Source organism: Hyposmocoma kahamanoa, unplaced genomic scaffold (assembly GCF_003589595.1).
Source record: "Hyposmocoma kahamanoa isolate Upper Pololo Valley unplaced genomic scaffold, ASM358959v1 160, whole genome shotgun sequence".
Lineage (NCBI taxonomy): Eukaryota > Metazoa > Arthropoda > Insecta > Lepidoptera > Cosmopterigidae > Hyposmocoma > Hyposmocoma kahamanoa.
In genome coordinates this window covers 2,305,834-2,377,922 of record NW_020653575.1, presented here as the reverse complement: position 1 = coordinate 2,377,922, position 72,089 = coordinate 2,305,834, and the positions used below count along the sequence as shown (strand labels likewise).

Below are 72,089 nucleotides of genomic sequence, written 5' to 3'. Positions count from 1 at the left end.
TTTCTAAGTCTTATAGCAATAGCAACACTTTTTGCTAACTACGAAGGATAACATTATGGTGAAGCATGCATGTCGAAGAAGGTTCACAACATTTGAAAAATGTGTGTAGTTACTAACAAGCATTGCATCAGTATGGTAGACAATATAAACCCTCTCCTTAGAGGTCAGCGGTCACTAGCAATTATAGTCGTATAATAATTTGATGACGATTATCATAAGGCGCTATATGAAAGTGCAGTACAGTGTGCTACCCACTTTATCAAAATCATTTAATACAAATACTAATAACACCCAGATATAGTACAATAGATCGCTGATTCTTACACTTGTTCGAATTTCATGTCACTTATTCTTTAGACTAGACTAAAGTTTTTGAAGACACGAGTGCGCGTCTTCACATCACAGTTCGCCATACAGCTGTATTCAGACATTCAACTACACAACTACGAGAAAATTTTACTCCATTCAAGTAACTTTTTGGCATACAAAAGTTTAAAACTCCTGTACCAATAGGAATTGAACACAAGCATACCCCAAGGCGCGCCTCTGGGCCAAACTTGAATAATAATCATACATCATGCGCTCGTCTTCACCAATAAAGTTGAAGCGCTTGTGTGTACCCTTGGCAAACTTCTAAAACGGTAACACACCCACTACACATACGTGTGTAGAAAAGATATACACATACTATAGAAAAGACATTCCAATTAAGATTTTCGATAATATTTTCTAACTCAAGCTTCCATTTCAAAGTGACATAACAAGCTGGTTGCCATGGCAATGCTGCTTTGTAGACCTCGTTAAGAAGTTTCAGTTAAAGATGACTACAAGTACCTCCTTGTTAAGCAGAGTTTGTCCAGTTGAACCTTGTTTTTATTACTCTAAAATGTAGAGTTTAAAATTGTAGTTTGCGCTATGATTATTGAACCTATATATTATTAATCACCTCGATGGAAAAAGAATCGCAATTCGAGGGAGTCATATATATATAATTTTAAGGTTCAGTAACGATAAAATACTCAGAAATTAGTTTTGCTTTTTTATGGCTCAGTAAAATAAGCAATTGTCCACACAATTAAAACTTATTCGAGCACTTTTGAAGGATTTATTGGAGCTCAAAGTTTGAGTGTAATTTGAAATTTACGACCTTCCACCCCGAGTTCAATCGTCACCTTCATCATGTACTCCGGCGGGCCTACACAAAGAATTGACGATTACGTATTCTTTCTTGTAGTAGTATGTTACTTTAAAGGGGACGTAAAAAACAAATTATAAAGGAAGGTAACCTTTTTCGTGAAAAAATTGCTCCACCCGCGGATAAGCCGAGGATTAAGTTGGACACATTCTGACTAAATGACACACTTATCCAGCTTGAGCCGATCAGAAAAGCTAAAAGGACGCTGCGCGATTCGCTTTCGCTTGGATACATCGGATACGTGTATATATGAGTACCTTTTTTATCGCTGAGAAATGCGTTACGCATACCACTCGGCTCTGGGGAGCAGTGAGCGGTTTTGTGCGGCTGCCCGGGGTACCAAGCGGTTAACCGCCACCGCCATAGAGAAGTGCCCAAGGATCCGCTTGCGCATACTATAGGGACGTCTCGGAGGATAGACCGCAGGCAGCGGGCCCTGATCTCCGAGGGTCCCCCGAATTAAACATAGGAGCACTTTCAAACTTAGTGGTACCGGTCCCCAAGCCTCATGACGGAGGTATACTACTAGGGGAAGAAGGTACAATATTGCCACCTTTGGAGCGGGTCAACGAGTTGTAGTTTATATAGACTATGTTTATAGTCTAACTGCAACATGCAATGTGTATTGATTGGTTAGCAATTAAGTTAACATTTTATTTTAAATTGTATTATTTTGTCACTTATATTCTGGAGACTGGGCGTCTACTCCCAAAAGTGAAATCCGATATCCTTCGTTGTAATAATTTCTTACTATGAAACGCATTATGTGCCCGATTGTGGAACGATTGCGGAATGAAACGCGTGATTTATAGGGTGTCCGACATCGGACGTTAATACGGCTACTACGAATAGCCATTTTGACGGAATATCGACAACGTGTACCGGACATCGTAACCTCAACACGTCATACGAAATATGAAGCAACGATAATCTTTTCACCTTCGTATCGGATCCGGAAGTAACGACGAGTCGAAGGTCGTGATTTAACACAAGTAATTGCGGATACCTTACTCCGAAACGCCAAATGATAGCTTCCGTATTGTATTTTGACATTATTTTCATCGTAGAACTGACATAAAACCAACGGTAGCTCGAGCATCGTTTGTGTGAAAAAATTATGAATACTGTTAGTTGTGGAGGCTCTCGGACAAGAAATACGTGAAGGTGGAATTTGGTGGAAAAAGGTGAATATATATATATATATATATGCAGGGAAATCAAAAATATTGTAGGTTTATTGACCCACCACCACCAAGAAAAGTTATTTCTCTATCTGCATATGTGGTTTGTTTGCCAGATTGCACATTATGTTCATTCGTAAGCATGTCTTAGATTGTGTCGTACACAAAGTGGTAGAAACTTCAGTACAAAAATATTTTTTTACAGACAAACTGCGCTATGTCTATGAGGTAGCTATCAATATATGAACAAAGATGGCCCAGTAATCATGTAATGCGTTGGTGGAAGTAACACACCGTAAATACTGTATTTTCTATACATGGGCAACTCGACTCAATATAATATGTTGAGTTCAATATGTAACGGAATTGAGACGTACGAAATTGCGAGTGACGCCATTGGCCTGAAATAATTTCTAGTGTTGTAGAGCAACTTGTATTTGAATTTTAACTAGTTGTATATTCAGTCATATACTAACGACTCACACATATGTAAAATGTAAAATTTGCACTTGATGTAACGATAGAAAATTACTAAATGAGTGAACACAATAAACTTTTTTATTTTAATAATTATAAAACAACTTAATGCTGCAACTGCTGCTACTATCAAGTTAAGTACAGCTTGCCTGGAGTAAGTTCCGCCCTTCTGTTGCCATGCCGCTTTACCCTGTTAAAAACGTAATAAAAGCAAATATTAACTTAAAATAATACAATTTCTTATTAAAAAATGCTCGTGGATATACGTAATGAAAACCACCAAAGCACATTTTTGTTGCTTAGACAAGATAGACCCAAGAGACTATACCCAAATACATAGGTTGAGCATAGATTGATGAGCGTCACTTTCTCTTTAAATTATAAATAAGAAAAAGATACATAATGTAAAAACATACCTTCTGCCAGCAGTTGCTGGGGCTAGTCTTGGTGGAGCCTGCTAGCCCGTAAATAATATGGTGATTAACTTATTTCCCTTCAAATCTTGTAGCAGACAACTACGTCAAAATATTGATGCTTCTGCATGAACTCTCGGAGCATTTCAATTTGGTCAGCAATGGCGTGCACATTCAAGTTTATTACACAGTATTTTTAATATATATTAGTTGTATTATATATATTGTCTACATTTCTAGAAGTTGAAGATTTGTATTTTCAAAATGTCGTCGTCATTTTTCACGATAACAGATACTATTTTTAAACAAATGCTTTATGGCAGTGACACGTAGTCATTTTGCCGATACCTTTAAATTCGAAATGTTTAATTGGCCACTTAGAACATATTTTATATTGCAAAAATATTGGTAATAGCATATTGTAACTTATAATATTAATATTTCACATAAAATTAACATATTTCTTGTGAAATGTAGATTTTACAACATAATTTTGTTTTTACAGTATTTCCATCTTAAAGGATCCTATTTTTTTATTCATTCTACTTGCATTCTACATTCACGTTAGCCGTTCCGACGTTGCCTATGGCCAACGAAGCACGGCCAACATTGATTCGAAAGTCCTTCAGGGTAAGAGCAACCAACGAAGTACGTACTATGAGCTTCGTCGCGGACGCACTCACGTAGTACGTCTTGCATTTGTGTATCGTTTTGAGCACATCACTAGAGCCTTAGCAACGTCCTGCCTTATAAGTGTTTCAACTTAAAATAAACATATCGTATTGTTATTTCGTGGATTTTTTTGGCTTGACTCGGATTTTTGTATTTGTCGTTAAATGTTGACTAGGCTATCATAAAAACAAGGTATTCTGGGTAGTGCCGCGGAGCAAACTTCGTAGCTCTTGGTCCCGGGATTCCCGATGGAACCAACTTGGGAAATTAACTTTTCTGCAGTGGTTTCGGCCTAGGTGTTTTGGGTAGTGCCGCGGAGTGAATTCCGTAGCTCTTGGTCCAGGGTTTGATTCCCGGTAAATACAATTTGGGAAAGAAACTTTTTACAAATATTTTTGACCTAGGTGTTCTGGGTAGTGCTGAGGAGTGAATCCCGTAGTCCCGGGTTCGATTCCAGGTAGAACCAATTTAAAAAAATCGAAATTAGTTTTGACGTAGGTGTTCTGGGTAAACTTAATGAACTAATGAAAAAAAAAAGATAAATTTTTGTCTGTTTTGTTGTCAGACAACCACCAGTGCCCGTAGCATGCGGCTGCGATAAACCTATTATATCCACATTTAGCTGTTAAATTCGAGTGATAAAACCATATATGTATATGAAAACCATAGTTTCCATGGTAGTTCCATATATACTATATATGTCTATACCTGTTTGGTCAAAAGTGCCAATAAAACCAGAACAATTAGTTATTTTGTTTTTCAGATAGAGACTGATTTGATTTCATTGTAACAGCATACAAATTATAGATTTTGCATTTTAATTTTAATATATATTTACGTCATCTTAAATGTCAACTGTGTCCATTTCGCAGTACATGATACCGTCTAAATTACAAAGATGAAATCACATTAATTATTATAAATATAAATTCAATCCAGTAGCAAAGAATAACCTGTTTTATGTACTAGTACTAAAAAAAAGTGTGTAGCTATTTATTATTATAAGAGTGTGTGCGTCAATCCAGTTGCAAAAACAACCTTTTAGTTTTTTTGGGAACTACTACTAATATTTATATGTTATCTTACCAATAAGTCTTTGCAATTTTTGATATAAAAAAATATTTAAGCCATCAAATCTTTTTGGTAAGAAACACAATCATTTAACGAAGTTAGAATTTGAGTCTAAATCACAAACAATAGATCATAAGATAGAAAGAGTTTTCGGCCTAGGTGTGACCGGGTTGTGCCGCGGAGTGAATTCAGTAGTCCTTGGTCCCGGGTTCGATTCACGGTAGAACCAATTTGGGAAATAAACTTTTCTAAAGTGGTTTTGACCAAGGTGTTCTGGGTTGTTCAACTAATGAAAAAAAGAACTGGTTAAAGTTTTGTTTTGTTGTGAGACAACCACCAGTGCCTACAGACATGGCTATAATTGATCACGTAATACAACCCAAGTTACGTGTCGCGGTTCAGATTATTAAAAATGCTTTTATTCAACTTTTTGGTACTGCAGCAGTCCGGCTCACGCTAAGAAAAATATTCAACAGAAAGTTCTGAAAACAGTCAGCAATTAAAAAGTCCAAAAATATTTTTTACGAAACTTAGATGCGCAACTTATATGCAAATAAAAATACGGAAACAAATGCGTTATCGCTGTCATATTAATATTTTTAATAAGCTCATTTTTAAATAACTTTTCGAAGTTTCTATTCAACCTTATGATTATTGATATTTCGTGTATTTTTTGATTATTTTTGACATTGGGTTGACTCGCATTGTTGTTTTTATCTTTCAATGTTGACTTGGCTATGTTATGATCGTTAAAATTGCTCACGATTCAGTCTTTTTACTAATTGACTGAATCACATTACTGCTCGTCGGTCAGTATAATGTCAAAATTATTTTTAATAGAAAAGGCGATCCGTGATGAGCTTATAGATGAAGAGAGAGCTAGGAGACGCATTAGGGAGAAACCCCTGCGGTCTCTGACAGACATAGAACTTGGTAAACATTATCGGGTAAACAGAAGTTTATTCCAAAAAATATGTAATGTAATAATACCTCTGCTTCCACCACAAAAAAAATTCCAAAGGTGTTGATCCAGTACGGAAAATATGTATAGGTGAAATTTATATTTGAAGTGAATTTTAAGAAACATTGTACATTTATTACAATACTAGGCTTAATCATTATTCAACTCCGGAGAAAATTGACACCAGAAATGATAACATGTGTTATTAAAGTAAGCATGTGACTTTTTAAGATCATGACTGCGCTTAATTTTTATACAAGGAGAAGTTACCAAGGAAATGTGGGAAAAGATGACTTGGACCGTATGACTCAGCAAACGGTTTCAAGATATCTTCATGAAGTCACAAATGCGTTAAACCACACTGACATTATTGAGCGATATATATAAGGTTCCCAAAAACGCAGAGGGAACGAAACTATATTAAAAGAGGGTAAATGAATATAATGCTGTTACGGTGTTGACTGCAATCCTCTCTTGTCTAGTGATTAACTAGTGAACAATCGGCGAAATTCCATTCTGAAAGATATCAATAAAGGATTATGGTGATGAGTGCTAGTTTTTTTGCAGATTCTACGAGATGTATGGCATCGCTGGTGTCATTGGGTACATTGACTGCATCCACATAGCCATCATAAGACCAACTGATAATGAAGAAAGATTTTATAACAGAAAACATTTCCATTCCTTGTGCAAATGGTACCAATAATAAATTCTAATAGATATTATTAAACATGTGGTTGAATTAATTTTCGGTGAATTAATTAGTTCCCTTTCAGTACATAATTTACATTTTCGTAAAATAGATTCTTTATATATTTTTTTTTTCAGATTTGTAATAAGAGGAATAGAATTTTGAATGTAGATGCCCGTTATGGAGGAGCTACACATGATATAGTCCCATTTTGCCGCACTTAGAAGAAATAACAACATCCGAAGAGCAAGCCATTTTGCTTGGTGAGAAATTACATAATCTGCTTGGCGCATCCTGATTAATTATATCCTTATTCTTTTATTTGCTAATAAGAAAAGGTTAATAAAACAAAATTTACTTTAATAAATCTATAATAGTATGTATCTGAAGAAGAGGCCATTGACCAGTAGTAAGACACTGGGCTAGATTAGGTAAAATATGTTAATGAGTAACTCCTTGAATATTCTCAATGCCTTTTTTATCGTTTACCCATTACGGCCATATTTATTAATCTCAGTGAAGACTCCCGCAGAGAATTCGCCCGAGGCTTTGTATAATACGGTACAAAAGGAAACCCGTACGATGATCGAGCGAACTTTCGGTATTTTAAAGCGCAAGTGGAGACGTCTTTTGGCGGCTCGAGAGCTCCACTATCACCCTGAGATAGCGGGTAAGATAATATTAGCGTGTACGGTTTTACACAATATGTGCATGGACGAAGGGTTGGACGTGCTGGAACTCACTAATAGAGCTGCAAGAGGAAGCTAGTCGGCAGGAGGAAATAATAAGACGTACCAGGTCCAAAACCATGGGCCTCCAAGAAGGTCGGCGAGTACGTCAACGAATGATTACTCTACTAAGTAATCGAAATTAAAGAATTTATAATTGTAACTCGCCTGTCTCTGAAGTTGCAAAACTACAGAGGTAGTCGGACCGGTGCGACTAGGACCATTTCACAAAAGTGGAGAAGAGCAAGTCCACCAGCCGTAACCTGTGTGGCACAGCACCGACAGGACCGAACTTCTTGCTGCGTTCCAGCTTGCTATTGTACCTGTCGCGACCGTATTACTCAAGTCTGAGGTGATAGTGGTGTTCATCAGACGTAAAACTAAATACGCCTAGAGCGGTTGGAGTCTCGCAACAACGTGAATTTTAAGCATTCATGACGGTGAAATACGTACGAAAAATTTGCAAATAATAATAACAATAAATAAATAAAATTCATTTATTCAGACAACTAGATCCACATTTTGTTAGTATTTTACTTATGACTACGTTAGAATACATATTTTACACTAGACAAAGTATTATTAATTAAGTGTTGCATTATTGAGCACTCACATCTTATCGTCATCAGAAGGCTGTTAGTGCTGCCACGTATTCTGGTCAAAAGCGAAGCCATCTTCTTTCGCAACACAGCATTAGCATGGTGGACGCACTGCAGAAACGTGCCAGCCCCAACAGCGCCCTGAAGGCATTGTTGTACTGGACGCGCAGCCTACCAAGCGAGCGCTGCGAACAGCTCGACCACAGCGCACCCGCGTACAGCGAAGTGCAGTATGCTCTGAATAGCGTTGTTTGACTGCGGCTGTACACCGAGTGAATCTGCGCGCCAGCATGTTCGCCCGCACCGCCAGCGCCCTGCGTTCCCGTTAAACATCTACGTCATCCTTTAAGTTGTCAGTCAAATAGTGGCCTAGATATTTAAACTGACTAACTCTGCTAATTGGAGCTCCATTTAACAAAACAGGAAGTGTCATATCCGGATCCTTCCTGCCCGGGGCCTTAAACACCATGTATACTGTTTTATTTGTGTTATAAGCAAGCCCATGGGAGATAGCGTATCTTTCACATATGCTAAGCAGTTCACTGAGTGCACCGATCCATGGCGCCAACAGCACCATGTCGTCGGCGTAGCTGATGTTATTTAAGCTAACCCCGTCTATAAAACAACCCGCATGAGTGCCGCTAAGCTCCTCGATCAGCGTATTCATGTACAAATTAAATAACTTAGGGGAGGTCAACCCCCCTGCCTTTCTCCACATTCCAGCACATACGGTGAAGACAGTACACCCGCCCACCTCACAACATTAATTTGATTATTATACCAATATTGAAAAATATTTAAAAGGTCACTTGGCAACCCGGTCGACCTCAATTTGCTCCAGAGGATGTCGTAATTAACTGGTTAAAAGGTCGAATGCCTGAGAAAGGTCTAGAAAACAACTGAAAATCGCTGTTTGCCTATCAGTGTAATACTTGACAGTATGCTTCAACACCACAATGGCGCTCTCAGTGGATAACCCAGGTCGGAAGCCGAACTGGGCATCGTGTAAATGCAGATGTTCGTCCAGGTGTGAGTTGAGCACACCGTCAAGCACCTTGGCTACGATTGTCGCTAGAGAAATGGGCTTGTAATTCGACCTGCTAGATACGTCACCTGTCCTATTTTTCACTATAGGCACTACTAAAGTACGCATAAGTGATGGCGGTAGGTATGAATGACTCAAACACAGGTTATAAAGTAATGCTAGTACTCTGGGCAAGTGCACTCCCGCATTCCGTAGGTGCTCTATACTCAGACCGTCATGCCCCGGCGATTTCCCTTTTTTCATTTCTCGTAATGCCACACGAATGTCTTCCGCTTTGATCAGAGTAGGAACCGTTCCATTAAGGTGCTCAATACCCGACACATGCTGTGACGGTCCCAGTGGCGATTTGACTTTGAAATGGTCCTTAAAAAGGTTGGCTATATTCTGTGCCTGAGTCACACCATCCAAAAAAATCAAAATATAATAATTTTTTCTGATCTAGTACAGTGGGCATCATTAATAGAAATGGCAAAAAAACACAATGATTCAATGCGAACTGCTCCACTGATAAACATTAACACCCTTCAATATCAAGATAGAAACAGAACAAGACCTAATTACGAAGAACACCACATCGTAAAATATTTGTACTTATCAGAATATTATGAGTATTTTAATATAACGAATATATATTAAAACTAATGACAGTCTGTCTACCGTGCCGTGACCATAAAGGGTCCGCATCGTTGGTTTGTTCCGGAATTAAAATTAAATTAAATCCGGTAACATAGTTTCATTTCCTAATTTTTTTTAAAGAAACTACAAATATTTGATTATCGTCTTTTTAAATGGAATTACGTCTATTTGCCAAGTTTTATTGAAATCGATAAACGAAAAGTGCGCCAAACCCGATTAATCTCATAGTTTACCACCCTTAGAGGTGGAATATTTCCTTCAAATTTAAATGGGACCAATATACTGAGATACCATCTTTCCAACTATAGAGAATTATCAAAATAGTTTCACAAATAATCGCGTAACATGTCAAAAAATTAAAGAAAAATGGAATTGAGAACCTCTATGTTTAAAGTTGGTTAAAAAGAAAACAATAAGTATTATTATTAACTTCACTTTGTACATCTCTGGTAAATGGTCACAAAATTAAATATATGCTGTTACAGTAAGTAGTAAATACAAAAGTTGGTGGCCTGTAGTTGAACAATTTTGACATATATCATTATATAAACTATAGTAGGTACTATAATTGAACCATGGATGTTTCTAACTGAAATATAAACATCTTAAATGTTTCAAACAGTTCATGTTGACTGTACCCTTAACATTACTATTTAGTCGTATAAATAATAAACACTCTGCTGTACAAAGTATATCACAAAAATAATTAACTATTATTATTTTTCTATCTTTATCAAATCACAGGAGAATTATAATAAAATAATGTCTTATTTCTAATAATCTCAGTACAGAGTACTAAAAAAACCGAGAGAAAAACGCCTTGAATGGGAGAAATAGCAAAATCAACCATTAAAGTAATTGCCTTAGTTAGGCGCTATTATTATAAAAATGAATCTTCGTGCCTGAGCAGCCACCCTTCGAGGTGGATGATTTTCTTCAAAATGAAATAGGCCACTATGGAAGTACCCCCTTTCCAACAAAAAAAGAATCATGAAAATTGATTCACAAATACCGGAGTTATCGCGTAACATACATACAAAAAAAAGAACATACAGTCGAATTGAGAACCTCCTCCTTTTTTGAAGTCGGTTAAAAAAGGATCAGTCACAAACTCACTGATGAATAATATTACAACGTAGTACACTACTTAAGTTGGTAAACATATTAAACGGTTTGTCACTTATCTTCTAGTAACTACAAAAATTAAAATAATCATGTTTACATTGTTTTAAATAACATAAAAAAAATATTTTCATCTTGCGGCGATTGGAATTCCTTTAGACACTTCATCAATCGCCTTCAATACATCATCATTCATGTTCAGACACTACTGAAACTACCCAAAAAAAACATGTAACTTTGCAGCATTGCTAGAACAAGAATAATCGTCTTGCATGATGCTTCATCGCCAAAAGCAGTTTGAAGCCGAGGGAACCTCCGCTGAGCTGTTAAAGTCGTAGAAAATCATACTACGAACATTTTAACGAGTTAAAACCATAGTGATGTAGACAACCTATTTCTAAAATGACGCCACAATGAAAAAACAAGTGACAGTCAGATGACACAAACTGTATTCTACAGCCAAAGAGTTCCATTTTCAAATTACTTTTTAAATATTGTTTATGTTAGTGGCCAGTTCCGGAAACTTATAGTGCGCCCTATGTTTAGTTAATGGGGAATAATATACATATTAATGTCGAGTATTATTATTAATTCGGCGCAACTCTTTAAGTGCCGAAACGACCACATCAGTTAATTTTTCAAGTTGTGCCCGAATTGCTGCCAATTCCTGTTTCTTCTCCTCTTCAATACGAAAAATCCTTGTGTGCACATCCTCCGACAGAGCTTGCGGGCGCTGGGTACGTGTTAATCGCAACCTACGCCTGCGTCCCCTTTCTGTTCAACAAATATTTAATAATTAAGATTTGATTATTACTTTAAATTTAATATTGGCAATGACAACTACATTGTTCACAAAAAAGAATTGCGTGAGCTCATTGACTTACAAATAAATGGACGACGGGTCTAATACAAAAACCACGAAAAAAATGTCCCAAGTCAACCTATTTAAACGTAGTGACATGTAAAGGAATATGAAAAAGCTAAAACGTTTAATTTAAATTGTAATGTCATCGCAGTACTGTCTAATTTTGCTTGCTTCGCTGTCAGTCGAACAAACGAAGACTAAAGCGTGAATGACGCTCTGTATACGATTTTAACGCCCTATAAGTTCGGAAACTTTTTAGCGCGGACCCGACGTCCATATAATTGTAAGTCAATGCGTGAGCTTAAACATTTTTGTATGTAAATTTTGTTCTAATATTGATATAAAAAATATTCTTACGTGTCGAAGAAATGCTCGCACGGACTGTTGGATTTCCCCCTTCGCTAGGTTTTCGCAATGCTGCAAAGTTATGGAAACTTAATATTAATTATTATTCAGTAATAAGATACTTAAAATGTCTAAGTAAGACATTAAAATTATATCCGATTACAAAAAATAATCTTACGCGTAGAAGAACTGCTGGCACTGACAGTGGGCTTTCTCACGTCGCTAGGTTCAGGCACTGCAGCAAAGTTATGAAAACTTACTATTAATTATTATTAAGTAGCAGGTTACTAAATATGTATAAGTAAGACATTAAAATTAAAAATATATCAGATTTTAAAATAAATAGTAGATAACTATTGATGTAACAACTTACGAGGCACAACTTGCTGTGCTGAGAATGACTGTCGCTGCGAATACCCAGTCAATGGATTATCAAGACAAATAAAATTTAGTTAGAAAATAAGTATTTCATTTTTACATAGATTACACTTAGAACTATATTGATAGTTATGTTTTATTGTATGTAATAATGTTTACATACCAAAACTCTGGAGACTGTCGTCAGACTCTGACTCCACTTCACCATCGTTACGTTCCAAAGAAATGCGGTGAGGAGACTTAGCCTTGTTTGACTCCTGGAAATTAAAAATAAACATATTATATTGGTATACCCTATGAAGCTACAAAGGAACTTCATGACAAACGTAACATTCACATCATGACAAACATAAAAAATTACTAATAATTACACTTAATTTACTATAATGAAAATAAAACTACAAATATAAAATATCACACATACCCTTGGAAAAGGGTCGGTAATTGCCTCTGTATCAGGCAAGCCACAACCCTCACCCATAATATTCAGGATCTGGTGATCCTGCCGTGTTAATTGATCATTCGAGGGACCACCACCCGTGGCATTGTCTGAGCGGCTTGCAAGAGCTGCAGCTTTTTTGGCCAGATACTTTTTATCTGACCACACCTACAAAGACAACGGAGTGAGACATTAGTATTTGAAACTGGTATGGAATTCTAAAGATAATTAAATAAAAATAAATTGTGATAATTGCGTAATCCAAAAAACATGTCCATCATAACTATTAAATAAAATCTATCTATGACAATAGTTTAAGTACTGACTTACCTTTTGCCACTGTTTGGTAGTTTTTACCGCTCCTCCAACGGCATTGAGGAGCTTTGTAACATCTGCCCACAAAGTTTTGCCCAATATTCTCCCCTCAATAGACCGTTGGAGACGGTTCCGGGCCAAATCTAAATGGTCGCCCATGAAATCCATTAATAATTTCATCTGCTCGGCAGTCGCGCTGGACGTCATTTCAGAGACTATCGTACTAAAGAGAACACAGGAGAATATCAAACAAGGTTTTAAATACGAATTACTTCTGAATCAAAATATTTCTTTGTGAAAATGTTTATCTCTTATCCCCATCATAATCAATTATAAGTTTGACTGCTGAGCACGCGTCTCCTCTAAGAAGAGGGTTTAGGCTATAGTCCGCGACGCTGGCCCAATGCGGGTAGGGACTTGACATGATTGCCGAGGGTTATGTTCTTCAACGTGCAGGTTTCATTACGATGTTTTCCTTCACCGAAGAGCTCACGATAAATTTTAAATTAAATTACGCACATACGTAAATTATGTGAAACTCAAAGGTGCAAGCCCTGATTCCAACTCACGGTCTCTTCTATAATTACGTATAAATTCCTTATGTAGTTGTTTTTTAGATTATTTCCTCTTAGGAACTCTGTTTTTAAAACAAACTTTTAAATCAATTTTTGTACGAACTGCAGTCAGTAAAACGGATACTTCTGACATTAACGTTCACATTGAGAGTCACAAATTAAAAATAGCAAGTGACTTCAAAAAAAAAACGATATATAAAGAAACATGCTTTTATTTATTTTATTATTTCTAAAATTAAATTGAAGAGTTAATGATTCACTTAAATCTAATATTAATTTTATACCAATGCAAATAGCTTACTCTATTTGGGATATTTCTTTCTAATATCAATCTTGAGGTTGGAAATACATAGAGATCGTCAGATTTATAGTATAAAATTTTCTCTTTTTTAATATACTCTCAAATACATTTTTTTCTGGAACAAATCCATTTTTTGTAATATTTGAGCATTTATAAATGCAAAATAATAAATTCAAAATCTCACATGACATTCCCGGATATTCCCATAAGAAATAAAATATTCGCAAATGGAATATTGATCGGCTTTAATTAAACGTTTGCAAGTCGATAATGACTTTTCGATAGATTATGGTACAACACTAAAGAAATCCGCCATTCGTTCACTTCAATTTTTGTTTAAATGTAAATGCATGTAAAAAACCTATTTCACCATTCACATTTTACATTCACGTTATCGGTCCGTTATTATCTATGAGATCCGAAGCCCAAAACGAAAGCGTTTTGGCTAACGAACTGCGGACGGCTCACGTATCGTTTTGCATTCGTACGCAGCTGCGGTTGTGTATTTTGAGAGTAGACGTCAAAATAAACATATCTCTTTAATTAAATCAACGTATTTCACTATAGCATCTACGTCCATCCTAATAATATGAGAGATTTCTCTTTTAAGGCCTCCTTGTTTGAGACTACGCTCTCGAAAAAGGTGACCCCAAGGTGCGCCTACGCGAAGTAACTGCAACCTATCTACCTACATATTAAAGAGGGACCATGCCAAAGCACTGAAATTAAAATACGGGTACAATTTCCCGCAGAGCATCTCTTACAACTTCACAAACACGATTTTAACTTGAGAATTTGCATAATCTGTCCAAAACTTGAAACGGGATTGATGAGCATATGCTCAGACGGTAAGTTTGTAAACTAACTGCCTTGTCGAGTCACGGAGAGAGTTGAGAAGTGATGTTACATCTGTCAAAGTAAATTGTTTCTTGTGAATATACACTTAAAATGAGTCGCTGAAACGCTCTTGGCCTTAATTTATTTGGCAAAATTTTATTTTAGCGAAAAAACTAAATTGTTACGTAAAAATAGCTATAAAAATTTGAAAGATATTCACCAAAACATTTATAGAGGTATGTTTTTTACTCGCCTTTGTAGTTCGACTTTAACGCCTTTTCTTCGCAGTACTATTTTTTTATAATATCAAGAACAGGACGAACAAGTCGTGCGTCCGGTGGTAAGCTACAGGCCTGTCCATAACAGTTGCAGTGCCACTCAGAGCTTGAAATCGCAAAGATCTGAGGGCACTGCTACGGCACTCGTCACCCTGAGACATAAGTTGACAAGTCCTATGTGACTGTAATTTCACCAGCACCCTTCAAAACCGGAACAGACCGGGACATACTACTCTGGACGTATTCTTTCACAATGAGCTCCGGTGCTACTTATATATTACTAATGCTTATAATATCGTATAATATATAATATATATACAGTGGTGGTCGTATAATTAGAAAGACTACAAACGGTCCTTGACATTATGTAAGAAACTTCACCGCAATCGTTTTTATTTGAAATTAAACAATAAATAGGACAACAATAGGTTCAGCGATTTATTATTTATTAGAAAAACAATATAAATCCCACTAAACAAGTGCAGTTTCAATATTACATTACGGACAAACACTTAAATCAGTTTTAAGGTATAAACAATAATGGACAACTAATTAGAAACAACAATAAAAAAGTGTAAAAAAACAACATTTTTTTAATTATTAGCAAATAGTATTTTTATTTACGAAATAGCTACTATCCACAGCCTACCAATATTTATAATTAATATTTAGTGGCGTATCCCTTATTTTCAATAACAGCTCTGTAACGGCGTGACATTGATTCAATCAATGTCTCACATTTTTCTAGGGGGATTGAATTCCATGCTTCAACAAATGCTTCATTTCATATAATTCGTTTTGACTGGTGTTACGTTTGTTTGAGACTGTCTTCTTAACAATATACCACAGATTTTCTATCGGGTTTAAATCCGGACTATTTGCTGGCCAGTCTAAAACTAGTTCTTCCAAACAATTTAGCTTCCACTAATCTTCGGCGTATCAGTCTTGATGAGAAGTTTCTGGGGTCATCAGGCGAAAAAATTTCATTTTTAATCTGGTTTAAGCCTTTAAATGGGTCTTTTTTAGCAACATGAATGATTAGCTTATCTTCTCTGGGAGAGGTTTTTCTTGGCCGAGCCTTTCTAAGAACATTTTCAACAGTTCCATGTGTTTTATAGTGATCAATTGCATTAAAAACTTTCTTCACAGAACAATTTAAATGCTCAGCTATTCTTCTGTACGTCCACTTTTGATCTAAATGTAAATTAACAATTATTTGCCTAGCGTCAACTAGGCAAATAATTGTCACAACTTTTATTTTTGCCCATTTTGAACAAAATTAAATTCAGATCTAATTTTGAATTGCCGCCAAATTAATAGAAAACATCATGAAAGAAATGTTATTCTTCAATTTCAAAAAAAGAACGAGCTATAGATGCTTTTTTCAAAAGTTTCTAATTAGACGTCCAAGTGGCCAGGAACAGAAAATATACTCGTACATTGTGTAAGACTCATTTTATAATTAAATGTAAGATATGTTTTATTTTTTATGCATTTAATGATTTTTTATTTGAGTGGCTATATTATTGCATGATTATTTATTATTGAATTTATATATTTTTCACGAACATTTGTACGTTGAAGTTAAACTTCCTTCAATCATAAGAAGTGTTTCTAATTAAACGACCACCACTGTATATATGTACCATATATAAATATATATGGTCTTAATATAGACTTATGTATTATGTATGTATTGGCTGTAAGAGGCTGACGGTTTCCTTTAATAAATAAAATAAAAAAATATATATAATTAAAATCAAGAACAAAGTTTGTAAAATTTTCTTAATGTTCAAATTTGGAAAGGCATGTGTTAAGGAAAGAAAGAGACAAACATATTAGCAACAGGCAAAAGACAGAAGACATAAAATGAGCAAACATATTAAATTTTCAGGTAAATGGATGGTCACTCACCTTTTACAGTATATGTTATTTCTTCAATTTTCTAAACCACAACCTTTTAACACAACTTTCTACAAGCGATATGTTGAGCTCACACGGAAGACTACAGTACTACCAACAACACATTTTAACAACAACAATTTACTGTCTTTACCAACTATTTTTAACACTTTACAAAACAAATGTAAGAAACTTTTATCAACGGTAACAATATAAGAGTTATTTCAAAAACAGTTTTTATTGAATAAATGAATGATTTCATTCATAATTTGACAAAAAATAGATTTTATTTTAGCGGAAAATTCGCTCAACATTTGTTATTTTGACGTCTGTGGTGGTGTTGACAAAAGGATGATTTTTATTCCCAATTTTCAAAATAATTGGGTAAAAATTATGTCACCGCTAAAATGATTATTAACGTGACTGTTATATTTTGCTGATTAATGGGTAAAATAATTAACGGTCACTTTCAAGCTTTGGAACAAAAAAATCTTTTAAAGTACACTTTGTAGCTTTATATTTTATTCACCAATATTAGGTTGAAAATACGATAAATATTATATATACGACCATAAAGTTCAGGCTTTATTTAGTAACATGTTGTCTCTACTTTTGCTTTGACAATAGTGGACCACATTATAGTTGAAAAGAATAATAATTTTAAGAATGTCTGCAACTCACCGTAAATGTGAACTAGTTAGTTTAATGGATATTTAAAGTTAAGGTTAAGAGTTTTCCTTCTCAATGCTTGAAGCAAGAGGAAATGAGGGTAAATGAATAATATTTTCGCAACGCTGTAAATATGAATTGGGGATAATTTATATTATCCCAATTTTAAAGCAAAGAAATTAGCAACAAAATGGCAACCCTGCGGCGACGCATGCGCGGTCAACTTCCGGGCTGCCACCAGATGTTAGAGTTTTGGCGCTTTTATTGATCCATGTGAGTTAATATTGGGTTAAGCCGGCCACTAATAGGTTAGTAAATATTAATATAATCATGATTGGAAACATTTGTTGACTGTTCACGGAGACCCATGACATTACCGTGAACCTAATAAGGTTTGATACAGTGCAGAGCAACACAGACTGTATAAAAAATATACCGCGTCGGTGTTTTGTGGAAAGGGCGAAAGCGCCTTTTCGAAAAATATTTCAGGGTAGCGTTTTAGTGTTTTAGTTTTTCCCGACTGTTTTAAAATATTTACGTCTTGTTTTAAACAAAATTGAATTTTAAAACAGGACGTATATATTTTAAAAACTAAGACATGCACCCCTGACTTTTTTTTCCAACCAAACGTCGATGCGCGAATGAATGTGTCGACGTTTGGTTGAAGACGCGAATTTTCATATCATAACAATTTGTAATATTTTGCTTTCGTAATTTTTTTTCTTTCTTAGCGTTCGATCTTTTTATTAATAATTATAACAAACTAGTGGAGTAATTTCACAAAATAGAATTGAATATCAATTCAATAATAATTTAATTAATACAGTGAATAACGACATCTCTCGCCAGGACTGGTAGCTGTAAAGGTACTAACTGGGTGATAAATCTTTCATAGATTTCTCATAGATGGCGCTACGACTAAAAAGTCGTTGAAAAAACCAAAATACAAAGACACGACACAAGCACATAGCAAAATTCGTGAGGTCCGTTGGTTCGTTCCGTGGCTTAGTTGGTATAGCGTCTGTCACGGCATGCAAGAAGACGTCGGTTCGAATCCGACCGGATCGAAGGAATTTTTTCTGAGTGTTCGATCTTTGTATTAATAATTATAACAAACTAGTGGAGTAATTTCACAAAATAGGATTGAATATCAATTCAATAATAATTTAATTAATAACAATTTGTACATTAATAATGGGAAAATAGAGATGAATATGCTATAGGCGGAAAACATGACAGTGTGAGTTGAGCCTAAGAGTTTTTTGGAATTTATGTGTGAAATTTGATATGAAATTTACCATGAGCTTTTCAATGTCAAAGTCAAAATCAAAGAATCTTAATTTCAAAGGTAACCAAATTATTCTTAAATTACACTTGAAATCGTCATACTGATTAAACATTCGTAAGGCAGATTCTCCTGAGAAAAATGAGCAAGAAACTCTAGGGTTTGCTCTTTGTAAATATTTTTTTTTAATACATGTATTATTACAATATTTAATTTAAACATCTTAGATACTACCTGCAAGATCTAAACGGGTCACAACCACGGATTTTTGTCACCCAAGTAAGCAGAAGTTTATTTATAAATAACCCTAAGTGCAAAGTTTTTGTTTCACTATAGTTTTAAACTTCGTAAATGGCAAATTTTGAATATCAATCGGAATCTTATTGTGGAAGCGTATACATTGCCCCTTAAATGAATTTGAAAACGACTGTGAAGAACAGGCAGGCACTTTATTTTTATTCCTCGTATGTTATGTCTGACACTATTTTTCATAAAAAAATTATATTTTTCTTGACGTAAATAACATTTTCTTAAAAGTGCTTGTGACGTTAGTGTAAGAATGTTAATATCTTTAAACTTGTCTCTCATAAGCACTCTGGGGCCCAGATTGTAGACTTCAGCGAAGGAAAATATCGTGAGGAAAACCTGCAAGGCAGTTTAATGATGTGTGTAAGATTCCCAATCCACATTGGGCCCACGTGAGAACCACAGCCCAAGCCTTTCTATTGCGTGAGGAAGTCTATACTCCGGCAGTCTTCGTCTTCTTGTCGTATCAATGGCATGCACTGTGATAATACTGACCTCTTTAATTGTCATCTCGCCTTTTTATCACCATCTTTACTGGTTGCTGGCCGCTGACTTTTAAAAATTTGAACCGGTCTCGAATATCTTTTCCTTCCACTATTCTTACGTAGGTTTATTTCGTCATCACTCCCATCAAAATTCTTAAAGCGAGAGAACGTGCTTATGGAGTATCCTCATTAAATTCTAACTTCACGTGATTTACTGACTATTTTTAAGACTGTTTTATTATTTTTTGTCTTTTCCTTACTTACTTACTTACTTACTATTTACTTACCCTGGGCAACAATCAGCGAGCTCCTTACACCACAAATAAATCCACAAGTAAATCCTTTCACCACGCTAGCAAGCATTATAATATACATGCCAATCATACGCTAAGAAGAAGAAAACTAATTTTATTAAATGAGAAAGTAACTCTGTCAGCTACGTTTTCACGCCTAAATCGTGGAATCAATTTTGATGAAATCTGGTATAGATATAAATGGAACCTAGGAGAAGCACATAGGTTACTTTTTGTCACAAAAATAAATCTTAAAGGGGGGAAACCTATTTCATCATCCCCTAGGATGTTAGTTTCTATCGAAAACGTGGCTAACAGTTATGACGAGAGATTGCGCAATAGGGGTCTCCTGCTTAAAATGCTGTTACCCGGGGTTGCTTTAAACATTCCGCGTCTTTTGAAATTTGGAACGACCTACCTTCGCCTGTACGGACGGCAGTGCATCAAGCACTACCAACTGCCGCAGAAAACATGTTCGTTTGAAAAGCAATCTCGGGACGCAGGCTTAGCGCAATAGCTGTTTGTGTATCTGTTGTGCGTATTTGTGTATATTTGGTATTGTGCAATTTAAATTTACTATTATTGTTATCATTATTCAATTTGATTATTTTCATGTGTAAATATTGTATGTGTCAAATTTAATTTAATTTAATTAGTGTCTTATTGTGTTAGTAATTGAATTTAATTTTTTTTAGTTGTGGTGTTCTATTTTCATGACAGCCCATAGCAGAATATCAGCGAGGCTATGTAATTAGCAAATGCTGAGTCGTGGACCTTTTTGACGTGCCTTTTTTGCTTATTTATTTTAACTTTTTTCTATTATTATTATTAATGCCTATTTTTTCCATTGTTTTTTTTTTAAATTATGAACGACTTATTTAACTATTATTTAACTGCCTCCGTGGCCGAACGGTTACCATGCCGGACTGCCACGTGGAGGTCCCAGGTTCGATTCCCGGGCCGGGAGAAATGTTTGTATGGCTTACATTAATTTCTCTCGTGAGTTTGGGTGTAATTTGTGGTTGTCTATGTGTGTGTCCATGGCACCCGCGACACAGGGTTTCCCTAGTGCGGGGCTATGTTGAGTGTGTGCGTTATTTAAAAAAATAAAAAAAAAAAAAATTTTACAATTGTTTGTATTTTATTATGTACTTTGCATGTCAAATAAATACGATTTTTTATCCAAGTCCTCCACGCAGACGAAGTGGAAAGTATAAGCTCAAACGGTCCTGGTCCACTTTGACCCAATTACATTGACTTTCACCAGACCACATTCATGTCGGTTCACATGCTACTCAGCGTGGTACTCAGTAGCGATGACGTAATCGTTTTCTACGTTAATTATAAAATTAAACCCGGAGACAAAAATAATTATTATACCACAACTAAAGATTAATGTTAACTTAAAGTTAAGACACTAATTGTTATCAAAAATAGTCAGAGCATACTTTTTCTTCAGGAAATCCTCATGGATATCCTCCGCCAGGGGGAGACGAAGGACTATGTCTTCCCTCCCCTCACCATGTACCGGAGTCACGGGGGCGCTTTCGCATTCTTCTCTGACGGTAAGATGTTAATGTCTCCCCGACAGCAGTCTTGAGAGGCGGACGTGGAACACAAACGCCGCCATCTCGGGCCTCCCCGTAACGAGCAGCAGTCTCCCTTAAGACTGCCGCTTATGGGCCCATCTTACGGGGCCTGGTGGTCATCGCGCAACATCGGCCAGCCTTTTTGAGCCAACAGCTACAAAAGGCCATGGACGCTTATCTTAACTCCAAATAATATACATAGAGTGAATAATACTGCCCTCTGAATTCCCGGATGATTAAAAAACAAAATAAACTCCTAGGCGCATGAGTCGAACCATCTTGCATTTTTATTTTCAAAGACAGATATACACGGGGTTATTATACAATACAATACAATACCTTTCGGTACCTAATCTTATGAATTATCAAAAGTCTTTTATGCGAGGTTATTAGAATTTTACTAATAACTCTGAATATAGAGTGCTAATACCTCTGTCTGAAATCACGAATAATTAAAAATAAAAGACGAAAAACCAAAAAAAAAATACACTTTTTACTCATGTGAAAGACCAGATGGTTTGCATCTTCGTCTTTTTATTTTCAATAGGCTAAATTACAAAAATACTGTTAAGTTTTACCCGGTCTTACAAAAACAGGGATATAGAAAAATGTAAATATTTCCGATTTCTGCTAATTATAAAGACGCTATAGTGACTAAACTAAGCGACAAATCTGTTTTCATGTCGTCAGGTCTCCTCTATTGGAAATTTAAGTCGTTGTAAGCAATATTGACAACTATGGACATGATCAATTATAACAATATTTTGTACACACTCTATTGTTATAAAACAAAATATGTATGTATAAGTATATATTCATAATAGGTATTTATACATGAATTGTTTTCGAAAGAAAATACCTTGTAATAATATACATGTTTTATAATGTCAGGTCTATAGGCCGTAGTTAAGGTTTTATTTTTTAAATCCAAACAAAAACAAAAAGATGGGAATTATACGGGCCTTTGTCTGTGTATCTGTGTCTATCTGTGGCATCGTACCTCCCAAAAGGAGAATGGCCTCATCTCAAAGCGGGTTTCTCTATTTGAAGGTAGCTTAGCTTTGTCTGATGAATATCTTTTCAGCTGTTTACAAATCGTTAATAAAATTCTTCACCCGTTTAGTTTAGAGATCTCAGCCATACAACGTATCGGGGATTTATTTTTACGATACAAAGTGATGGAACGAACAAGTCGTATGCTTTGTGCTAAGCGACAGTCCACTCCATAACAGTTGCAGTGCCGTGCAGAGCTTTAAGTCGCAAAGTTCCGAGGGGCAATTGAGATATGTTGGAAAGTTTCACGTGCCTGTAACAGTAATTTTTATGTTAATTTTTGTTTATTCATTTGTACTACGATAATCTTAAAAATATCATATGTACATGCGTACATTAAGACAACGTCTTCAGAGAAACGCCTACAGTTTGTAGCCTAGCAAACTCGTTTAGAGTGACTAAGAGATTATTACCATTTAAACTGTCTTTCTTTCATCTCGACGATGACTTCAAAGGCTCAGCGTTTAACATTATGACGTGTCTGTTGGGTTTGTTCCTAATTTAAGGTATTTGAGAGTTCTCTTCTTCTTCCTGTCTTTATCCCACGCTAAGTTGAGTCGGCACAACATGTATTTTTCTTCCGCTCTCCCCATCAGCCGTCATTTTTTTACTCAAGCCTTTCTTGTCCATGTCATCTTTCATACCATCCATCCTTTTCTTTGGTCTTCCTTTCCCCTTATATCCCTCCACATTCATACCTAACACTCTTCTCGTCACACGACATTCTTTCCTCCGCGTGACGTGTCCATACCACGATAACCTATTACTCCTCATCTTTTCAAAAAGAAGTTTGAATTATCCTTATCTTATCCTTTCTCGTCACTCAATACATCCAGCTCAACTTTCGCACTTCCGCTGCATGGACAGTTCGTTCATTCTCCCTTTTCATGGTCCAACATTCTGATCCATATAGTACGATAGATCTAATCACGGTCTTGTATATTTTCCCCTTTAGCTTAAGGGGTATTCGCCAATCGCAAATAGTGCCCGTGACCTGTCGTCATTTCATCCATTCTGCACTTATCCTGTTCTTAACGTCCCGGTCTATCTCGCCGTCATTGTGTATTAACATTTGAGAGAAGTTGTATTCAAATAATTCTCTATCTATCCGACCGTTTTCGATCAAGGCGACCACTGTTGGCGCTGATGGCCCTCAAAGATGACTAATGTAGCCATTCTTCCAGGCGCACCCTCTTGCACTTTGAGGACACGTGAGTACAACGCCAACGTAATAGCGTTACATGACCGCACCATCGAATAAATAATATAGAATTGTATTAATTTAAGTTGTATAGAAAACAAATATATACATATACGAGCCCTGTACCCCACCTACGATGGTGTCGGGTCGTATATATATTTTATTATATATATGTTTTGTATACAAAACAAGTCAAAACGCGTTAAACGTATAATTATATAATAACATATATATATAAAGCTACAAGTTTAGACTCATTTAGAAAAATAGAACGTATACTTCCCGATATGGTGGAAAAAAGATATTTATACTGTTATACGCGGTATAACTAAAACTAAACTATACATAACTGTATAACTAAAATTATTTTTTATTATTACTTAGCTGAAAACAAATTAACATCTATTCTCACCCATTGGTGTAATAGGGCCACATCTGAAAAATGACAATTGCTCAGGAGAGTTTAAAGATTCTTTGAACGAAGTAAATCGATAACTTTTTACGCTTAGGAGTCGATACTAAACCCAGCTCGAAATAAACTTTTTCTCGTAGAAATAAGGTTCATTTTGCTTGGATAGATCGGCAGGGCACTGGATTTACTTCAGAGTTTATTTTCTTGCAAACGAAATTAAATGCCATTTGAAAAATGTATATCATATATGAGGCCATGAGAACCATAGTGGCCTAATTCAATGGACAAGCCATAGTGGCTTATCTTACTTAGGCCAGTATGGCACTTCAAATTTAGATCACAGACTAAAAACCATAACAATGATTATGCTGCCATCTAGTGAAAATTCGTTGTATCACTTTTAGGCCTTTCTGGTTCTATCAAAATGAACAATTTGAACTGGAAAAAATCATAAACTCAATATTGTAAAAAAATGAGTTAGGCCACTATGGTTCTCATGGCCTCATATATACGTGATACATTTAGTTCAGTTCTTATTAAAAAATCATTGGTATACGCAAAGTACCTATAATTAGGAAGTACCTAAAATTTCGAGGTAAGTTTGTATTTTTTCTTCTATCGTACTTTTGTTATAAGGTCGATTTACTATAAATATAAGGTTCATTTCGTAAGCCATCCTTTCTCTGACTGAATTATGATTCTTTTATCAAACTCACACATGCATTTAAAAGATAATACACTTTTTTAATACAAGATAACTTTCACGGAATTAGACTTTAGCGTGAATTCTGTATATCAACAGCAGTAAGTACAAAAACAATGACAGCATGATAAAAACCTGAGAGAGGTCAAGGCTCTGATCGGGGAACACTCGGTGATTCAGTCGAGCAGCGCGTGCGCAGTGACTGGACGCAAACGTGTGAGTTTATTTTATTATTACTTTTAACGATAGAGGACTTTGCAAATTGTGTTTTGTTCTTAAATAAACTGTTTTTATGACATGTAATCGCGACAGTCTATTAGCTTTTTACGATTTAAGCTGAAATATATCTTAGTTCAAGATAAATTGGATAAATAACTTTCTGAATCTAAATTCGAGTACCTATATCCAGAAATACAAATAGTTTTGGTCTCTGTATTGAACGTTCCATTATAACTAATTCTGTTAATTTTGTTGAACCTTATGTAACATTGTAAGTTTGTTTACGATGTAAAAAGTGAATTTCTTTGTGTAGAAAAAAAAAATGAGTAATAAAATTATAAGATTTTTGTCCAATTAAATTGTTATAACTAAAAAAATATACAGATTTATTTACAAAAATATAGACAGCGTTTATTTAACTAAACTTAAAGGAAATAATATATAAATGGAGTGGATAATAAAATAAGTGGGTCGACGGACTGAAGCACTTAGACCAATAGAGTCCTTATTTTTTAATACAATATAATTGTGCCCTTTTTTGTTTATAATGTTGGAAGATTGAAGAGAATGATACATTTGAAGAAGACGCCATTAGAATTTATGTTACAATTAATGAAGTAACAAATTAATTAGACTTTTGTGATTTAATCGGTAAACGTATTAATTGAAATGAACGATAGTTATTAATAACAAAGATCGAACCTCAGAAAAAATTCCTTCGATCCGGCCAGATTCGAACCGACGTCTTCTAGCAAACCATTCCGGACGCCATGCCCACTAAGCCACGGAAGGAACCAGCGGACCTCACGAATTTTTCTATGTGCTTGTTGACAATCTTCGTATTTAGTTTTTTTTAACGATTTTTTAGCCGTAGCGCCATCTTTCAGAAATCTATGAAAGTATTTCGTCCAACCGACCGATCGACGGAATTTTTTCTAAGTGTTCGGTCTTTGTATTTATAATTATAACAAACTAGTGGAGTCATTTCACAAAAAATAATTGGATACCTATCCATTCAATACAAATTTAATTAAATAAATGATGTTTGTTTTTAATTCATATGCTTTAGTCCGCTGACCCAAAAATTAGAGAAGTTAAAAATCAAGTTACAATTACAAAACTATTTTTTAAAACTTAGAGGGTCTCTAAAAAAATATCGAATTAACAACGGTTATTGGAGCCACTGCCCACATGTACAGGGTCAAGAGCACATCAAGCTTGACACTATGTAATTTGGACCGTTCTTATGGTAAGCGGCATAGAGTTGGTTTTAAGTTTAAGTGTCAAGCTTCACGTCCTCAATGACTTGTAGCAAAACGTTTAATCGAAATCAAAAGACTATTGAAGTCATTCTTTTTTCAAATTAAACATTTTGTCCTTGATAATTCGTGTAATAAGGCCTCCTTCTCCAAAAAAAAAAAAATTGTCAATAACTTTTTTATGCTTAAATATGAGAGATATAAAATGACATTATATTTTCTTTTACTTTCATGTGATAAAAATACTTTTGACATATGATCATATTAATATAATCGGTGTTTTATAGAAAGGGTATTTTTCAGGGGAGCATATTTTGTAGACTGTTTTAAAAATATTTACATCACGTTTTAAAATCCAATTTTAAAAGTTTTACTGATTTAAAACCATTACATTGAATTTTAAAACCGGACGTAAATATTTTGAAACGGTCGTTCGAAAATGTAAAACATACTTCCGAGAAAAAATTGTTAAATGTCACGTACACCCTTTCTACAAAACGGATTAGTCGACATAGAATCTTTGCAAAACATGTTACTACAAAACACCGACAAGTAGTTTTAAAATCTAAGTTTAAAAAAAAAACAATATAGTATGGTAGAGCGGACAAGATTCCGAAGCTTGATTCCTGTTTATATTGCACCTGTTTTATGGCCAAGATCTCACGCCTTAGGCTCTCTTGAAACTCCCCATAATGGGTAAAATCACAGACCACATAAATACTAGTAATTCTTCCATGGGTAAAATGCTCTTTGGAGTGTTCTTGAATCTTAAATCACAACAAAGGATTTAAAAACACTCTGTTTTATCGAATTACTTTGCATATTAAGATGTTTAGAAGCTTTATTGGGCTTTATACCAATGTTTGACCTTGGTGGCTCAAGGTCGTCAAAGATTGATACTATCTAGAGTATATACATGTTTTTATGATGCCAAGTTGCGGGACAAGTTGGGTACTTCCCTAGACGAACTTTTTCAATTTAGTTACTTATTATACTTTCTTTTCACAATTTACAATTTAACTACGGAATATTACCATAATAAATTAAATTTGTTTATACAATTTTCTCACGTATTTTAGATACTCTGAAGTCGCTAATAAAGAGCTTACTGTACCGTACAAAATGACGCCCAAGACATTAAAAAAAGTACCCAAAATATTAATGAATCGAATCATCCAAAATTACAACCCGCCGTAACAAGTGCACCCAAAATTGGAATTATCCTTGACTGTAGTTAACAGCTTCCTAATTGTCTGCCTGATTTGGAGGGTAACCATAATTACGCTGATGCGTAGTGTACGGTCAGCAGCAAAAATATCTGTGCATAAAGATTTAGCAAAAATCAATTTCATATTTAGACATCAATCGCAAGTGTACCTTGTTCTTTGTTACGGTAAATACTTCAGTGCTTTTACCACCAATACACTTCATCTTCTTTTTGCCCGACTGCCGCAGAAGAAAAGAAATCGGTATAAACAAAATCGAATTATGTTTTATTAAAAATGTGTTAGGAAGTAATCTTTACATCTTGGTTAGTGTGTAAGTGCCTTGTATATTTCAATCATCATCAAATACGATTATGCCATATATCTTCTGGAGGTGTTGTAGTTTTCGACTAGGAGACAAATTTAGGATTACTAAAGCAGCGTATACATTGCCAGATGCCTCTCCGTAGCAATTGCAGTGCCACTCAGAGCTTTAAATCGTAAAGATCTGAGGAGCCCTGCCACTGCGCCTGTAACCCTGAGACATAAATTCACATGTCCTATATGCGTGTTATTTCACCAGCACCCTTACCCTTCAAAACCGAAACGCAGTAAGGCTCACATTACTGCTTGGCGGCAAAAATAAATAAGGTGGCAGTACTTCCCTGGACAAACCCTTAAAACTGAAACTTCTTTTTATTTAAGAAATAAATTCTTTACGATAGGCTCTTTTTAAACAGACTGTACCAAGGCGCTACCGTACTTCAGTCGACGACGGTACTGTAGTGTTGTTAGACAGAGCAACTTGAATAAGAAATTGAAATGGGGTTTGTTAATTTACATTCCAAGGTTTACTAATTATACGCAAACGAATAGACTAGTTATATACCTATTGCATATTTAACTCTAAATTACACTTAGTGAGAGCGCCAAAAAACAGCAAAAGAAGCAATTGTTATTTTGAACATAAACACGCATTATTACATGTAGCATAACCAAATACTATAACATAGGTACAGTATATTTACTTGAACTTCAAGAAAGAATGCACATAGTATGTATAACATCAATATCTGAAATAATTGTAACGTATTTTGTTCTATATTTTTCTGCAAAGTTTTTAATACCACGGTAGAAAAAACACAGTGGAAGTGGCTTAAGTCTCGTTTACTGTCAGAACCGATGTCGCCAAAACTCACACATTCTCAATTTGAAACACTACAAAATCTTAGTATTGATTAGTCGTAGTTTCAAATTTAAAAAGAAATAACAAATTCTGGATTGTTAATATAATTTAAACTATACCCTGTTGGCATATCATTGAAAATTCAATACCTATTACTACAGGTTACGACGTTTTGATATTACATTGTTATTATTAATTTCAATCAATGTGCTGCCATCTAACGGTTCATTGCTGAACGATGACGAATTAGAGTTATTAATTTACTGCTCCAAACAAGAAGCGACTATATTGCAAAGGTATAAACTTTGCTTTCGTTTCTTGTAACAAAAAAAAATTCGATAAACAGAAAATTTTAAATTTATTAAAGGATAATATTTTTATATATATAATACTAAATACAATAAGGTATTTTTCTAGGATTTTAGAGAATTTGCACGAAAAAGTGATAAACCGTACCATACAAAGCGAAAATAGTGAACTGAGCTCAGATAGGTCTTTCGAGACCTATATACATATAGTTGGCAGGTGTCTGACGCCAATTAACCACTTCTACTGTATTTATTGTTCTGTGTTTAATACGGTAGTATATAAAAATATAACTTTAATCATTCCGGGATTTCAGACGAAGGTTTAGGTAGTCGAATAATTTGTGTGCGGTTATGACCGACAGACAATATGTGATCTCTATGTGCAGTATTTAAATGAAATTAAAAATTAATCCACTAGAAAACTAGGAAGCTTTTTTAACCGACTTTTTAAAAAGGAGGAGGTTCTCAATTCGACTGCATTTTTTGTGTATTACTCCGGCATTTGTGAACGGATTTTGATGATTATTTTTTTGTTGGAAAGAGGGTACCTCAGTATCTGGCCCATTTAAATTTGGAGAAAATATTCCACCTCTAGGAGTGACTAACTAGAGAATGAATCCGATTCCGCGCCTTTCCGGTAACGGATTTTAATAAAACTTGGCAAATAGATGTAATACCACGAACTTTTGAGGTCGTTTTTTTTTTCTTTACTTACATAAAAAAAGTTATAATTATTAACAATATCAAGGTCCCCAAATTTTACTCATAAAGTGTCAGTTCAATCGAGAATTTTTGCTTCCGGTTTAAATCACCTCGGCATGGCCTTACTTCCTTTCCAGTTTATAGGCTGGTTTTCTCTACACAACTTGTATGTTGTTGTTCATTTATAAGTACTATATGCATTTACATTTTTATATATATCTAATGTACATTTGTACATCGTCGACGTTTTGTAGAAAACGGGTAATCGCCATTTGGAAACAAAAATTAAGTGGAACATGTTTTAAATTTTCATGAATGTGTTAAAATGTTTACGTCCTGATTCTCTAACATTGTATATATATATGTACTCGCTACTAAACTGAAAAATTTCTAGGTCTGTGCACAGAACCATAATGAGTTTCAAAAAAAGAACGTAGTATTTTTTTTAATTAAAAAAGTCTCGTTAAGGTCGACACTACCTCAACTCGAATTAATTTTTTTCTCGTAGTGAATCGGTTCTATTGTGCGGGTCGAGCTGCAACAACACTGGCTTTATTTTTTTTTTTTAGAATTTTTTTATAAACGAAATTAAAGCCATTTAAAAAATGTATATCGTATACTATGTACGTGTTGTATTTAGTTTAGTTTATATAAAAAAATCATTGCTGTATGTAAAGTACGTATTGAATACAGCGGTTTTCTTTTGTAAAATTTCGAGGGAAGTTTGTGTTTTTTTTTGTGAACTATTCCTCAATTTTACTATATATTTTTCCAAAGTGATTTTTTCAACACTGTCACTGTTACGCGGAATTAAACAAAGTTATTTGAGGTTGTTGAACGCGTTGTTTATGTTCCTAAACAAAATTACGTCACAAGATTTGTGAAATTATTAAAGTTCAAATATTATTTAATAAAATGTATTATTTATTTAAATAATATCTCAAAATATTACATAACAGGTAAAAAAACGTAACCATTTGGCAAAAAAGGACTATTGCCTCCTGATTGGTTCAAATGTAAGCGGTACTTGGCCAATCAGGGACACTTCTATTCCATATCTTTGATTTGTGTTTTGTAGCGTTTCTTTAGCTTTCGTTTGAGTTTATTGTCGTGGGTTAGTAATAAAATTCGTTAAATATTGGTTGTTTCTCTATTTGAATTTACTCGTAGAAAAAGTCTTGTGTGCAACAATTACCTACATAATTAGGTCTTAAAATCTCGTACCCACTACTTAGGCCACTCGGCATTTAAAAACCCTCATTAAATTATATAAAATACTAGGTATTAAATGAATATCGGTATTACGACATTGTGCTCTTCATTTCAGAATTAAATTCACCAGTCATCCACGTTGACCCAATGCAATTTGCGTCTTTAAGATACCGTTGCTAATATTTTATAAACCAAATTCGACAAGCCAGTTTCGCTACGATGTCTGTTATGCATTCAACAAATATGTGTTCCAGCTTTTTGGTTTCATCATTCATTAATTATGCTATAAGGAAATTTTTAAGTTAGGATTAGATATTACTCGTTGCGGAAGTAGGCAACCGCGTTTCCCTTGACCCCGTGTCTGCGTCGTGAGGAACACGCCACGGGTTTTAGTCGGTGAGAGTCCGACATAACCACTCGGTCCCCCCCGGCCGAGTATCCATAATGGATTTCCCTTGGGTAAAAAAAAGGTTTAGTTAGTACTCTATGAGAATGTTGTCTGCTGTGAAGCGGTGATGCTCCAGGAGAAAGTCGCCGAGCTGATCGGCAGTCGGCGTACCTTTGCGGCTGCGGGCGATCGGAGCGGGGACTCCGTTCGCCAGTGAGCTTGGCAGCCTTGAGAACGACGGGCTTCGTTGTGAGGAGGGTGGAGTAGAATGTAGCTCCTCCCAGGTGCTAAGTGGGTTCCGGTGCGCAACGTAGATCCCGGATCCCTGCCACTAGAGCACCCGAGTAGGCCACCGTGGGGTTTTAGCCGGTCGAAGTCCGGCTTAACATCTCCGCCGCCCCCGCGGAAGATAGGTATCCTAAAAAAAGTTCAGTGAGTAAAATTTAAGTTTATTTATCACCTTTCTTTACACTGATCTACACCGAACCAAATAGATCGTTAAAGAGTGGTACGTTAGAGCATGGTCTGTACCTTTACAGCTACCAGCGGCTGACTAAACTTGATATTACAACGGCATATTACTTTAAAACGATTACGTTAGAATGAGTACATTATTTACCCCATTCAATGTTTGGAAAAAGTTTTTTCATAATATATTTATGTATTTTTTGTCAGCTCAAGACGACCTCAAGCCACACTTAAACTTTACGAAGTGCAGAAAAATATTTGACGTTCAAATGGACTTTGAGCTGAATGTTTTGTCATAAAAAGTCACCAACAAAAAACACGAATATTTTGATAATAAAATCAACAGTGGACATCGCAGCCTTAAATGTAAACTGAGTACGGAATAGTACCTAAATCCGCAAAAGCATTGCTATCTGTGTGACGTAAGCTCTTCCCGTTAAGCTGAGTCTCCTACAAGGAAATTTCGCCATGCTGACCCTATACGGGTTCTTCGAATTACAAGCTAGTATTTTATTAGTAATTTAGAAGCAGCAGAGCTTCTTGTCAAAAAGTTTGTCCAGAGGTTACTGCTACCTTATCTATATCTACCGCCTGCGGGGATTTCGGCGGGACGTTCAAGGCTAGAGCGTACATTGTGTTTTGTGTTGGATACATCCAACATAAAACACAATGTACGTCCTTGAACGTCCCGCCGAACTCCCCGCAAGCGGTAGATATAGGTAAGGTAGCAGTAATGTTGGATGTATCCAACACAAAAGAAAATATGCAAAATTTGCTTATTATATATACGATTATTGGGTGTACCTGCCTGTCTCCAATTACGTCAATTTTTAATGTACTCAAATGTGATTTCCCGAATCCGGAACAGGTCCAGGGCTTAAAAAATATTGTCGTTAGGCAATCTCCATTTTCTGACTATGTTCCTTGAAGTTTAGATAAAAAAACTCTACTTATTCCGATCCCTGCTAATGGCTGTTCTTATACTTCAATCCAAACACATTTTTCATAAATGTATTATTATTTTAATTATATTATGATATTATTTTAATTATAATATGAATTATATTATATGTTATTTCAGATGAAATATTATTTCAAGTTGGTCGGTCGAGATTCAAATTAGAATTTATCTTTTACATTATTCAAGTCGAATGCACTTTCAGCTGTATACTTTAACGTATGATCTCACAAATTCTCAGGCAAAAGTACTAAAAATAATAAAGTATTTTGGTATTCAAGCCGACAGTGGTTAACGCCAACTGTTTGTGTTTGCGATAACAAGGAAGTATCTTTAATATCGCACACATCGTCAATTCGGAACACAGACTTTGTTGCTTTAATGTAGTAATACGTAAGGAAGTAGTGCCTGTACAGGCGGTGTCATACAAACAGAGATTTATATCACCTGTGACTACAGACTCCTGGGAAAGTCATACCGAGATCTGTGTGCGCATAGAAGGCGCCCGGGTATCCTCTGAAACAATGAGGAAAGTTTTAAGCAGCCGGCAGCTATCTATTAAACTCCGCACTAGGCTCTTGCAGTGCTACATCTCTGGCCAGTCGTTCTTTATGGATGCGAACCATGGACCTTAAAAGAAGACCTCAGGAATAAAATCGAAGCATTCGAAATGTGGTGCTATTGTAGAATACTCTGCATCAGTTGGACGGACAAAGTAACGAATGTCGAGATCTAGGTTCTTAAACGTATGGCAAAGAAGGTGGAATTGGTATGCATTGTCAAGCAGCTTTCCTATTTGCAGCAGCAGGTTGCCTATTTGGGTCATGTGCTGCGACATGGCAGATATCATGTATTGCACACTATAATGATGGGTGACGTAGCTGGAAAGCGGAAGTTTAGAAGAAGGAAAATGTCATGGCTTCGTAACATCGAGGAGTAGATCGTGGAACATCTGTTCAGGCTAGCTCTGGACAAAGAAAGATATAGAAAACTGATTGTCGACCTTCAATAATGGAGAGGCATTTGATTAGAATTATGGTATTTTTAAAACATATTTATTCATTTACATCAGGCAACTATGACTCATGTAATTTATAACTTAAGGACTATCACACATATAATATAATATAGAAACTAAATAACTAATTTTCACGAATTGAACTTGTTGGCGACGTGTGGCGCAATTTGGTGTCAGGTAAACGGCCGCGGAATCGCCGATTATTTTGACAGGATGATCGTTTTTATTGCACAAAGGCTCTTTCTAAACAGATTTTAAATATTTTTAACCGACTTCAAAAAAGAGGAGGTTTGCAATTTGACAGTAAATTTTATATTTATGTACGTTACGTGATAACTCCCGGCATTTGTGAACCAATTCTGATAATTCTTTTTTGTTGGAGAGAGGTTATCTTAGAAGTGGACTCTGTGCTGAGATTATTTTGATTATTATCCAATGGCCTTTTGAAATTATGTCAGATATGGTGGAATAGCTCAGTGTAATGTGGGAGATCGAATGGTTTTTTATAGGAAAATTCTAAAGCAAAGCATTCTAAGTGCTTCATTTGTTAATGTATAAGTATATATTTTTGTGTTGTTTATGGTGTTGGAAGGTGTGAAAAGAATGATAAATTTGAAAAAAACACCTCTAGAATAAAGTTACAAATTTATGAAGTAACAAATGAATTTGACTTATGCGCTTTAGCCGGTAGCTGTATTAATTTAAATGAATAAATATAGGATAATAGGATAATAGGAAATCCTTGTTAAAATTTTACGAGTTAGATAATATATTATTCAACCCATACTATTACGACTGCTAATGAAATTACGTAACTAGAAGCCGACATACAGTGCCAACGAGCACTAATACAAGAACTACTAAAACCTATAATTTACAGTACCACAGCACAACTAGTATCAGAAGAACAACACTCAAAATCGTATCACAGAACAACTAATACTAGAACCTAAATTATACAGTATCACGGAACGACTAACAGAGAAGCTTAGATACTAAAACCTACATATATTGTACAGTGACATTGTCACTAATAACATTAAAAAACAATGGTAAGACGGTAGCCAGGCCCATGCGATATAAACTCCGGCAATGACCTTTCATGCACGAATAGTTTTTGCTTTGTAAAAAAATAACAACGCTCTATTGATTCGTTATCTGTAATGGCATTGCTACAACTGTCGTTCTTTTATAAATAATACCTGCATAATAGTAATATAATGACATAGACCTCTCTAGAAATTGGCACAATAACCTCAATTAATAAACGCAGTAAAAGTTCCTTAGAGGGCTCAATTTACATTGTTGCGGAACGGAATGGAAGCAAATGTTTGTAACGAAATAGTGTTATTTCGATGACGTCATGATGATTCATTAGGCTATGTATATAGCGTAATGAACTTCATGCCCATTTTCTAACATACATACTAGCTACTGACCTGAGGGAATTTCCGAGACTGCGCGAAAATTTCCCGGAAGTCGCACGACCTGTTTTTTGGATTGTATCTTCATTGTACACACGCCAGCACATCAAGCTACACATTGACGTATCTTGTTCCGTTGCACTGGAGGCGATTTTCGAACAAAAATGTGTAGTCTGATGTGCCGGTGTCCGTACATGAAACCAAATACTGTCATAACTCAAAAATAATTGAATTGAGAAAACACGATTTGAACATTCAAATATCTTTCATATAAAATTCGACTTCCAAAGTTCGTGGAATTACATCTATTTGCCAAGTTTTATTGAAATCTGTTACCGGAAAGTACGCGAAACCGGATTCATCTTCTACTTTGCCACTCCTAGGTAGAGGTGGAATCTTTTCTTTAAATTTAAGTGGGCTCTATACTGAGGTACCCTCTTTTCAACAAAAAAATAATCATCAAAATCGGTTCATAAATGCCGTAGTAATCGTGTAACATACACACAAGTAAAGAAAAAATAAATACAGTCGAATTAAAAATCTTTTGCTTTTTTGAAATCGGTTAAAAACAAATGCTGACTTAATCTTATTATTTGTATTTGTACATAATAATTAGTAATTCACTTATAAACGAAGTATAATTTTACTGGTTCCATTCAGCAATTTCTTGAACTTTGAAATCGTATCTTCTCAATTTCATCATTTATGAGTTGTGACAGTATTTGGTTTCATGTACGATATATAGTAATAGTGATACATTGTAAATTATGTTCGCCACCCATGATCCATGCCATCGACCCAGTTTTGACAACTCATGCTTACATCACCAGTTTATTCTGTGATCCGTTTGACGTTTAAGATTACCATGAAACAAGTTAATCTGTTTGTTAGCTTTTAATCCAGCTATTAAAATGATAAGGTCATATGTCACTTTAAGTAATTTTATTCTAAAGGAATATCAAATGTGAGGCCGATGTAATTCGGTAACTAATTTTATTGTCGGTCGTCTGCAACATATCTAAGTGGATTGTAAGATATGCGACCGTGATCTGAATTCTGATATTGTATGCCGTCTGCAGTGAAAAGTCTTAAAGCGCAGAATAGGTGCGTAACAGAAGCGAATTACAAAGGTGTAATCGCTAAATGTGCCAAGGCGATTATTCCGTAAATGTAAGGGATATAAAAACCCTAAAACTGATATCGAAAGTACGCTACCTCATACCCAGAAGCCTAGTCGATCTCGTACTGCATTATTAACTTTTTTTAAATAAAACTAGAAATTTTGAAAATTGTAACATTAAACCCTTATATCCCATACATTAAATATAACATTCGAAATCATCATCAATATTTCGTTTAGGTAAAAAAAAAAGCTTTGTTTTAAATAAACTTAAGTGTAATAGTTTAACCTCAAGTGGTATTTTATTATATATGTCAACACACATTTTTAAACAACTTTTACTGCATTTAGCAGTCATAGGAATAGTGTCAAGTCAAATAACAAATACATATCCTAGAAATACAAGAGATGAAATAGAAGTACGGCCCAAACAATGCCAATCAGTAGATCTTATAAAAGAGAGTTCGTCCAGGGAAGTGATGCCACCCCATGTATTTCTGCCGCAAAGCGTTATTATGAGCATTATTGTGTTCCGGTTTTGAAGGGTAAAGGTGCTGGTGAAATTACAAGCCCATGGGATTTGTCAACTATGGGTGTTGGGCGCAGTTGGAGTGCCACTCTTTGCGATTTAAAGCTCTGAGTGGCACTGCAACAGCCATGGATGGGCGTGGCTTATCATTACGCGTACGACTTGTACGTTTCGTCTTTTGTTATCGTAAAAAAATGTTCTTTTTTGATGTTACTTAAAAATAACAAACAAAAAGAAAATCCATAATGCTACTTTCAGGGCGTTTTTTTTATTTCATTGAGTTTAACTAATTTACTATTAACGTTAATTCTTAGTATCTGTGGATTATAAAATGGTTGATTGAATCGGTTCTTCGTCATCAGAATAATCGAATATAAGTCACGACTTAAAAGCCCAAAAAAACGTTAAGAACATAACATACTAATGAGATTTATTGTCTTGTCAATGGCATTTACAATGTGCAAAATGTAGTTTCCCACTCTTGTCAGAACAAAGTGGACAAAAAATCTGATACGTTTAAAAATGGTTCAACACTATTTGTTCCTTGTTGTCTAACGTTGAATAAGCTTGATGTTTTTTTATTCTTTATTACGTGTACCCACGGTCGCTCTAATGCTTCGAATAATCTGAAAAAGAACCACCTTTCCAGATGTAAACACATCTTTTAAAAAGAAAGTCACGTACTTGAGAAGTGCATCTGCAAAAGAACCACCGCTTCGGTCGTGAACACATTTATAGAAACTCCTATGACTGAGGAAACTTTCATAAGTTTCTCAAAGGTATTGCAGGCCAAACTAATAATGCAAATGTAAATGGTTCATTTAATTATAAAATGAAGCATTTCCCTTCTTTTCACTTCTTTGTGGGAAATGCCATTTCATTATAAAATGAAGCATTTCCCACAAAAAAGTGAAAATTATCAAATTGTTAGTTTGGCCTTTATACTTAGAACCCATCAATATCACCAATAAGCATTTAAAAGTCGACAGTACCTCAAGTCGAATTAAATTTTATTCATTTTGTTTGGGTCGAGCGGACACTGGCTTTATTTTTAGAATTTATTTTTTTTTACAAACGAAACTAAGCCATTTGACTATATACTATGCATGTTCTATTTAAGTAGTTCAGTTTATATAAAAAAAATCATGGGCATATTTATGTAAAGTGACTATTGAAGACAGAGGTTTTCCAGTAAAATTTCGCGGTAAGTTTGTGTTATTTTTCTGCCGTGAAAATTTTTAGGAATCATGTTTTCACGCCGTCTACTAATCGCAGTGTATATCATCAATTTTTTTTTTTATCAAACTATATTTTTTCCAAAGTGAAAAAATTCAACACTTTCACTGTTTTACAGAATCAACCAAAGCCATTAGAGGCTGTATCGACTTTTAATGAAATTCGAATAATCTGCTTACTCGATCATCGTAGCAAGAGTTCGTCCCGAGAAGTACTGCCACTGTAGCGAATCGCTACAAATCTCTTTGTATATTCCATAATGTAGTCTTTTTTCAAGCTTAGTTTTCATTGACTTACAAATAAATGGACGACGGGTCTAATACAAAAACCACGAAAAAAATGTCCCAAGTCAACCTATTCGAAATTTAAATTGTAATGTCATCGCAGTATCGCGCTGTCAGTCGAACAAATGAAGACTAAAGCGGAGTTTGGCGCTCTGTATACGATTTTAGCGCCTTACAAGTGCGGACACTTTTTAGCGCGGACCCGACTTCCATATAATTGTAAGTCAATGTTAGTTTTATATTTAAATTCTAAATTGAAATATGTTTAGTTTTGGCGCCTTTTTTTTACTTTAGCTAGTTTTTGTTGTTTTGTCTTGATAGCGACAACGTGTTTCCTAGTAAATTATTAAAAGCTGTAAGTACATTTGCTTGGCCTTGCTCATTCGTCTCCCTTTAACCCATTGATACAGTTTGCTACAGCCACCTTACCTATTTCGGCCGCCAAGCAGTAATGTCAGCATTACTGTGTTCTGCTTTTGAAGGGTAAGGATGCTGGTGAAATTGCAGGCACATGGGACCTGTCAACTGTCTCTGGGTGTGTGACAGTGGCAGTGACCCTCAGATCTTTGTGATTTAAAGCTCTGAGTGGCACTGCAACTGTTATGGACAGGCGTGTAACTTACCATCAGGCGCACGACTTGTTCGTCCCGTTACTTAATAATATAAAAAAAAATCATATATTAACGAGGACACACTTGCTTGCTTCAAAGCATGTAACTATATTTTTCTATCACAACATTATTACAACACAAAGGCACACGCTCTTTTTAGTTCTGAATCATAATTCTATTGTCTATAGTACTCGCTACTGGACTGAAAAATGTTATTATATTTCTGTACACGGAACTATAACGAGTTTCAAAAAAAAGTCGCATTTTTGTTAATTAAAATATCAAATATGACGCTACTCAAACGCTTTATTGTCTCCTGATTGGTTAAAATATAAACGGTTCTTGGCCAATCACGGGCACTTCTATTCTATCTCTTTAGTTTTGTTTTGTTGCGTTTGTATGGCTTTTGTATGAGTCATGTATACACTAAATATTGGTTCTGTTTCATTACATTAATTTACCTGTATATGTAGAAAAAGTATTACATTACATAATTTCGGTCTCAGAATCTCGTACTTAAGAACCCTCATTATGCGATTGCATAAATACTATTAGTATATTTTAATGTACATTAGTCGTTTAGCACTATTCTCTTTGTAGTTTCCTGAGTTGCAGTCATCTATGTATAACATACATTACGTTATAGATTTTATTAGTGTCTTTTGTTTCATTACGGATGTGGCGTAGATCTTGTTTGTCTGTAGGTTTTATCATTGGATATCGTGCAATATCATTTTGGCATCTTGTTTACTAGTCATTTGAATTTGGCCTTTGTTCAGTTCCGTGTTAACAGTTGATTAACTAGCTATAATCATCTATTACAGGTATTATTCAAAATGTCCGCTAAGTTTGTTAGTGAATTTGGTCATGTCTTATTCGGCTCTGATTCATTGTTATAACAAAAAATATCTTAGTGAGAAACGAACTTATCTAAATTTAGTCCTCGTCTGGGTTTTCTGGGTGCTGCCCCTGAATTTGCTTTTGTTACTTGTGCGAACAAATTACCGGGAAATTCCCAGACACAAGTAATTCGTGTATTGAATTATGCATTTTATTTGTAGCAACAACATAGTTTCATTCTCTTATATATGTTTTTTTATGATACCAAGTAACAGGACGAACAAGTCGTGCGCCTGGTGTTAAGCGACACGCCTGTTCATAACAGTTGCAATGCCACTCCGAGCTTTAAATCGCAAATATCTTAGGAGTACTGCCACTGTGCCTGTAATTTCACCAGCACCCTTACTCCCGTTCACACGGCACTGCATTCCACGTTTTTTTGCAGTATAAATCTTACCGAATAAACAGTGACGCAGACATTAGATATAGAACACACACAGCTCTTTAAGCTTGTCAAGCAAATCGAATGGACTTTAACGTATTCGGTGTGCATTGGCGCATAGTATTAATGCATCTCTTTCACACGACGCGAAGTCAGACGTTTTTTATCGAATAGACACCGAACAAGCGTCGTCTGCTATTGAAGTATCTTTTGGAAGGAGGGCACGATTTTATTACTTCGAAATGACAATCTTATATAGACAACGATTTATTGATACCTTTAGTGAAACAAAGGCCCGTTTTTTTTCATCATTCCGCAGATTTTCGTCCAATTTTTCTAAAGTGTTTGTACGTAGTGCTTCTTGAAACTTTGGATAAAGCAAATACCTTCTATTCTTCAGGCAGCAAAGCCGTTGGCGTCTTTTATGCTAATATAAAAGTGCAACATAGCGTGGATCCATCACAGACGTGTTTTCATCGCGGTTGCTGTGTGAATACAGCGGCTACACGTCTTTTACACGCATGAAAATATATCGTATGAATATCCCGCTGTCTATCCGTTTATAATCTAATACCTCAGAAACGTGCAGGACAATGCCGTGTGAACGAAGGCTTACCCCTCAAAACCGAAACACAATAAATGCTCACATTACTGCTTGGCGGCAGAAATAGGTAAGGGTGACATATTATAAACGAAATGAAACTATTTTTCCGCATTTAAATCGCGTATATTTGTTTTTTTCAAACAAACCAACGTTTCGGGCTCTTTACAGGTCCCATAGTCGTGGTTGACTGAGGTGGTACAGTCATCAAACAGTCTAATATTAATGCAAACCACCCTATTTTTTCACTATAATCAATTTAAACATTGATGTTTAAAATAAATTTATTTCATTTCTATTTACGACAATCTAAACAAACAAAAGCAAACTTACCTGTGGAAAGTAACCTCAGTAGTTTTATAATCATTTTCGAGCCGAGAATTGCATTTTGATACTTTTTTGTCACGTCTCGGTGACGTTGTACTCGAATTCAAGATGGTGACTGATGTCACTGTTGCCTGTGGACAACAGTGCCGTGGGTACCGGTTGGAAGCGCAGATTAGCATCTATTGTTTATTAGCTTAGAATAATAATGCATAGAAACCTAGTCCGCACACGCTAAGTGAGGCAAATTGAAGCGCGCCAAAAGGTACACGAGCGGGCGGGCCTTCAGTGCTCAAGGTCAACTTGCACCGCGAACAGATCAAGAATTTTAGCTAAAAATGACGAAATGTGCGGTAAATGAGTGTAAAAATACGTCAGACAAACATAAAATAGATACTAACATCACATTCCACAAGGAAGTAACGCTTTTCAACTTGTATTTTTATATAAATATTCACTAAAACCGAAAATTAACCTACTAATAAAACTAGCCTACATGAATTTTATTTTTGCCTCCCTTGTGACAGTTCGTTTGATATGAAACTATCATTCTATGCGTTATTATTCTAAGTTTACAAGTATAATATCATTACTCATAACAGTTGCAGAGACACTAAGAACTGCGGGTCACCGAAGGGGAAGCCGGAAAAACTGTTTTTTTTTAGATGAAATGTTTTAGATATTGATTATTTATTAACGGTCTTACAAAAAATCTATGAGACACCTAAAAAATGTGCTATTTGTTACATGATAGGGTGTACTTTATCCGATGATACAAAATCCTGAAAACAGACTAATATAAAAAACTAAAATGAAATATTTAAGAACAATATATCTAACAGCGGTAGAGCTCCTTGTGAAAGAGTTCCTCCAGGGAAGTACTGCCACCTTACCTATTTCTGCCGCCAAGCAGTAATGTTAGCATTACAGCGTTCCGGTATTGAAGGGTAAGGGACTTGAAATTCCGGCACATGGGACTTGCCAATATATGTCCCAGGGTGACGAGCGCAGTGGCAGTACCACTCAGATCTTTGCGATTTAAAGCTTCGATTTGCTTGACAAGTCCGTTGTGTATTCGATAAACGTAAAGAGCTGTGTGTGTTCTATATCTAATGTATGCGTCACTGTTTATTCGGTAAGATTTATACTGCAAAAAAACGTGGAATGCAGTGTCGTGTGAACGGGAGTAAGGGTGCTGGCGAAATTACAGGCACAGTGGCAGTACTCCTAAGATATTTGCGATTTAAAGCTCGGAGTGGCACTGCAATTGTTATGGACAGGCGTGTCGCTTACCATCAGGCGCACGACTTGTTCGTCCCGTTCTTTGGTATCATAAAAAAAAAACAAACTTTGCACATAATTTTTATATGGAGATAATTTATTGAGTTCTTAGGTTTTCGCGATTGTTACACATAGGAAATGAAACTATTTTTCCTGATTTAAATCGCGTATATTTGTTTTTTCAAACAAACCGACGTTTCGGGCCCTTTACAGGTCCCATGGTCACGGTTGACCATGACCATGTCAAAAACAAATCATGAAAAAACAAATATACGCGATTTAAATCCGGAAAAATAGTTTCATTTCCTATAGATAATTTATTTTTAAGTATTATGGAGAACTTGCTAAATTTAACATTACAAGTGCAACTATCATTAACACTCCAAAGTAGCAAAATAAGGCATTTTTAGCATACATAGGTATGATAGCAGTATTTACATGGATACTTTCATTATGCTATACCAATAGTTTGTACCGAGTTAACATTTTTGACAGGTAACCTATTTTAAAGAAAACTCTTGAAAGAAATTGAAAACTGTCTTTGTACTTCAAACAACACGGAAGTTTTCTACGAATATTTATTCAATTCAAAGAAAAAAAAATTCTTTTGTCTAATAGCAGGTACAGCGGTTCTTCCTGTATATTTCGCAATAGAAAATTAATACCTTTGTAACCTATTAATACGAGTATAAATGGAAAATTATACTTGATTGATTGACAATCACCCCTCATGGAAGAATGACATAAGAGAAGTTACGTCAAAAATGTTATAACCCACTGAAACGCTGGGGTTTTAACGCCTTAGGCTTCCAGCAAAATAAAATTCAGTATATGACAGGTGAAAACCTGTATATTTCGAATTTTTACAAAAAATGCTCAGGGGTAGGTACATCGGATAGTTCGCTCAGCGATGACACGCCATTGCCTCATTAGACACTTAGATTAGTTTACGAAACACTCGCGAATGACGTCACTGCACGCTAGTCACGGGCTCAGCGGGACGCACTGGTCTGAGGCGACTAAACTGCTGTGACCACGGTGACGCGTGGTAGGCTCGCGGCTAAGGTAGACCCTGCTGTGGTTGTGTCAAACCTAACAAAACAGTGAATGAAGCAAAATTCTAGTTTTAATGTTTTATATTCACAGCTTAAATGAAAAACTGCTACACTACATCCTCTCCAATTCTTGTAACTCTATCGACTAATATTGCCGACAGAGTTACAAGAACTGGAGAGGATGTGGGGTATATTTTTTTGTATCCAATGGAGCAATAAACACTTTTGACGTAACTTCACTTATACCATTCTTACGTAAGGGGTGCGAATGTTGAGGACGAACCTGATCGAGTCGATAGGTAGATACGGTAGACACTGCGCTCATGTCACTTGTACATGCATTGTACACATTAAAATTCTAATAACTCTCCTTTCTTCCTTAAATTTTTGATATATTCACTTAATATATGCATGATTGACAACTTCCAAAACTCAGTGCATTTCTTTCGTATTGCGTAATTGGACATAACTATTTAAGTAACTCCGTAATCTCATCCCATCTCCAGCACACCAGCAAGAGGGCTGGCTCCGCAGCTGAGCTGGCGAAAAGAATAAAAAGTAATAAGTACCAGGGCCTCGGCTCCGACTACCTATTTACAGTCTTTGGAGTCGAAACCCTTGGCCCGTGGGGTCCCGGTGCCCTTAATCTGTACAAATATTCATCCAAAAAATGAATAGAGCCGCCCCGGCTGCACATATAGTACCCTCCATATTTTTTAGATAGGTACCGGAGCTGTAGGCACGCTCACTTCCCGTTGCGCATTGCACAACTTGCGGTTGCCACCACTAAGCCGTCGTCTCTAAAGTCCACTACCAAATCTCCTCATTGGTGGCGGAGCTGTAAGGCACGCTCACCGAAGAAACAACGTCTCTCCAGTTCCCAATAACCTAAGCGACTGGAGGCACCGGAGGATATCTAATTTGTCCTCTACATTATTATATTATGCAATATGATCAATGGAAATTAGCTCGCTTGGGGTCTGTAGTGTTTAAGGTGAACACATTACTATTCTGAATAAAGGTATTAAATTATAAAGTTTACCTCACACTCCGAAGTATAATGCAAATCCGATGGAATATCGATCTATTGACTAATCCGCGACCTATACGCTCACCTTGCGCAAGCGCACCGGTACTAAAATAGCATGTAATGTCAAGGGAATGCAATACCGTGATAGGTGACGGTATTCGGGTATTAGGACTATTGTTTGGGAATATTTTATTGGTGATATTGAATTTTGAGGAATTTCGCGTGTTATAATGTTAACAACCCGTGCACGGCAGTGTAATCTAATACTTAAGTATTTTTAACTAGGATGGTCACAACAATTGAAAACAGTTCTATCGCATTCGAATGAATCACCAATTACCTGGCTAATACTAGAGAATTCCCTGTACCTACGAGTACCAGACCAACGGAATTAATCCCGGGGCTGTACCCAGAAAAGGCCGTTTCTGAAATTGACCCTCCATATCCAGCTTCAACAACCCCTAAGCAAACTGTCGGGCCACCGAAGTCTTCTGTAATACATACCACATTTATACATACATACATAGTATGTACATAGATGCAGGATATTTTATATTGAACGTAGCCATAAAACTCTAATTAGAAATGTAACGTTAGGATAAGATTGAATAACTAGAATGAAGGCTAGGAATGAATGATTGAGAGAATGAAGGGAGATGAACGGTGGCAGGCGAAGAGCAGATACAGAGAGAATTTTGGTTTTGTACACGTGCCTCATGTTATTTTTATAATTAAGAAAAAATAAATGAGAATAAGTTACGTGCCGTATTTTATTATCAAGAAGAATTTTCCCCATCCCACACAGTTTGAAAGATAGGTGATATGATCACAATGATAACCGTCATTTGTTACTGACAATGTAGACAACGTGAAGCATAAACAATTTTACAAAATACAAACACCGCTATGTCAGAACCATGAAATAATTTGTTGACATTAGGTAGAGCTGTAATAGTTTATGAGTCACAAGTTCATTGTACTAATATTGCTCTTGCATGAAGTTATCTTTGTCTAGGCGCGTTCTTATGTAAATGTTAAAATTACTAAGTTCCCAGGCGGTACAAGGTAAATGAGCGATTACAAAGCGACTCAGAGGGCGCATACTGTACACGGCATACGTATGTTTGAGCACGGAACAAAAGGCAATATATTCCAATGACACCGGACCCAAAAATCTATTCATATTATAACAACATGTGACGCGGTCCTAAATTATAATGCTAATTAAGGGATAGCTAGCTAGCTGCAAATCGACTATATGATAGCAATATGTATTCTAAGATTTTCGCGGTTATTCATTGATCGATTAACGAACGATTATCAGTAATCGTAACGTGGTAAGAAAATGTAACTGGATAATCACTTACGTAAGGCATTCGTATAAATGGCATGTTAGATATAGGCTAGCAAAAAGACAGGAGATAAAATTTGAAGTCTGTCTGTATCTGCATGTTTGTCTGCCTGTGGCATCGTAGCTCCCAAACAGATGGACTGATCTTACGAGTCCTCCTCAGCTGGAATTCAATTTTTTCCCGTACTAATACGGTTCATTTTGCTTGGGTCGAGTGACAGGGACACTGGCTTTATTTGAAAATTAAAGTTTTTACAAACGATTTTAAAGCCTTTTGAATAATGTATATCGTATAGTACAAGTGTTCTATTTAGTTCAGTTGAATTTAAAAAAATCATTGGTATATGTAAAGTATGTATTGAATACAGCGGTTTTCTTGTAAAATTTCGAGGTAAGTTTGTGTTTCTTTTCTATCGAGAACATTTTTAGGAATAGTGTTCTCACACCGTATGTTAATCAGCGTATATCCTTAATTTTACTATATATTTTTTTCAAGGTGATTGATTCAACGCTTTCGCTGTTATGCGGAATCAACCATAGCCATTTGAGATTGTATAGACTCTTAAGGGCCTGTGCACATGGCATATTTTATACGCGCCGACGACGCTCATATTAAGCGCGTTAACGCGATTCAAATGCGATGCAGTCGCAGTGAGTAAACCTTTGCACACGTTTCACAAATTCAGTGGCGCGGTAAACGCGCATCATCTGCGCGTATACGCGCCGCAGACGCGCTGTAGCCTCGCGCATTTTGATAAGAGATAGTTTTAATTTTAGTTTTTGACATCAAGTAACTAAAAAAATATAAAAGCATGCATAACGTATCTTTTTAATCATATACTAAAATAGGTTTAAGAGAAATCACCTAGTAACTGTAGAAAACTATTACTACGCGGTTCTGGGTTTTATTTTGCATGCATTGCGCTAGAAAAGGAATAAAGAAAAGAAATCACAGCAAAAGTTATCTTCAACATGAAATTCCAAATGTAAACCCAAATGGAGAATATAATAGGCTTCTCGCTTGCAGCGCGATGTTCGATACAGACAAGCTTTAAGATTGTTGCGTTTGTATCAATACAAACGCAACAATCTGCTTTTGAGCCTCTACGGCGCGCGTTCGCAAAACACGCGTCATCGGCGCGTATAAAATGCGCCGTGTGAATAGGCTCGAAAGCGGTTTAATTTATTTGAAGGCCAATTTAATCGCAATGGTTCGTAGTTATGCTTGATGATCTGAGTCAGAAGGCCTGTTCACACGAGCTTTGCGAACCTATCGTCATGCAGCAGACATAATAGCCTTGTTTCATGTTCTCACAAATGTGAATTCACAAGAATAACACTGTACGTTATTGCTATGAAGATATTGTAGTAATGTACATATATATATTGTAGTAGCAGTAGAGCTCCTTGTAAAAGAGTTCGTCCAGGTTAGTACTGAAGTTTTTTAATTTCAATGGCCTCTCACAGCATCCCGGGTAGATAACGGACTTCTTTTGCAAGGAACTGGGGTTTGTCAAACTTGATTGAATTAAACTGTGAGTCTTGTTTGCGCGACGGTGTTTGACATCAGCTATATGTTCTTTGACGCAGGTATAAATACTTCGCTTCGTTTGTCCAATATAAGAGAGATTATCATTATACACCTTACCTATTTCAGCTGTCAAGCAGTAATGTAACCATTACTGCGTTTCGGTTTTGAAGGGTAACGGTGCTGGTGAAATTACAGGCACATGGGACTTATTAACTTATGTCTCAGGGTGACGGGCGCAGTGGTAGTACCTTTCAGATCTTTGCGATTTGAAGCTCTGAGTGGCATTGCAACTGTTATAGACAGGGTGGTAGCTTACCGCCAGACACACGACTTGATGCCGTCACTCGATATTATAAAAAAAACATACGCCTGTCCATAACATTTGCAGTGCCACTCAGAGCTTTAAATCGCAAAGATTTGTGGGATACTAGCACTGCACCCGTCAGTCCGAGACATAAGTTGATAAGTATCATGTGCCTGCAATTTCACCAGCACCCGTACCCTTCAAAGCTGGAACGCTGTAATGCTCTACTGCTTCGCGGCTTAATAAATATGGTGGCAGTACTTCTTTTCTCTCTCGGACAAACTCTTTTACAAGGAGCTATACAGCTACGAAAATGTTTGTTCATCACTACCGAAGTTAGTTTTCTATCTACACTTTAAACAAAGCGAAAGTGAGCCTCAAAGCTTTCTTGATCGTAAAGACAAACAAGTGAAAAAACACATGAAATGTTTCACTTTGTTGAATTTCCATTTAGATGTTCGCCACAGAAAATAACAGATAATATTTTTCTATTTTTTATTTTCTCATGTAGCATGTAGGCATTTAATCAAGAGGCATCGCAAGGTTACGGTGTGTTGACAACGTAAAAGGTTTTTTATTCGTGCAGAGTTATTGCCTTTGCCTTGCAAGGAGACAACATGGAGTAGCAAAAAATGTTGTGGTTTTTATAAAGAAATATACGATTCAGTGTTTATATGATTGAATAAATAAAACATTCTTTTTCTACTCCTGTACTTGAATCTGTCAATTATAATTTCATAAAGTATGTCGTAAAAGCGCTCTTTTTAGTTCTGAATCAAAATTCTATTGACGGTACTCGCCAATGAACTGAAAATTAAAGTTCTGTACACTGAACTATAACTATCTATGTGTAACAATCGGGAAAACCTAAGAACTCGTTATATGATATGTAGGTAGGTATACCTACTCACGTCTTTGGAATCACAATGAGGTAGACAAGAACTGTCAATGGCTACTTTGCACAATTTTTATTTACTTTTCGTCAATCTTTTCACACAAGTCCGCTTAGGTATAGATACTTCTCGATACGTACTTCCAGTCTTTTTAAGAACGTTCTCGATTTCATCAGAAAACGCTCTTCGTGGCCGACACCTTCCAATGTTGCTTTCCACGTTGGATCTATCTATATAATATTTAGCAGGCCAATCTGTTTACGAGTCTATACAACCTCAAACGGCTTTGGTTAATTCCGTATAACAGCGAAAGTGTTGAATCAATCACTTTGCAAAAAATATATAGTGAAATTGAAGACATACATTGATTAGTACACGGTGTGAAAACACGATTCCTAAAGATTTTCACTAGAGAAAAAAAACACAAACTTACCTCGAAATTTTACAAGAAAACCGCTATATTCAATAAGTACTTTACAAATACCAATGATTTTTTTTTATATCAATTGAATTTGTAAAGACATAAAGCCAGTGACTCCGCCACTCGACAATGACGAGCTGAAGTAGTATCCGCTCTTAAAATGCACGTTCAAATCTATGTTGTAATTAGATTAAATAACCTATTAAAGAAATAAATTACCATTATAACAGCTCTTTTACCATTCTATTTTCATTTCCTCAAACCACCTCAACACACCATTATCTGCTTTTATCACAATATCCTCTTTCAAACCACATCGTTCACGAATGATAGTATTGCTGACTCTGTCCCATAACCGTACGTCACTCTTTAACTGAGAAAACATTACCTGAAAGATAGGGTGGCTGGTAATTACATTATAAATCAAGATAATATTCTTAAATTGTATTATCTAATACTTTAATGTAATACTGGCGAGCCACGGAATTTCCTTGGGGATTAATTCAGAATAGGCCAGTGTAAGTTGATATCACTCCTCAAACAATTCTGTAGCATCTACAGTGCCATCTCGTTTAGGACATTTAATAATACAATTTCTCCTAAATAATTTCAGACCAAGGATGTCCCCGGCAGCGTCGTTCTCACAACGGTGGGCCCGAGACAACCTGATACGAGAAGCTTCAAATGAAGAGTTGACTGTCCTCGACCTCTTCCCGATAACCTGCGAAGGCGACGAGGCAGAGGCAGCGAAGAGGGCGCGACGATATTACACGGCAAGAGGTCCCGGTGGACTCACAGATTTGTGGCATAAAAGGCATCCAGATGATGAAGATATCCTCTCTAGTTGTCAAGATGCGTAAGTGTGTTTATTATAATATAATTAGATACATAGGTCTAATGATTTCGAAAGATGTGATTATAGCAAACTCTCTTTGCTTGGTGGTCTTATTGATTTGTGGCATGAAAAGCATCGGGATAATGAGAATGATAATGTAGGAAGATACTTGGTTAACAGATGCGGAAGAGCGTTTTCATTATATGATATCAAAAGAGGTAAAGGTGACTAAGAGGGTCAGAGGTTTATGGGACTTATTGATTTGTGGCATAAAATGTATCCGGATAATGAGAATAATAATATTAAAAGATACTGTTGAGTGGTAGGATAGAAGGAGAGTTTAAATTCAAATTCAAAGTATCTTTACGTCATGGGTAAGCAAAATTACACTCGAATCATCAAATTGAATAGAATAGAAACCATTTATTGCAAAACGCCACAACACAAAAATACACAGTAAGAAATAAAAAAGATAAAGCTAATTTAAAACAAAAATAAATACATAAACAAAAAAAAATTAAATTAAATGAAATACAAATAAAAATTTAGTAATAGGTCATGAAATGACCACAAAGCAAAAACATTAAATTGATTAAATACTACCGCTTATTCACAAGGCTGATTCCCCTGAGAAAAAAGAAAATTTTAATGGTTGTTCTATGTAACTAGACTCGTTGATTTGTCACTTTGTACAAGATTCATTTACAATAATTAACGAAAAATTATGTTTTTCATTTGAAGGGTAAAATTATAAAAAAAACCGTCCTCAAAAGTTCGTCGAATTACATCCATTTGCAAAGTTTTATTGAAACCGGTTTCCGGAAAGTGCGCGGAACTGGATTCATTCCCTAGTTTGCCACCCTTAGAGGTGGAATATTTTCTTCAAATTTAAATAGGACTAAACACTGATGAACAAAAAAGAATCATCAAAATCGGTTCACCAATGCCGAAGAATAAGACGTGGTAGCCTACAACCGTGGGTTCGAATCTGGGCTCGCACCTCTAAGTTTTTCAGAATTTATGTACGAAATTTAATTTGAAATTTACCATGAGCTTTTCGATGAAGTAACTAACTACATCGTGATCAAACCTGTACGTCGAAGAAGGTTCACAACTGTGTAAAAAACTGTTCGAAAATGTGTAAAGTCCCCAACGTCGCATTTGACTATGACCTAAACCCTCGCCAAAGGGGAGACCAACGCACAGCAGTGTGACGTATAAATGTGTTGATAATGATGATGACGGTGATGATAGTTAATAACTGCAAAATTAAAAATATGACGACCAAAGTACGAACTCCAATTCATGTATATTTTTAGTTACTTAGGTAAGGTTTATATTATTACATTAAATTTTGTATTAATATTTAAAAGGGTTTTAACCCTTTACCCTGGCCTTTCAGGCATTTTAATTTAATTCTAAAATGAAATATATGTGCAGAATGTTCAATTAATTGCGAAAGAGGTTGATTCCACTTTTGGTTTAATGGGTAGAATCATCCCCCACAAGACTTAAGTATTTATTAAACATAATTTTAGCGTAATTGCTTTACACACATAATTTATAAATAATGAGTTCATTTTTTTTTTATTTGACAGTTACGCGTTTAGGCTTACATAAATCAAAAACTGATATTCATGCAAACAAAAAATTCTATTTCTCTTATGCCTCTTTTTTCTTTTTAAATATGGTGTTAGACAACATCACACACTTATTATGGAAACCGGAAGCAACGGTACCACAAACACCCAGACCCGAGACAGTATAGAAAAGTTAGATTTTTTACATTGACCCGGCCGGGATCACCATGTAAAAACCACTCGACCGCGGAGGTCGTCAAATTTCTTTTAATACTACTTTAAAGAAAGCATTGTCTTTCACTGCACCGTCTTCTTTGCTCATCAACGACATTTTTATAGGAGTGCATTTGACTTCCACGTCACTTGAAGGAAAGTGACGATGACGCCAACAATGCACACCTATTTAATGCCTATACACTCTCACCTAAGGCCCAAGTTATAAGTTCAGGGAAGAAATCTGCAAGCAGGGAATTCCAGTCAAATGCCGTTCGCCATATAAATGTGAAATCGTTCGTGCGAATCTTGGGTATAACCACAACATAAAGTTGTAACCCCTGCCTACGTCTAGTCCCCCGATGATAGAAACGGGATGACGGAATTATTTCATTCAACTCCGTCGCACACTCTCTGTGTAGAATACTGATTAGCGACAACTTTACAGCGGTGTTCAAGGCTTTTGACATTTTTTTTAGAATATCAAGTGATAGGACAAAAACGTCGTGCAAAAACGAAGCGCCTATAACAGTTGCAATGCTACTTAGAACTTTAAATCGTAAAATCTGAGCGGTACTGCCACTAACCCATTCACTCTGAGACATAAGTTACCAAGTCCCACGTGACTGCAATTTCATCAGCACCCTACCCTTCAAAACGGGAATGTAGTAAACAGAAGAACTCTGACTGACTGAGTAAACATATTATTTATTACAACTCTTTCAGATCCGTAAAAGTATAAACATAAGAACTCTATGTACACCCCAAAAAGGATACTATTCCACATTCATTTTCAACGTTTACTTTCACAACTAAACAAAGATCATTTAAGTGTATAACCCTAGAGGTAAGTAACATTCGTGACTGTTTCAATCTTGATTCAATTTTGAACATCACGATGTTTTCATAATGCTATTGAAGTATTGGGAAAGGGACCTATTTTGGTTAGGACTTTTGTAGCAGCACTTTCAAATCCCATTGTTTTGTCACTGCATTATATGAATTGGAAGTATTTGCCCATTATTGTCATCATCATTCATAGTCCAATTTTCTCCATTGCTTGAGACAAGTCTTACGGAAGTTCGTGTCACGATGTCGCGCTTGTCATACCCATAAACAGCCCTCAACTTTAACGCTGTCATCTACTCCTCGACCTTTATGGTCGAGTGACTTGCACACCGGTTTTCATGATGTCGCCGTTTCTGAGGTCCCGATTTCGATCATTAAATCACAATGGGAAAAGCGTACACTCGTAACCACCTATACGAAACGTGACATTAAATTCAAAGCACTGTACCGGCAACATCTACTCTCACTTCAAAAATATCTGTAGTCTCTGTTTGAATTCTTTTTTTTTTGGTCTGTCTAGAATCGGATTTCATTTTTACTTTCATTTATTCACATTATACACACATCAAAAGTGTCTAGGGATCAAGTGAATATTTTTGAAACAAAAAATATTTAAGCAATATTTACCAAATCCAGTCTTCCAGGACGACTTCTTACTTTAATGCTTATGTTTTATTTAACCGCTTACCCCTATATTAAATAAAAATAAACTAAAATTGATGTTTTTGCAAATTGTGGGAAAAAACTCAAATTAACGGCGTCAATTAAATGACAAAAAAATGGCGAAAATGATGATTTTGCTCATTTTTATTGTAAAGATAAGAAAATTAATAATCTGTATTTCCACCATTAACACGAATCACACAATTACAGCGATTTGGCATGCTTAAGATGAGTTCATCAAAATCACTTTGAGGAATGGCCGCCCATGTGTTTTGTAACAAGTCAAAATATTGTTGTAGAGTATGTACGGTATGCATCTCGGCACAGCTCTTCTTTGAAGCATATTCCACGCGTGCTCAATTGGATTGAGGTCCGGCGATTAAGCAGGCCACGGCAGAACGTTGATACGAGCTTCGGCAAGAATGCGTGTTACGACTCTAGCCGTGTGTGGACGTGCGTTGTCATGCATTAGTTGAAATGAATCACCCAACTGGCCTCGAAAAGGGATGATAACATCTGAAACAATCCTCTCTGCGTAAACTTGAGCATTGAGGTTACCCCTGATCCAAATGAGATCGGTTCTTCCGCCGATCCAAATACCGGCCCATATCATTATTGTTCCCCCACCATATGGATGAACTTCCTGACAATATCTCAAACGTTCATGACGTCCAGATGTTCTCCAAACTCGAGTACGTCTTGTATCCGGTCTCATACCGAAGCGGGATTTATCCGAAAAGCACACATAGCGCCAGTCTTCTTCCTCCCAGTTTCTGTGTTCGCGAGCCCATCGTAAACGGGTCCTGCGATTGCAGGGTGCAATAGGTGGAACTCTGAGCGGCCTTCAGGATCGCAGACCCACTTCACGTAAACGATTTCGGATTGTTTGATCGCTTATTAGCAAGCCTGAGGAGCTGTGGAGTCTCGTAACCAACATCATGGCGGTCATGGTACGATTCCGTCGAGCAGTATTTTGGATATACCGGTCCTGTCTGCGAGTCGTGATGCGAGATCGTCCTCCATGTCGCTCGGCCACGCTGCCCGTCATGCGATAGCGCGTCCAGAGGCGACTTATGACGCTCTGTGTAGTGTTAAGAGTGAAAGCCACAGCACGTTGCCTGGAACCAGCTTCCAACATTCCGACGGCTCGCATCATCACTTCTCGGGTTAAATGATGTCGTCTCTCCATAATAATGTAAATTGTTTCGGTTCCGATGCAGATATTGTACCTAATGATTTTGTCAAAACGCTATAACTCATTTTTATACAAAACCACATTGACAATCGATTTTCTTCTTATTATCTATTATTATATATATATTTATTATATATTATTATATATTTAAATGTTAAAACTCAGTAAAATGTATCAATAGCGATACAAAAAAGTTAATATAATTAACCCTAATTGCAGCAATACTCTTACACGTACTTGATCCCTAGACACTTTTGATGTGTGTATGTATACGTCATATATACTAGATACAACACTTAAACTTATTTATGTATAATTTACTCTTTCAGCTGTAATTATATTCACATTCGCTCAAGCACTTATATATCAAATAGGTTATTTTAGATGCACTCATTATTTACACTTTACTATGCATAACTTTACGCATCGTCGTTATATTTTTACTTACAAATAACTTAATCCCTCTCCTTGGTCCTGACTGAAAACCAGCGCCTTAGGAAACTTTGGCATATGCTAAATCACCACCCTTTCACTGCTATGACAATCATGTTATGTCTTTTCGTTTAAACTTAATCTGTATTTGTGTTATATCAGTGAATAAAGTGTTTATCTATCTAATGAAATAATGATGGCCTCAGTGGTCGAGTGGCTTACACAATGGATTTCTTGGTGTCGCCATCTCTGGGGTTTTGATCCTCGGGCCGAGTCAATGTAGAAAAACTAACTTTTCTGCATTATTTCGGATTTGGGTGTTTGCGGTACGGTTGTTGTTTCCGATTTCCATAGCACAAGTGCTTTAGTTACTTACTTTGGGATCAGAGCAACGTATGTAATGGTGTCTAATATTTATTTATTTATCTTTGCTGTAGAACATCCTGCATTTCTCTATGTAGCTAGTCCTCCGTTTGCTGTGTCCTGTCATTGTAACACGCCTGAGTTTACCCAAGGTAAAAAGAAAATCAAATTCGAGCTTTTAAATCTTGTCATTTCTATCTTTTTCAGTTACATAGTGCCTCTGAAAGAAAAAAGCGTTGGCGGCAGACGAATGACCTTGGTCAAAATACCAGCTCCCACTGCTTTGGACAGGCCTCTCTCTGCACGTGCATTATTGGCAAGATGGCTTATGATCATGGACATAAGGTATATAATTATCCATAATAGTAATAATAATAGTGCCAGAACATCCAGCTAATTATCTGGTGTCAAATTAGGAAATTCCCTGTACTATGACTACCCAGGCAACGAAATTAACTCCGGGTTTGTAACAGAAATTGATCCTACTGAAAATCGAACACGGGATCTACTCATCCAGCGCCCACAGGGTAACTGACACAACTTCAATCGTAGAGACGTATTTCATTTCACATACCTAAACAGGGTAACTGACACAACTTCAATCGTAGAGACGTATTTCATTTCACATACCTAAAACGTAGTAAATAATAATATGTATAATGTAAAAATAGCACTCATGGTACTAACATTAAACCATATCTAGTACTAGTAGAGCTCCTTGTGAAAGAGTTCGTCCAGGAAAGTATTCCCACCCTACCTATTTCTGCCGTCAAGCGGTAATGTAAGAATTACTGCGTTTCGGTTTTGAAGGATGGTTGTTGGTGAAATTACAGACACATGGGACTTGTCTACTTATGCCTCAAGGTACAGTGTACAGTGCCTCTTAGATCTTTGTGATTTAAAGCTCTTAATGGCACTGCAACTGCTGACGCACGTCACTGGTATCTTAAAAAAATACTTACTCGATGGCGCACTTTCATCCAATAGTAAACCACCGATGATTAATAATAGTAATTAATATATATCTAAATATATACAAGGAATAACTAAAAGATATGACCAAAATTCAGGAGGCAACGACTTAAAACTATGATTATAGTTAAAAAAAAAAGAAAACATTGTCTTCGTTTACTGTTATTTTGAAGCCTCTGAATAAAATTTATATTAAAAATGAAACGAGATAAAATAACTGAAGCGGAAACAGATAAAAGAATTTGAAGCCTTTGACAGAAGTTACATTCCACCGTCATTGAAATTTAACTCCTGATTCTCTAATAATCGAAATTTTGCTGGAATTTATATTTTTTCGGATGCCACGAAATAATGAAAGAGCCAATAGTAAAAAAAAATCTTTTTGTCCTTTAGTTTAACAAGTTAAGTTTAATAAAACATGTTACGATAAAAAGAAATTGTTCCTTATACAAAATGTAGTGAAGTTGAAAAGTTTGACTCTTCTTTGCAGCAGTTTAAAAGCCATATCAGCAAATCAAATTTTAATGTATGCTAATCATTAGTTGTTCAATCTTTCTTTGCTTTGTTTACTTTGTTATAATTTTTTATTACTGGTCTCTGATCTGATTTTATTTAACTTATCATTGCTCGTCTTTGGTTATACCTTATACTTGTTCACTTGTAAGTACAGGGAAGTATAGATTTAGTAATAAGGTAATTTTTTTATACATATTGTAATTGTACAAGATTGTTCCACAATAAAAAGAAAAAAGTTAGATCATATAATCTAATAGGTAGGTACTTAAAGTTGACGAGTTTTCTATTGTGATAAAGAAAGATAAATTATTATTAACGGCTTAAAAAGAATGAAACACATTTTATTTTTTGTTTTCACTGGTATGATTATTCGTATATTTTTTTGTGTAAAAACACTTCACCACTTTGTTATTATTACTTGCCCATTTATCTTGTGACGCAATCAAGGCCATTAGTGTTCGAATGCTAAGTATTATTCAAAAGATTAAAACAATAAATAAGAATCTCTCTGTACTGATCACACGAAACAGTTTCTTTATCCTCTCCGGCCTACGCCACTGACTCTAAATCTTCTTTACAAACAACGCGGTATACTTCACTCCATATTTACAATTTCTTATTAGTTTCTTAACATTTCAGATTACGGGAAGACCCTACACCAGGTGGAGAGGTAGTATTCATCGACGTTAGTGATCTTCAACCTTCTCATCTCAAGAATCACTTCAGAGCCACTTATTGGAAGGATTTTGTTTGGTGTATGAAGGTATTTGCTTTATATTCGAAAGTTCTGAGTAGAATGGTTTATTTTTCTTTGAAAACTTTTGGGGATAAAAGGCATCGGCAAACAATCCTGTGAACAGTCGGCGTCGAAATTGTCAGAGCGTTCAAATTGTTTACAAATATCTAACATTTGTTAAGGATCAACCTTATGTCAATGACTTTATGGTGTAGTTTTGAATGTAACACATTTCGTCTGAAAACAATGGAAAGCCAAAACAAGCCTTATAAAGATAAGATGATCAAGTTTAATTCCCACCGCCGGCTTACATTCCAAGGTATGTTATAAAATATTCATTCAAGGTATTTACCTTGGTAATAGCGGTCCGAATGCCTCGTTAACTATAGCCTTGATTACGAGCTAGAGAAAAGATTAGGCCCTAAACTCTTCCCTGAAGGAGCCCATCTCCTTGACATACTAGTCATTTTATTGATCTTGACATTTGGTTGATTTCATAACGACCTCCGTAATCGAATAACAGCCTCTGTGGTCGAGTGGCTTACATACCGGTTTTCATGGTATCGCCATACCCGGGCTGGGGATCGAACCCGAGACAACGTAGAAAAACTAGCTTTTTCTATACAGTCTCGGATCTGTGTGTTTGTGCTATTGTCATTGTTTCCGATTGCTATTACACAAGTAATTTAGTTACTCAATTTGGAATCACAGTAACGCATGTAATGTTCTTTAATATTTATTTGTTTATTTTAATTTTAGCAAGCATATCCCCTACGGTTCTCTGAAGTCCACGTAATAAATACACAACGCCTGAAGACCATGTCTTTGCTACTCCTGCACATTGGTCTGTATCCCTGGCGTCGCAAGGTCGTTCAGATACACGCAAATGATGAGCAAATTAATCATGCGATGGGGCTGGACTACTTCCCTGTGGAGGGACTGCCTTATGAATATGGTGGCAAAGCTGGGGCCATGAGGGACCTCAATGGTAAGATATTTTCTGTTTAATATTATTGAAACAAAGATCGAACACAATGAAAAATTCCTTCAACTACAAAACAAAATAAAAAGGTATCAATAATAATAACAAAGTTAGGAATATTTTCACAAAAAAATATATCAATAATTTGGTAGTGAAAACATCATGATGTTCAATGAAGTAAATATTTTATTTATATATAACAATTTTTGGATTAGATAATCTGGCATTCCGTTTTAAATTCCATCATCGTCAACCCATTTATATATCCCACTGCTAGGCATGCTTTAAACATATTATAGGTAGTGTGGCCCCATTCATGCCTGACAGAGTGTGATGTTGTAGATATCACACGCTCAACTCATTTTTTCGTCCCATTGTCGGGCACGGGTCGCCTCCCAGGTGAGGGTTTTAGACCATAGTCCGCCACGCTGGCCCAATGCGGATTGGGGACGATTTTCAAGGGTTGTGAATCTTTCGCACATAAATTCCGTAAACTCAGATTCGAACCTAAGGCCTCTGCTTGAGAGGTAGGTTAAAACATTAAGCTACCATGGTTTTAAATTACAGTATCACCTCTTTAACTTTATATCTCCATGATATAAAAATTAATATCGTTTTTTATTTCAGATGAATGGACAAAAAAACTTCTATCAAATTCCAAATGGCTACAAACAGAAGAACGAAAGTTCTACGAAACAGATTTAAAACCAGAAATACGTACGAAAACTAGACACCGAAGTGCTGTTAGAAATTTACACAAAAGTAATGGCTCTTATAATATGATGACAAGGACTCATTCTTGCAGATCATTGCACAGACATGATGATTTAGACGAAGGGACTTATGGTGCCTACAGGACTTTAAAACTTTCCGATACACAATATCATGTTTAAAAAGTCAAAACAACTTGAAGTTACTGTAATTCAACTATTCGTCGACTTAAAGAATGGTTTTCCGGATTATATTATAGCGTCAAGCGTTTCACGGATTATTTCTTGTAACGGAAGTCGATCTTCGATTAAAAAATTAAGTTTTCCATGTATGTATGACGTGTTTTCATAATTATTTATCGAAGATAGACTTTCCACAATATGCTACCAGATAATCCTACAGTATTTTGGTCATATTGCTCACCGATAAGCAGACAATCTTGACAAACTGGTTGTGGTGGGTAATGTGGATGGAAAAAGACTTCACGATCGATCACCTGGCCGAATTCGTTCCCCGAGTTCTGAATCCGAGAAATGACGGTCCGAAATGTCACAGGGATCATTTTATCTCTAGGTGTACAAGCGGTATTCGTATTTTTTCGGATTCGAATGGACTTAGTGCAAAAGCGACATCCGAAGTGGGTCCAAGTTTTCTAGATTTGTATAACGGATTCAGAACGACTACTAATCGAATTCAGTGCCCTAATGCACTAACTTCAAAATTGCAACGCAGTAAATACACCGTTGCCTCTCTGGTATGTCATTACGTTTTCCTAATATTGACTTTATTAAAATACTGCTCTATTGGTGTTCAATAATATTATTATTACCAATTGGCAAATTGTAGAAGTTGTATAGACGTAAATTATGTACAAATATATTTCATATTACACCAACAAAATTGTTTCTTTATTACTTTGTTTATGGTATAAAGTTATGAGTATTGTTTAGTTATATTCGAAAATGCATAGTTCAAAATATCTTCATTTCGTACACAAGTAAATGACACTTGAAATTGACTTAATGAGTAAACACTGCCACTTCTTCCATGGGCAAATTGCCTTGAGAAGAATGACTAAGAAACTGCTGTGATTGCTCTATACCAATGTTCATGGTTATCTTTTATAACGTTCCTGAAAAAACTAAAGGCATCATCCCCATAATTTTTTGTCATTCAAGTTACTCAGAAATTGTTTAATACATATTATTTTGCATAAAGTTTTTGTTTTACAACAGTTTATAAGTATCTTATTATAAAAGTGTAAGTATGATTGCCTCCTGCAAAATCCATTAGACTTTATAGTGTGTGTACTACACGTAAAAGTACATAAATTGGCATTTCATGTTTTGCTTACTATTTAACCACACAGTAGACGTGGGCAAAGCTATTGAAAGCTCATTACTATGCGTCTTACTACGAACGAAGCCTTTGAAATGTTGTACTGGAGAAAAATAGAGAGAATCAATTGGACAGAGAGAGAAAGCAATAAAGAGGTATTAAGACAATACAGTACAGCAGGGTAAAAATGTGTAACGACTGTTTTGTAGAACCATTATGGGAGAAAGATCCAAGGACTGGCAGTGGAAAGACTAAATGTAGTTATCTATATCAAACAATGGGAATGTTACTCAATGTTAGGGTGCTGAGCAGAAATATTGATGATAACTTCATAGATAGGACTATAGCTCAGAAATAAGAATAATTAAATAACGTGCACACTCATAGCTCCGCACTAGGGAAACACTGTGTCGCGGATGCCATGGACACACACATAGAGAACCACAAATTACAACCAAACTCACCAGGGAAATAAATGTAGGCCATACAAATATTTCTCCCCGGGAACTCGTCATAAGAAATAACTTTTCAGGTTTCTTCCCAGCAATTCTTCGGGAATACGAAACCTATGTGCTTACGCTCTCGATATAATTTTAGTTTATTTCTCTCAACATTACAAATTTCGTACAAATTACAATTACCTACTTGTCATTTTATACTACTCTTCAAAAAGTGAGCGTTGGTTTACAAAATAATGAAGAAATAATTATATAATAGTAAGTTATATGTGCACAATAATATACATGTACAAATTAACATAATTAATGACACTAATAAATAATTGAATTAAACTAACAATGTCAAGTGTATATAGGAAATGTCAATAAGTAACTGGAACATTTATTTAAAAAATCCATTATAGTTTAATATCGAGATTGCATCCTCGAGACACACCGTGTCCCTGACGATTGTGGTAAAAAAGTATTTTTTTTTTAATTTAAAATTTTTCAAAAGTGGTGGGTGAAAACACAGTTGCGATTTAGAGTCACCGTGTAGTTCTGGGACGCTACAGTTGCGATGAGCGACTTTGAATGTTATTACTACTAATCATTCGAATGGGCAAATCATTCGCCTAATCCAAGCACAATTATTCGACTCGAATCGAATGATAACCGATACTGAATGCCCCTGCCATTTGGTCGATGGTACGAGTCCATTCACCATGTCCATATCAAGTAAGCCTGTCCCCGTAAGATTTACGGTATTTACCATATCGTCGAGGATAGTGCAATTACGCGTAACTAGCATTGGATTATGAGTTTCCATTTCGGTAATTTAGTGGAAAAATCAAACCCGCGTAAATTTCGCGGCAACCAAATTAGCGTGATTTGCGGGAATCTATTGTTATGAGTCCGTAGACAACATAAATTAATGCTTACTGTGGAAAAATTACCGTCGTAACCATTGAAATAACAAAGTAATAACGCTAAATCACTCTCACTGTAAAAGTTGGTTTACTGCAGATACGCGGCTTTTACCAATGCTACAAGCGTATTTGCACTATCCCCGGCGATATGTCAGAGAGGGTCAGGCAGAAATGTAGAGCATGGAATGTATGGATTAGTAATGAATAATCATTCATATCATTCGAATACGAAAATTAGTCGGTTACTAATTTGTCATTCGTATGACAGGATTAGTAATTACTAACAAGTCGAATATCGACATCATTAGGGACACCTTGTGTCTCTAGGACGCGTGACAGTTGATATTGAGGGCGTGTTACTTATTTACTATCTTACACTGTATAATAATAATAAAAAAGTAAACTAGGTACAACAAGTTCCTTTTCATCATCATCATCTTCTGTTATTGTATGTATCATATATAAATTTATTATGTATTATGTATACAGATAAATCTGTATACATAATACATATATACAAACCTAACATAAGGTTTGTTTGTTATATATATTTGATTATATATTTATTACATTTGTGTTATTATTAATTTAATATTTTGTTTAATTTGCCGCATTCGTGAATTTCGTTTTCCTCAAAGGTTGACTGGTAGAGAATGCTTTTAGCATTAAGTCCGCCTTTTGTATCATTCTGTGTTGTGGTCAATAAAGTTTAGTAAATAAATAAACAAGTTCCTTTTTAATGATATACCATAGAAATAAAATTTAATGATCTCGGTGACTCAGCGGTTAACATTGTTACCGCTAGATGAAGACGTCTCTGGTTCTTTTGAATTCCCAATGGGACTTTTTGGAAATCAAACTACTCTTAATTAATCCTGATCTGGGTATCCTGGTTATGCCCCGGAATCATTTCGTTCCTCTGATACTTATAGGGAATTTTCTAGTTTAAGACCAGGTAATGAATTGGTGCGGTTGTTCAGACAATTTTTAATTATTTTTCGTTGTGTGGTACCAGTGCCATACAACGAAAAATAATCATCAAAAGAATGATAGTTAAACTATGACTTATGTGTAATTTTTATATTTCATAACGGAAAGTAAAAATTCGTCAATATTGTATAACAATTGCTCATTGCTTGCAACGCATAAATCAAACAAATAAAGAAAAACAAGAAATGAAGAAAAAAGGAAAACCAGAAAAACAAAAGTAATAAAATTAAAGAAAGAAAAAACATAACATAGAAGCTAGAAAGTGTATTTTTAAGTGCATCATCTGATCAAATGTAAATACAACTATGTTTCTTAGCAATTACAATAACAGTCTACTACAACTCTTTCTTCTTTGAACCCAAATATAAAGTAATAAAGTTCCATTTCAGACGATTATACTTCAAGAATGTAAACAATTGCTTTGCGAATTTTGTTTTTAAACTTTCTGTTTTATCCTAAAGTCGTTAGAGTAGAAAATGTAACGTGTTGGATTGAAGTTTCAAAGCATTGAAATAAACCAAAATGGGTGCATCGTTAGTGCAGCCATTGTAAGTGAAAGGTTGCAAATGCACTGAATGAAGACTACCTTTTACAACAGACGATTCTAAAGTGGAACAATTTTACAGAGCCAATTTTTGATGCTGTTAATGACAGCATTAAAAACAACATACCCTTGATATAAGAAAGCCACATAAAGTTATCCAGTATTGAGTACTTTATCTTCATTCGTTCAAAATAACTTAACTGACAATTGTGATTTCTGAATTAGTTGGCAGCTTACTTCAATAATCCAATCAAGGTACACTTTACAGAGAAATAATTAAACAGATTTATTCATATCTGCAACTCGTTGGTTAGAGTTAGATGATTTTTTCGTTGGGAAATCTTCCTAGTATTATCACACATTACTGTTTGATGGCTGAAATAGGCAGTACTTCGATAGACGAATTCTTTCACAAAGAACTCTGCTATCTGTTTCGTTTATATTTTTTTGTTCATCTACAATTTGAATATTAACGACAGAGTTTAAAGCACAGAAACGATATAAATATTGACACACATATTAATCATATACATACTATACTTTGGCGAAACCAAAGAAAGAAGAACATAAAATAGTATTTAAGACAAATTAGCAGCTAAATTAACACCGTTTAGCATCTACTCAGTACAGCCTTACTCAGCTTTTATTGAAAAAAAATATCGAAATTAAATGCATTTTTTTGATTTTGTGATGAAACAGAAACAGCTGAGACTTTAAAAATTTTACAACATACGAAATTTACAAGAACGCCAAATCAAACCCGAACTACTCGACAAACCTGTGTTAGTTGGATATTAAAACAAATAACGAAAAAGTGACTGTCGACTATTTTATATTTCCAAAATAAGACCTCAAATAAAAAAAAATATCCTAAAATAAACCATTTTATAAGAAATTATACATTAGATTATTATACATTTAATAAGAAAATAAAACAGAAAAAAACGCTGCAATATTATGGGGATTTGCTAGTTTTTTTTATAGTATCAAGACATGACGGGACGAACAAGTCGCTCGACTGATGATAAGCTACAAGCCTGTCCATAACAGTTGCAGAGCTTTAAATCCCAAAGATCTGACTGCTGCTACGCCCGTCACTCTGAAACATAACTTGAGAAGTCCCATGTGCCTATAATTTCACCCTTCAAAACCGGAACACATATGCGGACATTACGGCAGAAATAGGAAAAGTGGCAGTACTTACATGAACGAACTTTTTCACAAAGAGCCCTACTACTAATGAAAAATAGTCGTCAAATGTGCCTGTACGTATATATTTGCTACCCATTCTATCTGAAGATATTACCCGTCTATCTGTTTTCCTTCTCCAATGTAAACACTAAAATGGCGTCGAGCGCTGTAAAAAAGAAACTGATACATATTATAAAAAGTAAGTGGAGATAATGAGCTCCGATCCGCCGAGCGACAAGTTATCTGACCGCAGACTTTCTAATCTGTAACATAGAGCAGATTATAACAGTATATCTATATACTATATAAATACATCATGATGTATGTATAATTAATAATTCATAAATTGTATCATGAAAAGGATCTAATTTTTGTGTCGCGATATTGCCTTCAAGTGCAATGGTGTAAATGAAAATTTCGGAATCGTCTTAGATGGTTGCCCTAGTTGAAGAAATTTGTGTCCTTGTGTCACTAGTTTGTGACTTATAGTTTTGAATAGGACTGCTTTTACGTGCCAGAAAAATCCATAATTTCTGTATATCGTTCCAAAAACTTGAAGTAGCGCCTCATTGTAAGCGACACGCCTGTTCATAACAGTTGCAGTGCCACTAAGAGCTTCACATCGCAAAGATCTGAAAGATACTACCACTGCGCCCGTCACCCTGAGACATAAGTTAACAAGTCCGATGTGCTTGAAATTTCACCAGCACCGTTACCCTTCACAACCGGAACGCAGTAATGGTCACATTACTGCTTGACGGCTGAAATAGGTAAGGTATATAATAATAATCTCTCTTATATTGGACAAACGAAGCGAAGTATTTGTACCCGAGTCAAAGAACACATAGCTGATGTCAAACACCGTCGCGTAAACAAGTCTGCAGTCTGTGAGCATGTCATAGGTAAACCATGACATGCTCACAGGCCAATTCAAAGTTTGACAAACCCAACACTCAAGTTTGAAAAATTCAATCGAGTTTGACAATTCCCAGGTCCTTACAAAAGAAGTCCATTATTTACCCACGATGCTGTGAGAGGCCATTGAAATTAAAAAACCTCCTTATTCCAACAGGGAAGATGGTTTCTCCGTACCACCTGATGAAAAATTCCAAACAGACGTAGGACTGCAGTACTGATTAATATGTTTTAATTTATTCTAATTTCCATGATTAATTAATAATAAATATAACTTAATAAAAATTCATATTGTTAAAATAATTTGTAAAACGGACGTAGCGTAAATTCGAATGTTCTATGTAAAATTAAAAATAAGGTATTTAATTAATAACTTTTGTAACTATAGTGAAATAATGATCAGTACAGAGTACTAAAAAAACCGACCTCACAAGTACGTGGAATTACGTCTATTTGCTAAGTTTTATTGAAATATCCCCTAGTTCGCCACTATACAGGACTTGGCACTGGAGATAATAAAAATCTGTTCTCACTACTCAAAGTATATTGAGAGAAAAACTCCTTGAATTGGAGAAATAGCAAAATCAACCATTAAAGTAATTGCTCCTAAATTAAAGTTAGGCGCTATTTATAAAAATGAATCTTCATGCGTGAACAGCCACCCTTCGAGGTGGACGATTTTCTTCAAAACAAAATGGGAACACTATGGAAGTACCCCCTTTCCAACAAAAAAGAATCATGAAAATCGGTTCATAAATACCGGAGTTATCGCGTAAAATACATACAAAAAAACATACAGACGAATTGAGAACCTCCTCCTTTTTTGAAGTCGGTTAAAAATAAGGTGGTTTGCTTTAATATTAGATATAACTGATTGATGACTTTACCACCTCAATCAACCGTGACCATGGGACCTGTAAAGGGTCCAAAACGTTGCTTTGTTTGAAAAAACAAATATACGCGATTTAAATCCGGAAAAATAGTTTCATTTCCAGTTATTACAAAGTTGACTTGCTGAATTTATGGCCACGTTATTTCGTTAAAACTCTTCGCTGCGGTGGTTTTCTTAACAACGAATAAGTAATGCCATCCTCATACGAGAAATGATATTATATACTTCGATTCGTAATAAAGTACTTTTTCAAAAATACTTTGTAAAATCGATTTCAACGAATAATATGATGTTTTCCTAATATTATTAATTCATTACATTTTTTATGAAATTACTCCAATATTTTGTTATTTTTATTAATACAAAGATCGAACACAAGTAAAAATTCTTTAGATCTGTCAAGACTAAATTGAAAGAAAGAACTTGATTAAACTATGTTGAAACCTCTATGGTTATCCTGGTTACCAAATCGTGTTTTGGTATTTTGACGTATCAAATATCAAATATTGAATGTCAAGTTTGGGTAAAAATTTGTTTTATTACGGTGTTGTGGTCATCGAAAACTAAATAATGTATGACTCTAATGTGTAGTTTGTGACCTAGCCAAGCGGCACAAACAGTTTTTTTTATTACACCAAGTGACGGGACTTTGAGAGTGTGCGTTCTTACTGTTATCATCATGATTCTTTTCATTCATTCATTTATCATTCACTCATAGGATCAAAGATGTCGATGTTCTAGATCCATGGTCTTCTTGATCTGGACTGTATTTGTTCAGATTCTTGCTCTTCTCGGGATCAAGTTTTGATTATTTCAGGATCGGAAATAACCAAACCTGCGTTTGTGCCATACCAGGGCGACCACTCTACCAAATGAGCTACAAATCGAGCAGCAGATTTAACGAATTTTTCTATGCGTTTGTTAGGATCTTTGTTCTTGGTTTTAACGACTTTTTTTCCGTAGCACCTGTGAGAAATCTATGAAAGTATACTTTGGAATTAGAAACATTTTTGTGTTCCTTTTCAAGAAACTTCAAACGTCCAGCACTCGTATTTGATATTGTTTTAAAGGCTTTTTTTGTGTATTCAAATTAAATCCCGTTAGGTATATCTTTATCCTCTTAAGACCCAGAAAACCATGGAAAAAGCGCTAAACGCTCTATGTAGATAACATTTCTTTTATAATGCCAAGTGACCCGACGAACAAGTCGTGCGCCTGCTGGTAAGCGACATGCCTGTCCATAGCAGTTGCAGTGTCACTAGAGCTTTAAGTCGCAAATATTTGAGGGGCTTTACCATTTTACTTTTAGCTTTTACCATTGCGCTTGTCACTCAGAGACATATTAAGTTGACAAGTCCCATGTGCTTGTAATGTCACCAGCACCTTTACGCAGTAATGCTCATAATATTACAGTTTGGCGGTAGAAATAGGTAAGGTGGCAGTATTTCCCTGGATTAACTCTTTCCCCTGAGAAGAATGAATAGGAAACTCTAGGGTTCGTTGTTTGTAAATAAGCATTTGTTCACACTTATCTTTTGCAGTATTATTATTATTCCTGTAATTGTGTTATCAAATAATGTCTATGTAGAGTGGATGTTACGATATAATTATACTAATAACAATTTGACGTGACGCTCCCTGTACAAATGCAGATTTTGATGCCACTCCATGATATCGTTCACTGGTTCTTTGTAACTTGAGTCTCTGACCCTGGCTGACTGAGCTAGGGGCATCCGCCTCTCATATAAATATTGTCTTTTTTCATGGTACAAAGTGACGGGGCTTGGTGGAAAGCGACACGCCTGTCCATAGCCCCGAGAGATAGGTTTTCCGGAAAGACTCCGAGCTCGACGGCAAGAACAGAGTACAGCGGGCGTCCGAGCCAAGCCCTCCGCAGCTCCGCCAGTGATACGTTTGGGTATCTCTGGCGGAACCAGTCTTGAGCATGGACTCGCTGGGGTTTGTGGTTAGCTGCATAGACACATGTCCGTCTATGCAGCTAACTACAAACCCCAGCGAGTCTGATGTCTACCCCGGTCGCATATGTCCGGGGCGTTTATCTCGTGAGCAGCTAGCGCGCCTAGTTGAGGGCCTGAAGCAAGGAAACGCGCGGGACACGTGAGTTGCCATTTAAGTTGGAAGCTATGTCCGGACATTGTCGCAGAACACTGCGACTGGCATCTCCAGCACTAGCCCGGAGAGCTAGTAGAGGATAAGCTAGATATCCTCCTATGTCTCGAGCCGCTTAGGTTATAGACGTCGTTTTTTTCTGCGTCGGGAAGTGAGTGTGCCTTACAGCTCCGCCACCAATGAGGAAATTTGGTAGAGGACTCAGAGTCGACGGCTAAGCGGTGGCAACCGCTAATTGTGCAATGCGCACGGGAAGTGAGTGTGCCTACAGCTCCGGTACCTATCTAGAAAATAGGGAGAGTACTGTACGTGCACCCGGGGCGACTCACCCGAGGCACTAGCCTCTCGAAGAATCGGATGAAGTCAAGTGACAGAGGTCTGTGACAACCCTGTACACTGGCTGATCTGGGGTCAGAACCTGAACTTGTAAGGTTCCTGTGCGCGCACAGGTCATAGTGGCCTTCTCGTATAAGGGTAAGTAGGGTCACTATAATCAAAACTAACGTAGAAAGATGTGGAGCTTGTCCATAGCAGTTACTATGTCAGTCAGAGCTTTAAATCGCAAAGAAATTGCACTGCCACTGCGCTTCTCACCCTGAAACATATGTTGACAAGTCCTATATGCCTGTAATTTCGCCAGTACCATTGCCTTTCAAAACCGGAACACAGTATTTATATTACCGCTTGGCGGCAGAAATAGGTCAGGTGGCAGTACTTTTCTGGACGAACTTTTGCACAAGGAGCTCTACTGTTACCAAATGCTCTGTAAGGCCATGTGAGAGGCGAGAATCCAAAATTGATGCCTAAAACAATAATAATGTGTAAGCAACCACACCTTGTCTCAAACTATGGAATTCAGCATTAATGTGTTCCGGTTTTGAAGGGTTAAAGGCTGCTGGTGAAATCACAGGCACATGGGACTTGTCAACTTATATCTCAGGGTGACGGGCGCAGTGGCAATGCCCCTCAAATTTTTACGATTTAAAGCTCTGAGTGGTACTACAACTATCATGGACAGGACGTGGTAGGCTTGAGACGGGACGACTTGTTCGTCCCGTCTCATGATATTATAAACAAAAAAATCCCTATACTATGAGTACCAGACCAACGAAATTCAGGGCACCATCAGATGATTAGAAAAGTTCATTTAGCAAATTACTATCATTAACATATATTTCTATCAAGAATTGAACCCGGGATCTCATCTAGCGCCCACATATCTCACCCTTAGTGTAATAAGGCCACATCTGCAAGTCACAATTTTCAGGAAAGAAGTTTAAAGATTCTACGGACAAAATGAGTCGATATTTTTTTATTCTTAACCAATAAAGTTATGAAATGTCAGTTTTCTTAGTATATTGAGATTATTTATTACATAAAGTATTAAGTATATATTAAGTGCATGGGCTTTCATTTGCAATGAACGATAATTCTGCAAGATTAGTGTAAGAGCCGTTAAATTATAAAGCAAATTACTACCTAATACACTATTATATAAAATGCTATAAATCAGTCATACATAGTTAGTTGTTTCTGGAATTCGAAGTCAAACTTTCAAATTGATCTACTGTAAAATTTCCTAAAGTGTACTTAGTACAAGTATGCGCCAGGCCATCTATATAAATAATTTGTTTTAAGAGTCAATACAACCTCAAATGGTTTTGGTTGATTCCTCATACCAGTGAAAGTGTTGAATCAAACATTTGTCAGTCATTGGAAAAAATATATAGTAAAATTTAGGAGAATTATATACCGATTAGGATTAGAATATGGTGTGGAAACACGAAAAAAACACAAAACAACCTCGAAATTGTACAAGAAAACCGCTGTATTCAATTAGTAGATTGTACAAATAGTGCATAAGTCATTTCACCCGAGAAGAGTATATGCACCCGAGCCGCAGGCAAGTGTGGATACTTAAGTCGAGGGTAAAATGGGTTTTATGAACGAGTTATACACTCTGTTTTTCACTTCGATTGCAAGGAAATGAAACAGAATATTACAAATAAACGATTATTTTCTACACGTAACACGGACTATATAATGCTCTATTATATTTTACAAGCTTTTATTTTTTATGCATTTCTATTTCTTATAACTTATTAGAATTACTATTGCCTACTTTTTTAATCTTGTAATATAACACGGATTAAAAAAATAAAAGTAAAACTTTACTTTATAAAGTTCTAGTGTGCGTGGCTGTTGGTGCAGGCGTCATTGCCTTGATCTTAAACGATGATTTTATTTTATGCACTAGAGCATATAATCCTATTTTATGCAGCCTACACGCAACATAAATATGAACTTTAAGAGCATGAGTACAAAGTTAAGAATGATAATAGGTAGTGCATTTTTGTCACATATAAAAATGTGTAACAAAATAGAACTGAACTTTTTTTCTGATACTGCCGCCCTGACAGTGAACCCTGAGTGGCAAAACGGGGGCTATGTCACTCACTGGGTAAGGGATCACGGGTTGGTTGGCGTGCCAAGTATTCCCGGCATGGCACTAACGACGGAGTGGGGACGGTAAAGTCTCCCAGAGGTGGGTCCGTAATCGCGGACAACCGCAGGCGGGGCCGTGGATCATGAACCACGTGGGCAAAGCCCCGTTCCACGCGGAGTGTGGAATATAAAACCTGGGATTTTTTTTAGTGAGTAGGAGTCTCACATAACCACTGCGCCTTCCCGTGACGCGGCGGTATCCATGTCGGGTTTTCCCCCGGAAAGAATTTTTTTTCTCTCAAAATTACTTTCGTGGTTATGAAATTTCGACCAAACGTTATTTCTAGAAAATGTCATTTCGGACTATTGATAGTTAACCTTTTTTTATATCAACTGAACTAAATAGAACACGTATACGATATATACTTTTCAAATAGCTTTAATTTCGTTTGTAAAAAAATAAATTCTATAATAAAGTCAGTGTTGTGTCGGAACAGAATTGATTCAGTACGGGAAAATTTTGAATTCGAGCAGAGCTAGTATCGATTCTTATTATATGACTTTCATGTAATAAATCACTGTTGACATATGATCACTTGTGGCTTTATTATTCCCAAGGTACGTTTTGTTCGTTGGACTATTTCTGATCATTTTACGCCGGGGTAAAATTAACACAAGTCCAAAGAACCCTTAGTTAACAGGAATAAGAATAAAATAGTGAAGTCACGTAATCGTAAAGCTGTAATAAAAATTCTGCCAAACTTGACGACTCTTGACTTAAAGAAAATAAAAAAGCCGTAAAAGAAGGTCGTTTCGTAAAATAGACGTATTTCTTGATAAATTTGTTTCTAAAGCCATCATGTTTTAAGAAATAATGTTTTTTTAACCGGCTTGAAGAAAGGAGGAGGTTTTCAATTCGATTGCTTTTTTTTACCTCGATATTTTGTGAACCGATTTCGATTATTAGTTTTTGTAGGAAAGGGGTTAACTCAGTAGTGGTCTGTGGTGA

The 72,089-nt window shown here is 35.9% G+C and overlaps 2 protein-coding genes across 2 annotated transcripts; one reads left to right on the top strand and one right to left on the bottom strand.

The window, feature by feature from the left end:
- Positions 1-11,345: 11,345 nt before the first annotated feature.
- Positions 11,346-13,340, bottom strand: LOC113225452. Its single transcript, XM_026457767.1, has 6 exons — positions 13,149-13,340; positions 12,804-12,986; positions 12,543-12,636; positions 12,180-12,236; positions 12,014-12,073; positions 11,346-11,565 (listed from the first exon to the last, which is right to left on the bottom strand). The coding sequence occupies exons 1-6, from the start codon at positions 13,338-13,340 to the stop codon at positions 11,360-11,362; spliced, it is 792 nt and encodes a 263-aa protein (XP_026313552.1). The 3' UTR covers positions 11,346-11,359.
- Positions 13,341-49,835: 36,495 nt separating this feature from the next.
- LOC113240689 lies at positions 49,836-61,387 on the top strand. Its single transcript, XM_026478070.1, has 5 exons — positions 49,836-50,078; positions 55,560-55,697; positions 57,480-57,603; positions 58,336-58,564; positions 59,186-61,387. The coding sequence occupies exons 1-5, from the start codon at positions 49,843-49,845 to the stop codon at positions 59,449-59,451; spliced, it is 993 nt and encodes a 330-aa protein (XP_026333855.1). The 5' UTR covers positions 49,836-49,842; the 3' UTR covers positions 59,452-61,387.
- The last annotated feature ends 10,702 nt before the right edge of the window (positions 61,388-72,089 follow it).

Bases quoted from the DNA above. Each gene is read 5' to 3' on its own strand.
- LOC113225452 (XM_026457767.1), bottom strand. From the start codon at position 13,340: ATGACGTCCAGCGCGACTGCCGAGCAGATGAAATTATTAATGGATTTC. The intron at 12,987-13,148 runs GTAAGTCAGTAC...TTGTCTTTGTAG, and splicing joins CTACCAAACAGTGGCAAAAG to GTGTGGTCAGATAAAAAGTA. The intron at 12,637-12,803 runs GTATGTGTGATA...TTTAATTTCCAG, and splicing joins TTACCGACCCTTTTCCAAGG to GAGTCAAACAAGGCTAAGTC.
- LOC113240689 (XM_026478070.1), top strand. From the start codon at position 49,843: ATGTCCCCGGCAGCGTCGTTCTCACAACGGTGGGCCCGAGACAACCTG. The intron at 50,079-55,559 runs GTAAGTGTGTTT...TATCTTTTTCAG, and splicing joins CTCTCTAGTTGTCAAGATGC to TTACATAGTGCCTCTGAAAG. The intron at 57,604-58,335 runs GTATTTGCTTTA...TTTTAATTTTAG, and splicing joins ATTTTGTTTGGTGTATGAAG to CAAGCATATCCCCTACGGTT.